The sequence below is a fragment of the Microcebus murinus genome, chromosome 8, assembly GCF_040939455.1.
Source record: "Microcebus murinus isolate Inina chromosome 8, M.murinus_Inina_mat1.0, whole genome shotgun sequence".
Taxonomy (NCBI): Eukaryota; Metazoa; Chordata; class Mammalia; order Primates; family Cheirogaleidae; genus Microcebus; species Microcebus murinus.
In genome coordinates, this window is record NC_134111.1 from 73,335,947 (window position 1) to 73,408,035 (window position 72,089).

General features: G+C 38.8%; 2 protein-coding genes across 6 annotated transcripts; one reads left to right on the forward strand and one right to left on the reverse strand.

Moving 5' to 3' along the window:
• Window positions 1-1,007: 1,007 nt before the first annotated feature.
• TYW5 (tRNA-yW synthesizing protein 5) lies at window positions 1,008-22,645 on the reverse strand. Of its 3 annotated transcripts, none has more exons than XM_012739094.3 (8): window positions 22,503-22,645; window positions 14,747-14,901; window positions 10,293-10,362; window positions 7,700-7,744; window positions 6,664-6,801; window positions 4,926-5,013; window positions 4,412-4,528; window positions 1,008-2,333 (listed from the first exon to the last, which is right to left on the reverse strand). In XM_012739094.3, exons 1-8 carry the CDS (start codon window positions 22,578-22,580, stop codon window positions 2,077-2,079), a joined length of 948 nt encoding a protein of 315 aa, XP_012594548.1. In that variant the 5' UTR covers window positions 22,581-22,645; the 3' UTR covers window positions 1,008-2,076. The 3 variants fall into 3 exon arrangements, with proteins under 3 accessions (XP_012594548.1, XP_012594550.1, XP_012594549.1); XM_012739096.3 differs by having other exon boundaries at window positions 22,342-22,605; XM_012739095.3 differs by having other exon boundaries at window positions 21,747-22,605.
• Window positions 22,646-22,731: 86 nt separating this feature from the next.
• MAIP1 (matrix AAA peptidase interacting protein 1) lies at window positions 22,732-32,173 on the forward strand. Of its 3 annotated transcripts, XR_012920598.1 has the most exons (6): window positions 22,732-23,357; window positions 26,923-26,994; window positions 27,447-27,573; window positions 28,554-28,615; window positions 29,932-30,033; window positions 31,863-32,173. XR_012920598.1 is itself a non-coding variant. In XM_012739098.3 (5 exons), the coding sequence occupies exons 1-5, from the start codon at window positions 22,902-22,904 to the stop codon at window positions 31,939-31,941; spliced, it is 882 nt and encodes a 293-aa protein (XP_012594552.1). In that variant the 5' UTR covers window positions 22,737-22,901; the 3' UTR covers window positions 31,942-32,173. The 3 variants fall into 3 exon arrangements, 1 of the variants encoding a protein (XP_012594552.1); XR_012920599.1 differs by lacking the exon at window positions 28,554-28,615 and having other exon boundaries at window positions 22,734-23,357; XM_012739098.3 differs by lacking the exon at window positions 28,554-28,615 and having other exon boundaries at window positions 22,737-23,357; window positions 29,886-30,033.
• The last annotated feature ends 39,916 nt before the right edge of the window (window positions 32,174-72,089 follow it).

The following is a 72,089-nucleotide window of genomic DNA, read 5'->3' on the forward strand; positions in this document are numbered from 1 at the left end:
GGGGTCATCTTTAGCTTTTTAAATATTATAATATTATAACCTCAAATCTCTCAGCAAAGAGGGAATATTATTAAATGGAATAACTATCACCAGCCATCAACTATGTACCTGCCCTTGAACTATCTCCTATGAAGTACATATTAATTCTACTTCAAAGATGGAAATAAGCATCACAGAAGTTATTTAACTTGTGTAATAAGGTCATCCAGTTTGCTTCCCAACTGAACAACTTAATTACAATGAATATTCACAGTGGGCAAATTGTAATCTGTTTTACTTCCAAGTTTTCTACATGATTCTGGATTTATACTTTGTACAGATTCTCTCTTACTGGTTAAGAAAAAAAGAAAAAACTAAGGAAGATTTATTAAAAGCTAACTATAAGTACTGTGCAAACTAAGAGGGGTTTTATCTTTTTCTTTCCTGAAGGAAAAGGAATCATTAAAGAAATTCTTTGCTTAGCCTAAGGAGTAATCAAAGATCAAAATCTGACCATTAGATCTAGCTAATACATTAAAACAATTATTTTTCTGATGGACTCTTTTTTCACCTTTGTTGACCTGAGTAACTTCATTATCTCTCTCCAAAGATGCTTAGGAAATTCAGAATTTTTTATATACTTTCCCTTATTTACTATAATTTGCTTTATATACCCGTAATTATTCCAATGCCAAACACAGGACTTGAGTGGGTGGATTATCTTCAATACAGAAAATTATTTTCTCCATAATTAAAACATACCAAATTGACACAGTCAGAGATTGTTTTAGATGAGCACATTTGCATTCAGTAAATATATTTGGTCTTTCTTCAGTGACATTACAATATAATTACTAGGTACAAAACAAAGAATAGCACAAATCCACACACAATGGCTCACTGTTTCCAGTGACATTATTAGGATCTCTCATTTATTCCTTCTTTAAAACGAGAAATTCTTTTTAAAAAGGGATAGGTGAAAAAAATATCTAGTGGGCAAAACTTTAGGTTAAGGTTTAGACATAGTATAAATTAAAACTGATTTATTTTCTAACATTCAAAAACAAAAAAAGGGGGCAGGTTTGACATTGGGTGGCAGGAAAGACCAGGATCAGATCAAACATTTGTTTTAGATAAATCATAAAACTAATAATTCAAATTGCTATCATCAAATCCAATAAGTCTCACTCCTGATTATGCATTGAAACATGTTGTGAAGTCTATACCAAAACCCATCATACTGAATCAAAGTCTACAAAGTTGTGGCCTAGGCACCTGCATGTTTAAAAAAGCTCATCAAAAGATTCTGATTCTAGAAAAAAGAAAATAAAGATGCTATGCAAATATAGTAGACATTGTTGGTTGCCCACCTTTTTTCTTTTCCTATCAGAAACCTGATTTAAAATAATTATCCATTCCCCCATATATATCTCATACTATATACCCATGTAGCCTCAAAGGAAGAAGATTCTATTCTTAGCTTCACTAGACCCAACTGCTTTGTATAGATGGACAGGTGTAAGCTGCTTTGAGCAATGAGACCCAAAAATTTGAAAGCGAATTCTGGGAAACCTTTCTCATATTAAGACGGAGGCCCTGGAATCCAGCCTGACTCTTCCACTGCATGTAAATGAGGATGCACAAGGCCCCAACTGCTACTGGCAATCATCCCATGACCACGAGGGTAGCCAGCCTTCCGATGATGCCAATGCTCTGGTTGAAAAGAGGAAAAAAACTCCCAAGGTTCTTGATGACATTACTGAATTACTGGATTGCAAACACTGAAGACCATTCTATCAGTAGATTTCATGTATCGTGATTCAATATATTTTCTTATTAAGTCATTTTAAATTGGATTTTTAGTGATTTGCAACTGAAAGCTAATGGTCCGAATATTCTTTAATCTGTAATAATCTGCATCACGTAGATATCACACATAACTCCTTCATACTTATTTAATTTGTAAATCTGAAATTGATTTTTCTTTCCTATTTTAACAACGTATATCTTTAAAAATGTACATCTTTATACTTTTCCAATATTTGAGCTAAATAAATTTTATTAAAATGTTTATATTTGTTGCATTCACTTAATTATTTACTCAAAGTTCTTGCTATAGGCTTTGTCTTGAATGTGTAAGACCATTTGCCTTGCATAGAAGTCCCTGTATTCCTCTGGTAATTCAGCTAGTGTTTTTAAGGCTCTGTCCAAAATTTGTGCAGCTCTTGATGCTGCTATAGGATCTTTGTTTCCATAGGTATCCGTTTTATCATAGCATTCAGATGGAAGGTGCTTCCAAAAGATATTCACTCCCACTCCAAACTCTTCAGAAATTACATTATGGAACCATAAAGCTGGAAAAAGTTTTTAAAAACAAGTTAAAAATAAAACCTACAGTTAAAAAAAAAACCCAAAATGTCAGTGAAATATCACGAATTGCATATAGCCAATGTAAGAAATAATTCTTGTAACCAGATCCCTTCGTTAGCACACTCTCAGCTTTTAACAGAAACATTTTAACTTTTATGAATTGCCAACAAATTTAAAGTGTCAATAGCACAACCCTTACTTTTAAAACCTTTAGAAATAGCAATTTTTCCTTTTAACTTGAAAGACATAATAAAAATATATTTGTTTTGTAGTTCTCTAATTTGGGGCTATGTTTTGTGTTGCTTGTTTACAATTCCTAAGTCAGCAACCACATACATCTAAAGTGTTTATTTTTTTATACACAGAACATTTCAATTATTTGAAGAGTATCTTTGACCTTTTCTGATTCGGTGCAGTACTTCTGTCCTCAAAGACTTCCTGTTCAAGCCGCAATTTGGTTTTCTAACTTGCTTAAATTTGCATCCATTGTAGCCTTCTGAGTTTTATATTTCTAATGTAATTATAATTGTCGTATATTTCTTTCAGCTCTTTTATAATAAGTATATAGAACTACAGCAAATATTTTGGTGGTGGATTAGGACATACCTATTAATTTTTTACTTTCACTAGAAGTTCACTTTGTTTTCAATTGAGTCTAAACATTTTCAAAATATAGGTGTTAGAGGAATACTAAAGCCACAATATTAATAACAAAGGTGGACTACAAATCACATCACAAGTGTTTAATTTTGTGAAAGGGAGAAAGGAAGATTTAAATTTTAGAAACAAACTCATTCTAAGAGTGTTCCAGCAAAAACAAAAGCTTAAAATATTTTGATTTGCAAAACTAGTTTTTAAAAATGTTTTTAATCTTAACTACACTTTCTTTTCATAATCTGTTTTTTCCTTATTCAATATAATAGGAATGAAAAGCTAACCATTCTGTTAAATTTAAATCCAAAGATGGGGCTTTTGCTTTTGTTTCAAAATATATGCAAATGTTCAGTACTTCTGGTTTTTTCCTTTTTCTTTTTTTACAGTTGTATACAGAATAACTGCATAGCCTTTAAACATGCTACCAAAATACAAAAACCAAAAATCTAAATGTAAATTCTAAAAAATGGCAATGGATTTAAAAATTAATATGCTGTTTTTTCCCAAGGACTATAAGAATAAAAAGTAAATGCATCAATTTCTTATAGATAACCAATTATATGAAGGACATTGTATCAGGCCCTTTGGGGAATACAAAAATTAACAAGACATGGTTCCTTGTTCTCAAGGAATTCATAATTTAGTCCCAAATGAAATCATCGTATTTTTAACTTTATTAATTTTTTACTTAATTCTATCACTGAAATGGGGTATTAATGATCAATAATATATTACTTTAGATATAGGAAATACAACTATATAAGTAGAATTTGTTAATATATCCCTTTATTCTTAATTATTATTTTTATACTCTTCAGGTGTTCACTTTTAAGTACTAATTGCAGATGTTAATTACATTGCTATGGTTACTAATAACATGGAAATTTTATGGACTAATGCCTATTGAACAAAAATTAAGTGACATGAACTAAAACTGCATAGAAAAATAATGTACACAAAAGATAACACAGGTGTTGAGATTATAACATTTTGATATTTAATAAAATCTTCAATCCATTTTGGCTTTGAAAAATATTTACCATTCTTTGGTAAATTATGTGACATAGTTCTAAAATATGTATATGTAAATATTTTAAAAATAAAATAATCTGTAAAACCAACTGGGTATAATCTTTCCCAGATATAGAGTGTCATACTTTATGTCATTTAATAAAATAACTGATAGCACAATATTATATTTATAGGTTACCCTTGAAAAACAAGACTTAATTTTATAAGCATTTTGCCTACTCATACGTTAAAAACACAAAGTTGTGTATAAAAATCATCTTGTATAGGACAGGATACATATAACAAATATACATTTGTATTAAAAAAATTACATAAAAGATGAGTGACATAGTGTAGATTTTATAAATAGCATATTACTGAAGTCTAGAAATCTTACCGGGAATGAATAATACATCACCAGCTTCAAGGGAACATTCATATCTTCTAGCCTTGGAAAAGAGTGGATATTTAGCCAAGTCTGGGTTATCTATATTCAGAACTTCTGATTTAGTACCTGAAAATTCCAGAAATGGTAATACAGATTGAGAAAAATTAGCATTTTAAAAAAGTAATCACAAATATAAATTTGAACTTATTCTTTTCGGCACAATTACTTACTGTACCCACACTGTGAGAAGAATTACTATTCTACTGAAATTTATGATAATTTTCAATGATTCACTCTTTAATTATGACCACTGCTACCCATATAATATTAATATAATTAAGATACTCTCAAAATGCGAGTCTATTATTAATATATACATACACAATGGAGAATACAACACATCATAATTAGGAAAAAGTCCTAAAATTTTTGATTCGTATAGAATTCTTTCTATAAGAATCAAGAGATTTCTCAAAAATACTGACTAGACTTTAGAAATATAAATTAAAAAAAAATACTATACCTGATAAATATAAATACTGGGCATCTCTAGGACTGAAGAGTACAACACGCTTTTTTCCTGTCACTTGTATTAAGAAGTTATCCATTACCTGAAGACCAATAACAACTTATGGGTAATCAGTATCAAAAATTCAAATAAGTAGAACCAATGGCATTCTGAACAGTTAACGCTACAGACTTGGCTTAGTCTACCATAAACTCTTATAGTCATAATCCAATTTAACAATAAAAACATTTGTGTTCCACATATAATTGTGTCTTAAAGACATTTCTGTAGTACAGCCTTAAAATGGGAAGGATTGGCAAATTAGGAAATGAGAAGTCAGGAAACTATTTACCCTTTTCCCACCAACTGTGAACATAGTTAAACCTATTTGAGGCTCTCCTTGGTTGATATTTATTTTACTTACTTACCTATCAAGGAACTTTATAAGGCCAACATTAGTTAACAGATTAGGAAGCACTTAGAAAAATTAGATGCTGGGAAAATACAAAGTTACTGCTGCAACTCCTAAATTCTAAATATATGTCCAACCATAATTTGGTTATAGATATCTTGATTTTCAAATTATTTCTATAGGAATATATTCTGGCAAATTTTCTTAATATATACTTATCAATGGGGCAATCTTAACTTTTCCTGTGTATGCAAGGATATACTTTCTTGGTACAGACTATGAAAAATGTTAAAGGCACTGCCACATAATTCTCAGCAAAGTAATTAAGATAGACACTAGCCAAGTTATGTTTGTGATTATTTACATATCACTTCTACCTAAGCATTTTTCCCTTTAGCACTAATCCTTATGTAAACTTTAACTATCTAATTACAACTAGTGTTCCTCTGACTTATTAAGAAAAGCTTTATGTATTATATATACTCTTTTACAACTCAAGGTAAAAGGGATACTACTTAAAATTTAAAACATAGTCATAGAATAGAGTTAAAAATATATTTGAGTTACTGTGTCATTTTCTCACCATGTCATTCATGTAAAACCTTAAAAAAAATGCTAAGATTTCATGTCTATCTCATTTAATTACAGATTCACTGACTATGCTTTAATCCTCCCAAGAGGTCCTCAACTGAATTTTAAATACATGTATAAAAGATAATAGTTTGATTTAGAACTTAAATTTTTTTTTAATCTTTGGAAACTTATTAGGCATTACTTTAGCTTCCTAAGTTTCTCTACCTTCCAATACCAAATTATACACAATACTAGTATTTTAAAATGTTTTAAAAATGCTCATCTATGTACATATATTTAAGTATATGTAATTATAACAGCATACCTCAGAGGGAAGAAGTTTATCTTAAAAAGCAAGTTATAAAAACCCTGAAAATTATTACACCATAGAATAATCAAGATCAATATTCTACACATCTTGCTGTCCTACCAATACAATAGACATAAGACATCCCCCCCCGTATCTGGTGGCCATTTTTCACATGCGAAAAAAACTTCAAAAAATTTAGTGTATGTATGATGAATCAAGAACAAGACCACAGAGAAATACAAATATGACAAACTATTAATAACTAGGCTATACCATTAGGTAAATAATTCACTCTCTTATCATTACTTTGCAAAGCACCTATTTTCAAAATTCATGTTTCAGTAAATTGCATAGTAAAGATCTTTAGGGTAGCCTACAGAAAGTTAAAATCATGAATATTAAATCTATAAATGCTAAAGATCTACTCTAGCTTCAGATTTCTCATTTATGTAGCATACATCATAGTGAGTCCAAAGTTGTAATCCTGGTGAACTAATTCGAAAAACACTGGAAAAGAACTGCTCCTCTTTAAAGAATTTTGGAAACTTAATATCTCCTTCCAGCAAAGGAAACTGTTTTCTGATATCTGCAACATCCTGCATGATAGAAACATAAAAATAAAAAATTAGATTAAAAATGTCAGGAAATAATTTTAATAATAAATACAATATTGCCAAAAATGTTTATTTTACCTAATTAGGCCGCCAACAGACCCCAGGATATTAAGGAGGAATGGGGAAAAACTTTGTTCACTGCTTTAAAATACCATGATGTGATCATCTCCCAACACATGATTTTTCAAATAAAGGAAAAATGGACTGTGTAACAAGAGTACAGACTCAACAATATCGCTACCATTAATCTCAATATGCTTCATCAACAGAAAGATTCCTACTTTAAGCAAGAATTATACAATTGACATCTACTCTAATATTGAGTATTATAAATTCTAATATTGAGTATTATAAATATTGAGTATTATAAATACTAGCCATCGACTATATAAAATCTGTGAGTACAACTGATGGAAGGGAGTAAAAGAGAGGGTAAATAACTAAATGGTAACATAAATGGAAAAAAATATAACCTTATTTGATCATGTTAGGGATCACTCCTTAACACTGTAGCCATATTAATCCGACTGAATACACATCAAAGCTTAATGAATTATTCAGGATTTTTATAATTATTTTGGATTCAAATTTTATTAGCTGAATGGTCGCCTATAAAATACGTACTAGAAGGGATTTCTTATTGTGTAGAGATTAGATGATTTTAAACACTAAAATTCTATGGGCCTATTTGAACACTAAGTAATTATCTTTTAATAATCTTACTTCTTATTTAGGGGCACAAATCATTGAGAAAAGAATGGAAAAGGACAAAACAGGTTATATGTCAGGCAGTAAGTATAAAAATTATAGTGCCAGTTAACAGATATATTAATACATCCACATAGGTTTTAAGTAATTGCTTTACATTCAGAATTCTTACCTTTCTAGGGTCTTCTCCAAGTGACCGTAAGTAGTATTTCTCATCCTTAAACATCCCAAAGAAAAATGTCAGCATTCATTTAAAAATATTAGGATATGTATAACTATTATGTATCTATAATAATTAAAAATAAAAAATTAAGAAAAGAGAACTATAAAAAAACAAGAAAACACTTAACTTCAAAAATATTAGAAAGTAAAGAAGGAAAGAAACAAGTCTTAAAATGTGACCCAGTTAAGTAGCTTTCTAAAAAGTTCAATTATTTTCCCCTTCCTACTAATGCTCTCTGGTGGCCATATGAAGCAATGGCTTTATATATTGCTCATAATAACTGGATCCACAAAACATTAAGTAAAATAAATTCTAAGGTAATACACACATACCATATCTAAAGTCCCAATGGTTAATTTAGACTTTGTACTCCAAATTTAGACTCTTTTAAGTGTCTTTTTTTGTTGTTGTTTGTTTGCTTTGAAGAAAGTGATTTAAAATAGTGTTATAACACTTAATGAAAGAATTCCCATTTATATAGCATATATAATCTCAAAGTATTGTTGAGGGCCAAGAACTTCTCAATGGAATACAAATGTAATAACAGATAAACAAGATGTCTTATACTTTTAATAACAGACTTTTTAAAATCTGGAACATTGTATTTTATCAAGCTAAGTCTATCTCTGATTATATGAATTCTCAAGTCAGATGCTTAAGATTCAGCTCATGTATAATACATTTATAATTAGAATTATATCACTTCATAATAGTAAACTTAAATTGATACTTTGCAAAATTATCATTTATACCTAAATAAGGAACTTTTTGAATTATGAAACATTCACTATTGCCTCAATTTCCTATGAGAATTAGAGAACTCAGATATATTGAGTCAAGCACATAGGCAATCTAACTCAAGAATTCTGCCTTTTTTTAAAGTAACATTGACCATTATAACACAAACTTCAAAAGATTATCGTATTTACCTTAAGACATAAATCTATGCTCAAGAATTTAACTGAGCTCTCAGAGTCATTGTTTCTATATTTTTCGCTAGTGCCACATCAGATAGATTCTATAAATTCTATAAATATATTTATTGGCTAAATAAGTTTCAAGGTATATTCTTTAAAATTCTAAGAGTTTTCTACCAGTTCTTATGTTTCAGGATTTAAGAAATTCATGTGACAGACATAGAGATGAACTGCTCAGAATCCCCTTCAAGAGAGAATTCACTGCTTAGTTGCAAGGAGTATGGTTAACTTAGACCTGTCAGCTGGTAATGTCTTTAGGTCCACCTTAGCATTTCAAGAACTGAAGTCACACTTTCATTGGGGTAGCCCCAACCAATGACTAAGTAAGATGGCAAAAGGCCTAGACATTGCCACCCATTTTGCTCAGAGTTCCCTACTGAGCTGGCAGATATTGCATTTGATGCCTTTCTTCTACCCAATCCTGCTTCCTCCCCTTTCCTTTTACAGGTATTACTCCCTAATAAACCTTTTATACTCCTAATTCCATCTCAGTATCTGCTTCCTGGATGACTGAACTGACAGTTCATGTTCATCTTATTTACATACTTTTCATAATTTTTAGACTTTAATCCTTTACTTTGTCTCTATTTCTTTTACTTCACATTTCATGGCTATTTAAATCTGTGCCACTCATTACCCTTAGGAAAAGTACCAAAGGGCAATTGAATATACATGTTCAAAGCATGGCTATAAAGTTAAAAAACAGCTCTCAGGTACAGCTAATGGAATCAATTTTAAAAGACATTCAGGTTATCCTACAGAATCACAGACCTCTAGAGTTTATAGGGATCTTGGTGGTAATGTAGTATAACCATTACCTGATAAGAGAACTGTGAAAATGTAACACCTTTTAGAACCAAACTGACTAGCCCAGCTGGCTCAAATGCTGACAACAGCTTTATTCAAGGCTTAAAAAGCAGTTTATTTTTAAAATGTGCTTTTGTGATAACAGTGAATTTTTAAAAATGTATTTATATATAAGCCTCAATGTCTTATCTCAAGGTATTTAAATTGAATTATTTAAAGCTGGACTATAATATAAATAACTAGAATTCTTCTGCATTTAGTCCTGAACAAATGTTACAGCAAATGCACACAATTGCAATCATATTGATAATATATTTTATTATATAATTATCAACAATATAATATGAAAAGTCTAATAGTCAATAAGATATGAAAATAAAATTTTTCATTAGCATTTAAACTTGCCATATCAAACCAAAGCATTTTCAAAGGAAGCAGCATTAATAGCTAACATTTAATGAGTAGCTTCTATGTGTTACACATACTGCTAAGTACTTCACAGATTTTATTTACTTAATCCTCACAAAAACCTTATGAAATAGGTACTGTTATTATCTGCATGTTAAAGATGAGTATACTGAGGCACAGAAAAGTAATTTGGCCAAGGTTTGAGAGCTAATGAATAGCAGAGCTACAGTCTATGGTACATCGAACCAAATCAGAAAAGACTATACTTGTGTATCTAATTTTTTAAATAAGAAAATCCATTTAGTATACAGATATTAATGCTTTCTTAAAAATATCTTAAAAGCAATTACCTCAGAAATAAAGAATTCTTTATGCTTTTCTTCAGCTGCTCTCTGAACTAACTCGTCAAAAGGTAAAGTTCTAAAATAAAAAAGAATCCTTGGAATTAATAATAGATCAACTAGTAATAATGTAATCACTATACATAAGGGCGTGTTGGAGCTGGATATAATTTTCTGTTTTACAGTATTTATAATTTTTATTATAACCTATTATGTGGAATTCTACATTTTCAAAATTCATTTAGTGGCATGTTTATTTGAGCTAAATTGTTTGAATTTTTGGAATTAAATATTCTTAAATCTATGGAACAGATGGATCCTTTTCATAGGTCAATATCTTTCTATTTTAACTTACTGACAGAAAAATGTTTCTATGGTATCTGATTACCTTTGGAAATATACAAACTTTCAGGTTCTGACTGCTACCTGTTTTCAAGTATCATAACAAAACAAATCTTTTTTTTTTTTTGAGACAGAGTCTCGCTTTGTTGCCCAGGCTAGAGTGAGTGCCATGGTGTCAGCCTAGCTCACAGCAACCTCAAACTCCTGGGCTCAAGCAATCCTGCTGCCTCAGCCCCCCAAGTAGCTGGGACTACAGGCATGTGCCACCATGCCTGGCTAATTTTTTCTATATATATTAGTTGGCCAATTAATTTCTTTCTATTTATAGTAGAGACGGGGTCTCGCTCTTGCTCAGGCTGGTTTCAAACTCCCGACCTAGAGCAATCCGCCAGCCTTGGCCTCCCAGAGAGCTAGGATTACAGGCGTGAGCCACCGCGCCTGGCCAACAAAACAAATCTTGTGATAAGTAGGGCAAATCACTAGTGCTATTTTGGAAGAGAGAGTAGGCAAATGGTCCAATGAAAATAAAGCTCCCACTCCACCCCACCATCTTCCTGCCTTTTGGCACTATCACAGACCACAGAAGGCAGTAACACTGCTCTCAGCCTCCTGTGCCACCCTCTGTCACTTTAAGGCTTCTGAAGAATAGCTCAAAGAGAATTCCAGTGAAGTGATCAATTTTTATTCTTCAAAATCTCTGCCTCTTCCATCCTGGTGAGCATGGCAAACACTGTAGAAGCAAAGTTTGTTCCTTTTACATCACACTCTTGAGGCTAGAAGGCTATCTTTGTCTCTGGGTCCTAACCTATCCCTTCAACTTTCTAGAATCAAAAGTATTGCCTTGTACCTGAAGATGATACTCTATCTGTAACAAGTCACTTAAGTCATCAAAAGCCTCTCCTCTGCTCCCCCACTGCACTCTGGCCTCCATCTGATTAACAGTTACAATCTTTTCAGGCTTACTACCAATATCTTCCCTCTTGAAATCTGTACTAAAGAGGTGGAGAAAAAGGGTTAGCAAAACGTTTTCTCCTTCTCTATGAGAAAATGACCTTGGGCTGACTTACTTTCTCCTAGCACTGTTTTCCTAGAAACATAATAGGTAAAGATAAAGGTGGAATGTCAGTTGTGTTATCAGGCAACTATGTTTATTGTAAAAATGACTCTTGATTAGTAAACTATGTCCACACTAGAAGGCCAGTGAGTAGACTATAGATACTTGTGAGGAAGCAGATTTGACTTTCCTGTGTGTAGTGTAATTCTCATAACTGAGTATGTCCCCTGGAGGAACCTAGAAGCTAAGTTTATGAAGGATTTCAAGCTACTGGTTTCTGTGGACCATGTGGCTTACTGTCTCCACACTCTTGTTCCCATATAACTAAGCTGAGTCAAAAAATGGACCCAGGATTCATGTAGACTCCACTGATAGTATCCTGGTAAAATGCTGTTTCCTGCCTTGTATCCTTCTGCAAAGCTAAGTGAATCTGATGCCAGTTTATGGACTAGTGGGTCCTGAGAACATGAATGTCAACCTGAACTTGAGGCCACTGCTGGAAATTATGTAAAGTGAACACTGCAGGAGAAAAAAGGAGTCTACCTTCTACACAGACCGATGCAGAGTACTTATCTCCTGCTATGAACAGTTTCTGACCAATTATATGAACTAATCTATTTGGCAACCTCCTACTCAATGTTTTTCATCTCTGACTTCACCATATACCCTTCATTCCTACCAAAACATTTTTGAAGAATTTGGGTCAGTGGGGAGGCTTATCTGCTCCATAGCTACCTCTGTAATTGGTATGGGTGCCCAGGCTTAGCTTTCTTACTAGGAAGAAAACAGAATGTTTCAAAACTTTTATAAAAGTAGGGCAGAACAGTGACCCTGAAAGAACAGACAGAGTAGCTCAGTTTAGAGACACAGAACTGGAGTGTCACCAGCAACCTTTTCCCTTAGGTAGTTGTACTTGTCATAGCCTCTGCTAAGCCTAGAGGTGGGTAAATGAGGTCTGTTCTTGGCCTTGAGGTTTTGCATGTTTCAGAAAGAAGGGCATCTGCTATTAAAGTGCCGTATGTCTGGACTGGCTTACAGACCAGAAAGGGAGAGAGTATCAAGGAGGGCTTAATCATGGGCTTGGTGGAGTCAGGCAAATTTGACTACATATCCTGGGTTCCATCGTTTTAAGCTATATGATCTTGGATAAGTTACTTAATATTTTTAAACTTCTGTTTTCTCATCTGTAAAATTATTATAAAAAATCTCTCTCAGATTTTTCTGACATTTAAATGAGCAATATAACCTAGAATGCTTGGCACAGTACCTGATATATAGTTATTAGTACTCAGCAAAGAACAGATGGTGGGGTTAAAAAGAATGATAATGTACCCCTTAGAAGCATGCAAGCAGTCATCAATATTAAAAAGTGTTCACTGTCCTGTTCCCCATTTTGGAAATGCTGCTTTATAAAATCAAGATCAGGACTGATGAAAGTATAATAAACAATAAGAGTAAGATGATGCCAAGAATTACGTGATATTATAGATACAGCAAAGTTTACATAAGATTCAGAGTATCTTTTTTGTTGTTGTTAAATCTATGATCAGAATACCAACAATATCCTTTCATCACACAAGGTTCTCTTGTCCAGACTATCCTGACTCTGAAAGGAACAATGAAAGCTACCAAGAAGAAAAAAGTAAAAGTTAATACTTGTTAATGTATCAATCTTCCAATGTTTGAAAAAGCAGAAAAGCAACCCAAACTGAAGTGATAATCATATATGTATGTGTAGGATTTCTTACTTTCTAGTCTCTCTTTGGCCTGGATGCTTCCCTTCTTTCCTGCTGCCTGGTAAATGCTAAAAATGACTAAACCTATTTTTTTCTTGCACTAAAAAAATAATCTTGCAACTTTTTAGTAGCTCTAGTGAAAGGCTTGGCGGAAGCTAGGATAGGAACTATTACATAATGTATGTGCTTCAAAAACAAGTTTTGAAAAGTTTAAAAAACAAAACATCAAGGCAATTCAAGATGAAGTTTCAATACCCATTTGTTATGGCATTGGACTCTCTGGAAAATAAACATCATTAACTGCATGCTGAAAAACACTCATCAGTCCAGCTACTTCCTTCTACTTTCTTAACTTAATAAAAAATGAAAAGTTCTTACACTTGACAAAACTTATGGCAATTAAATTCAATTCATGGCCTATTAATAACCAAAACTATAATGGTGAGCATACAAAGGATCAAAAACTGAGAAATGGTTTGGCAGCTGCTACACAAGCCTGGAAAACTCTAATGAGAAAGGAATGACCACTGACATTAGAAGCTCTGTTTAACTCATCTCCAAACTGAAGTCTTTTGTGAACTACATGGTTTTTCAACAGACTGAATTTGCTGGGAACTACACATGCTCAACATTTGAAGGTTGTTGGTTTTTTTAATTTAACATTTTTATATGAAACTAATGGGAATAAATAGCATATGATATTTGTAAGATGACAGCACTTAAAGCTTTCAACTTTGGACAATTAGTTTTTGACTATCTCTTACTTACTTTTAAGAGATTCCCTAGCATAAAATGACAAATATGAGAGAAATTAAAGATATTAAAGACTATTTTATCAAAAGAAAAAATTAAGTATGATTTTCTAAAGTTAATCCAAGTTGATGAAGGATTTTACCAACGTAGCTTGTCCTGTATTTCTGGAGAGGACAGAAAAACAAAACGAGCTTTTAGAATTTCCTACTCTAGATAACTGTTACTAATGTGGTAGGATCAATCAATTAATTAAGCATTGAGTAAATATAGCACACCCAACTTTACATGTAATCTAACTCTAGTTATAGAAATATTCTCTTCCTTTCATGATTCCAGAAGGTATTGGATATATACCCTACTTAAAAAATTGTCTTTGGAAATGTCTTTGTATAATTATATAAACTCAGAATTCTTGTCTTTTAAAAGCCACTCTTTAAAAATCAGTAAGCTATTCTGTGATTACATCAAACCAGCCAAAAGATGAGATGCCATATGGTCTTTGTATAATACTGCAAAAATATTTTAAAAGTTTTTAAAAAGTTATTTGTATTCCCAGAATAAACCTCAGAAGAAAATACCTATATACAAAGTTCTTACTAATGAAGTCCATCTGTGCAACTGCAGCAACATGAATCTTTACTTCTTTCTTTCCTCCAACTTGGCTTAGGTAATCCACTGTCCACTTGCTTGTACATGCCCCCAAATCAATCCCTTCCAACACGAGAGGTTTTCTCTGTAAGTGGGGAAAAAAATACAACAAAATTCAGGAGAGCCAACAATATATCAGGAGCTGTATTTGGCAATAGAGGGGCAAAACCAAATAAGATTTAATTCTTGATCCCAAGATGCTCGAACTCAAAGCTTTTGACAATTCTTGGTGTCACTAAAACAAGAAAAGGACCCATTTAATATACCTATAATAAAATTTTAACATTAGGAAGACAAAACAGCAATACCATCAATAGATAAGAGGGGAAATCTGGATATTAAAGTATTTTCATGTTATTTATGAAAAAATGATTAAAATTATACTTTACATTTAAACATTTTGGTAACTTTCTAATACCATTTCAAACTTATAAAAAAGTTGTAACATTACTGATAATTCCACATACCCTTTACTCTGGTTCACTATTTGCCTTTTCACATTTTCCTCACTTGCTCTTTTGCTCTTACTCTCAAGAGAGGGAAATTTTATGAAACATAATTTTTTCTGAACCATTTCAAAGTTAAATTGCTGACATCATGGCCCTTCATCTCTAAAAACTTGAGTATATTTCCTGAGAACAAGGACATTCTCTTATACAACCACAGAATTATCAAAATTATACTTAACACTCACAAAATGTTATCTATCCACAGTCCGTATTTGTTTCACTAATTGTTCCGATAATTTCCTTTAGAATTATTTTTCTCCTGGCTCAGAATGCAATCTGAGATGACACATTGCATTCAGTTGCCATGTCTCTTAATCTGGAAGTTCCTCAACCTTTCTTTGTCTTCCATAACCTTGACATTTTTGAAAAATACAGGCCAGTTATTTTGTACAATGCCTCTCAATTTGGGTTTATATGAAGTTTCTTCATAATTAGATTCAAGTTATACATTTTTGGGAAGGAATGTGCCATAGAAGGAATGTTGTGGTCTTCTCAGAGTACCACATCAGGTGGCACATGATACTTTGCCCTGGTATTGATATTGTTAACTTAGATCAACTGGTAATTCCTGTCTAAATCAAGTAATGCAACGATGAATGCAAAAAAATGGTGAATTTTTTAAACTCCATCATTTCTTCTTCATTTATCAGTTGACATTCTAACGTCAAAGTCAGCTCTAACTTCTGCATTTATTTATTGAGTAAAAATCTATTGAAATAATTTTGATGCTCAGATTATCTCAGATTTGATCAGCAGGACCCCTTCAAGCTGGTTCTTGTGACTTTTTAACCTGAGCACTTCCTTACCCTATGGCAAAATAACACAATCCGCCATCCTTTTGTACTTTCTCTGCTCCAGCTCTGCAATTAGTCATTTCTTCAAGTAGCTCCGGTTTCTTTTAGTGGGGAATATTTAATGGGGTGTCAACACTTCTACCTTCTCAGTGGACAGGGCTATGAAATACATGAGGGTGTGTATATATCTCACAAATATACATACACACAAATATACACACACATGTATGTATGTACGTACATACATACATATATACCCCTTATATGCATATACCTACATCTATTTATCTTTCTCTCTATATATGTACATATACATGCCATACACATACCACTTATGGATGTATATATAAACCATGCATACTTCAAGGTTCATCCTAGTCTTTATTGTATTTGTACCATATATATAAGTCCCTTCTCCAACAGTGAGAAAGCTAGTCCCCATCAACCTCAATGTTTAATCATTTGCAAAATCACAAAATTCACAGAAAGTAAAGAATTCACAGAATTCACTTTCACAATTGCTAAATCATACCACTGTAAAAACAAGTCTACAATAGGCCCTCACATGTTTCATAATACAGATGAGGAAAAAAAATCCATTCCTGGCTGGGGGCCCCTGTCTCTGTACAGAGTTTCCATGTTCTCCCCATGTCTGCATGGGTTTTCTCTAGGTACTCATTTCCTTCTACACCCCAAAGATGTGCACATTAGGTGAACTGGCATATCTAAGCGATCCCATTATGAGTATGGGTCTGTTGAGGATGGCGTCCTGTCTCGGGTTGGTAAATGTGAGGGGTCGAGACATTGCATACCTGCAAGGCCCACACCCCCAGTAAAGCCAAAACTAACATCCAGCTTCTAAAAACTGTTGCTTGCTTGCCATAAAAACCGTTGCTTGCTTGCTTGTTTGCGCCAACTTTACATTGTTCAAACCCCTATATAGTGGGGCTACCAGCCAACCAATCATGTTAAAGGTCAATACATGATCCACGCGTGATCAGCCACTGCATAGCATATGCACCATAGGGATAAAAAACACGCTACAACCCCAGTCGGGGTCCTTGCCTATAAGAGTGGCCACTGCGTTGGTGCTCTAGGGCTTGGACCCTGGCTAGCCAAAAAATAAACCTCCTCTTATACAATTACATCCTCAATGTCTCTGCTTTTCTGTCCAGTGAGGCTATAAAAGGTCGGTCCCTAATGGTAATCTCTTTGCACTGCACTGCTGGGATAAGCCACCTGTTCAGGGGCACCTGTGACCCTGAACTAGAACAAGTGGGCTAGAAAATGAAGGAATGAATACAAAGTATTGTAAAATAAAAATCCATAAAGCATATGAGAATCCTATAAATGCATGATGATAAATGATGTATGAAAGCGCTCAGTGAATCCACTACATTGGTTATAGTTTGTTTTTGAACTTCCCGGTGGTAGGAGAGGCTCGTTATAATTTTCACTTTGCCTGGCTCACACTTGTAATCCTAGCACTCTGGGAGGCTGAGGTAGGAGGATCACTTGAGCCCAGGAGTTTGAGGCTGCAGTGAGCTATGATGATACCACTGTACTCTAACCAGGGCAACAGAGTGAGAATCTGTCTCAAATAAAAGGAAGAAAAAAAGCATTTTCACTTGGCAAACATTTATTCCTTGATTTACTATAACTGCCATCACTCACTGATTCATCAAAATTTGGGTAATTATCTTAACTGTTTTTATTAATCTTTCTTAAATGTTATGTATAGCTCACATATATTTCAATGTTTAATATTAGAAGTGTTTTGGTCTTCATTTAGAAGTTTGGTGATATTTTTGTGACCAGAAATATGCCACTGGACTCTTGTTTCTATCAATTAACCTATGGTAAAATTGGTTTCATTATACACCATCATTTCCCTTAAAGTCACAGCTTCCCAGAACATACTGATAATGTTAAGTGAGGAAAGTGAGGATGTAGTGTATTAGGTTATTAAGTATGAAATGTCCACTTTCCTTAGGTACTAAGGAAATTTTTTTGACAGTTGTTATCTCTGACATTTCATTTTGACACATATTGTTTTATTTCTATTGTGAAGGTACATCCTTAGTCTTTCAAAAGCACGTTTCGGTTTGTGATTATCTTTCAAACTTTTCTTAGGGCAATTTTTGTGAAACCATGGATAAGTTTAAAATTTGTGTTATTTTCAAATATAAGTTCCCTTGTGTAACCAATGCACCAAAGGCAACTCAAAATATCAATAAAGTGTTTGGGAAGGATGTGGCTAATGAACACATAGTACATCAATGGTTCCAGAGGTAACATTCTGGTGATTTTAATCTTGAAAATGAGCCACGTGGGCAACCCAAGACCAAGGTGGAGAATGATGAGCTGAAAGCTATAATGGAAGTGAATCTATCTCAACCTATGCCTGAATTAGCAGCACAGTTTGATGTTACTATTCCAACAAAATTGGACCACTCGAAACAAATGGGCAAGGTAAAGAACCTGGATAGATGGGTTCCACATGAATTAAACGAGTGTCAGCAGAGTTCATCTGGAAGCTTACCTTTCTTTGCTGTCATGACATAAAGGAGAACCATTTCTACACCATATTGTGACGTGTGATGAAAATGGATTCTTTTTGACAATCACAATGTTGGACACAATGGTTGGATAAAGATGAAATGTCGAAACACAGTCCAAAACCAAATATTCATCAAAAAAAGCTAATGGTATCTGTTTGGTGTCTAGCACTGGTATTAATGACTACAGCTTCATGAAAATTGGTCAGTTGATTACAGGGGATGTCTACTGCAACCAAGTGGACAAAATGATGAGGATGCTTGCAATTAAGCAGCCAAGATTAGTCAATAGAGACAGGCCAATCCTCTTGTAAGACAACGCTTGACCACATGTCGCACAACCAATGCTGCTTAAGCTACAGCAGTTAGACTTGGAAACTCTCTGTCATCCACTGTATTCGCCAGAACTTGCACCAACTGACTACCACTTCTTCCAGGCTTTGTATCACTTCTTGCAAGGAAAAACATTCAATTCTCAACAAGCTGTGGAAAACACTTTTCACGATTTCATTGTCACTCATTCTCCAGGCTTCTATGCAGTTGGCATAAGCAAGCTACCACTAAGATAGCAAAACTGTGTTGATAGTTAAGGTGCCCACTTTGATTACTTGTACTGCTTCTTGTTTGAGATATAATAAACTACATTTTTGATTCAAAATTGGACATTTCATATTTAATGACCAAATATAATTCAGTTTATTTTCAGTTGTTCTTGTCTTTAGACTGAGGACATATAATCAAAGTACTGAGTTCAAAAAAAGTGACTTGGGTGACTTCTTCCCCCAACTCCCCTTAGATAGGTTCATTTGTTATTTTTTATATTCTATATTAGGATTTTGTTTATTTTCAAATCATTCCTTCTTTGATTTTATTATTATTACTTTAGAATGTACAACATTAATGTGATCCCCCAATTCAAAGCTATACAAAAAAGTCACCCCATCCATATTCTTTCACCTTATACTCACACATCCTCTACAGATAACCAATCTCTTTAATTTCTGGCTTATCACTCCTGTATTTTCTTTTTGCAAAGTGACCAAAAATAAATATTTCCTCATTTCTCCCTTTTTAAAAAAATAAATAGTAGCTTACTAAATATTTGCTTTTGTAATTTGCTTTTTTTAAAATTTAAAAGTACATCCTAGAAATCACTACTATCAGTTAAGATATCTCCTTTGTTCTTTTTTAAAGCTTAGTACACCACAGTATAAATGGGCAACAAATTACTCTCCTCTGTATAGGCATTTAGGTTATTTCCAATAATTCGCAAGTACAATAACACTATATAAATGTCTTTATATCTTTGGAGGTATATCTTTAGAATAAATTCCTAAATGAAGAATTGTTCGGTTATAAAGTAAACATATATAGTTCAATATGCCAAAGAGTTTACTACTTAGTATAAAGTGTGAGAGTGTCAGTTTCTCTACAGTCTCAGCAAAAGTGCATTATCAAAGATTTTAAAATTTTTGCCAAGATACTAAGAAGTGGTATCTCAGTGTAGCTTTAATTTCTCTTATGAGTAAAGCTGAATATCTTTTCATATATTTAAAGACAATTTTAATAGTGTTTTTTGGTTGTTTGCTCATTTATCTGTCAGATTGTTGCCTCTCCTCCCCCCTTTTAAAAGTTCTTTACATATAAGGGCTTTTACTGGCCTTTATATGACATATATGTTGCAAATGTTTTTTTCCCAGTTTGTATTTGTCTTTCAACTTTGCTTATAGCATTTCTGTCATTCAAATTTTTATGTGATCAAATTCTAATTTTTTATTACACTTGAATTTGGAGTCACAGAGAGGCTTTCCATAGACCTAGATTATAGAGGAATTTACCCATATTTTCTTCTAGTACTTGTATAGCTTCATTTCTTTACATTTTTCTGATCCACCTGGAGTTTATTCTTATGTATAGTGTGAGACATAATCTAATTTTATCATTTTCTAAATGACTATCCTATTGCCCCAGCACAATTAGGGCAGTGAAACTACTCTGTATGATACCAAAATGGTGGATACACTTCATAACAAATTTGCCTAAACCCATAGAACATACAATACCAAGAATGTACCCCAATATAAACTATGGACTTTGGGGTGAAAATGATGTCTCAATGTAGGTCCATCAATTATAACAAATGTACCGCTCTGGTGGGGGATGTTAATAATGGAGGAGGCGACACATGTGAAGGGACAGGAAGTATACGAGAAATTGCTGTACCTTTTGCTCAATTTGCTGGGAACCTCCAACTGCTCTAAAAAATAAAGTCTATTTTTTACCTAAAAGATGTATCAAAAAAAAGTCAATTTTGCCCCAATGATTTTTGAAATGTCATGTTCATTACATGCTAAATTTCCATGAGTGGAAATTTATATATATATAAATTATATATTATATATCTCCACATATATATATGGAGAGAGAGAGAGAGATGATTAATTTCTGGACTTTCAATTCTATTTCTCTGGTCTTGCCTATTCATGCACCTGTACCATATACAGTGTTAATTATGGAGTTATTTAGAACTGTGTCCCCTCATACTTTTCTCTTTAGTATTTCCAAGTAGAAAGATCTTTTTTCCAATATTGTTATTAATTTCTAGTTTTACCTTACTAGTTTTACTTCTCTTTACAGAGGTTGTAATTTTCTACAATATAAAACTTAGTAATGCTTTGTGACTTATGTCTTGTTTGCTTGTTTGTAAAGATTAGATTACATAATACCTTTATGCTTTATGAAGCATACCTTTATGCTTTATGAAGCATTTCCACATATATCAATCTTCATAACACTGGCCTGAAGGCATCCTATGACCAACACATCCTGAGATGGAGGTTTGGGGTAGGGAGAGCAAGAACAATCCATTTAGTACTAGTCCCCAAACGATATGAAAATTTGAATCCTCTCTCGTAGGTTACGGTTACAAACTACCAAGACAAAAAACTTCAGCCCTGAATTTTGTAGTACTCAAGAACTGTAGTTCTATGACCACTCCTGTAGATGTGAGTATAATATCAGGTAAGAAAATTGCTGGGGTTTTTTTTCCCCTACCATAAACAGACTTACTGTAATCATGTAGATTTTTTTTCCTTTAAATACCTGCTGGGCTTCTTATTCTGTTTTTCTTAAGTCTGGACTCCCTTGCAAAGCACTGCAAGTAAAATCACTTTTTGTTCCATTAATATTTCCCTGTGAGTTTTCTTTTAAAGAAGTAAAGATCAAATTACACATATAAAGGATCTCAATGTCCGAACTAGAATCCACGTTAGTTAAAATCCAAAACTGGCAGGTTTCTCGGGGGAATGCCATTGCTTTCCCTATTGGCTCTGTGGAGTGAAAAGTTGCGCCAGCAAATCCATTAACTTGGAGTAGACTGACAGGCGCAGTTCGCACCACCAGAGGGAGGCCGCGAATCATGCACTAAACTTTACGAGACCAGGCAGAAGACAGGGAGGCAGGACGAATGGGGGAAAAAAGGCTTCCAATGCCATCATAACGGCAGAAGTCTTAATAGAGAGCTCTCTGCAAGGCCGCTCTTCACAGCGAATAAAGAGCGTAGGCAAAATGCCACTCGCACTCAGCTCTCCACCGTCATCTTGCTCCCCGGAAAACCTGTGGCTGTTTTCTCCGGAAATTTTAATAGATGAACCAGTCGACATACCCCATACGCCCTCTCTCTAGGCCAAACGGCCAGTCATCTTCTGCTGCCTGCTGCCTCTTCCCCACACCCTGGGTCTCAAAAAAGCCAGTTTGGAGCCGTCCGAGTGGCAGAGATGGGTCTCCCCTAGCTTCCTCCGGTTCGGCCCCGCGCTAGGGCCTCACCTGTGGGTAGAGATGCTGCATGAACTGCTCCCGTGAAACGCCCTCGAGCCGGGGTACTAGCAGGCGCTGCCCAGCCATGTCTGCTCACGCCCGCCCTCTGCCAGGCCTTGTGAAATCCGGTTCCAGAGTGCTCGTCAGCGCGCGATCCGCCCGGAAACACGACCGGAAGAGAAAAGATCCGTGAGTCCTCCGACTCCAGAGTGGCTGGTTCCGAGGGCGTGGCGGGGAGCCGAAGGGCCTCTGCACTGGCTGCGTGCGTGCTGGAGAGCCAGAATGAGGCGGACTCACCAGAGGTGGCAGCAATAGGCCAACTTTGCTCTCCAGTCTCCCACAGCGCCGAGGTGGTTTCCCACCGACTTCTTTTCAATACAGCACCGGCAAGCAGAGGGGTGAAAGGTCATGAAGATGGCGCTGACCGCTCGTCTGTTGCCGAAGCTGCTGCTCTCTCGGTCCCTGCCCGGCGGGGCCGCCCGACCTTGGACTCCTGGTGCGGCTGAGATGAAGTTGCCACTGGCTGGGTTTTGTTGCCTTTGCCGCCGCCGCCTTACCTCGGGACCGGCCCCGTTTTCCCGAAGCACTTGGGCCTTGGCGGCCTCTGCGTTGCCTGTCCGGGGCCTCGGGCGGCCAGTGCTCAGCCCTCCGGGACTCCCCGAAGCCCTTGCTTCTTTCCCTGCCTGCCCCCGGCGCAGCTACAGCACGGAGGAGCAGCCCCAGCAGCGCCAGAAAACCAAGATGATCATTCTGGGATTCGCCAACCCCATCAACTGGGTTCGGACTCGAATTTATGCCTTCCTTATCTGGGCGTATTTCGACAAAGAATTCAGCATCGCAGAGTTCTCTGAGGGGGCGAAGCAGGTTTGTGTATTCCCTGGTTGACCTGTCCGCGTCTCAGGCATTCAACTATTACACGCAGAAGGGTTTAACGGTGAAGTTTCTTCACCCAAGTGATCAAACGTGGGTAGTGGCGGCCTAGAGCCCTCCATCCATTTCTGGACTTAGAGTAATCTGGGTGTGTTTTTGCACGGTCACTGAGAAGGAAGGGTTCCAGAATGAAGTCTCCCAATTGCTTTTTTCACCCTCTGCAGGTTTTGAATCAGACAAATGGATTCAAAGCCTGTTTCTGGCACTGAAAAGCTATATGGCCTTACCTTTGCTGAGCATGATTTTCCAAATCTGCAAAATGGGGAAGACAGTGCCAGGCACAAAGCAGGCACTTAATAAATGTTTGTTGAATAAATTAATGAGTGGATATGATTGAAGAATAAATGAGATAATATTTCCAAAGTGCTATAATGTCCTGGCATCTGTTTGACAGTTTCCCTTCACCACCACCACCTCATACTCCTTAAGGAATAACCTGGAGATTTCACCTTTTCAAAGAATTTGCTTTGACTACCTGGTTGCTTATAAGTGCACAGCACCCTGCACACTGAGAATATGTAGCCTTTGGTGATTCATAGCCCTGACTCTGTCAGTTATGTCCCTCTTTCTGAATGGCTGATGACACTTTGCCTTATCCTCACCACATAATGGTCACTTTGGGTCCTAAGAGTATTTGCAGAATTTGTGTGTACATGTTTTTGGGGGGTTTTTTTGTTTTTCTTTTTTTAAGGATAAAGAGCCATCTATACCTTTCTTTTGACTTAGTGTTATTTACAAATATTGCAGAACTATTGATAAACAATAGTCATAATTTCTTTTCCAGTTCATACCTCCCTGTACCGTAAATCATGCCATCAGTGTAATCATTTTACAATATTGGTTGTATGCTAATATTAATATTTTTACTCCTAATTTAAGATTTTTCCATAATCATTTCTATTTATGTGACCTATCAATTGTAAATTAAATGTTTTCAATTTTATGTAATCAGTGTTAACACTGTGTTTCCCCAAAAATAAGACAGGGTCTTATATTTATTTCCTCAAGAAGACACCCTAGGGCTTATTTTCAGGGGATGTGTTATTTTCTCCTCAGAGCCTCAGCTTGCAGCACGCACAGGATGGCCAGGACCTGATGGGGAGCCCACACCTTTCTGGTCACCTCTGGGATAGTAGCTGTCACGATGGGGCAGATGAGAAGGGCTGCTTATCTTCTTTACTGCTCCCATGGAAATGCAGGGTTGTATAGATACGCTGCATTGCCACGCCCATCAGTAGGTCTTATTTTCAGGTAGGGCTTATATTGTGCAAATGCTTAGAAATCCTGCTAGGGTTTATTTTATGGGTAGGTCTTATTTTCGGGGAAGCACGGTATTAACTCCTGTTTCCTGCTTCCCTGAGTCAACTCTTGACGACTATATGTGTTTATAAGAAAATTAAAAATCAAAGAGCAACTTGATTAACTGAGCATCATAATTAAGTGATAAGCCTCTGCTAACGTCAGTTCTCAAAGTCTTTTGTCTATGCGGAGGTAAATTGATGTGATCCTACTATTCTCTACAATGTCCTCTGATAACGTGTAAGCTTGTCCACCTTATAATACATAGTGACTGTATCAGCTCATTTATGTGTCAACAAGGAAAGGAAATCATCTTCCCATGATGGGCAGGAATCAGACCTCAGTCCCTGTTTTCTCTGTACACACTGAGGAGCATAGGGCACTTTCTGGTTCACTTTCTGATCCTAATGGTCCTTCAGCTGTTTAGCTATTTTAGTCTCCTCTCTCCTTATTGTTAAGCAGTATCTCCACCCATTCATCAGCCAGTCTGTATTTACTTTTGCTTTACCTAAGTCAGTTTATGTGCAGTTAACCATTCTGACTTCCAAAAAGAATTTCTGGGTCATCTGTGGCAAATATTTAGTGATTTCCTTAAACCAGTGGTTACTGAGCATACCATTCAGATCAAGCAAATCAGTTCTTCAACACCTAAGATTTGTGAGGACATGGCCAAAAGCCTTCTCCCTACTATCATGATGCAACTGTACCTTCCCTTGTGGACATAAATCTAGGGCTTAGGATGCAAAATTTGATGCAAAACACTATCTAGTTTATCTCCTCTTTGGGCTTCACTTCCCCTTTCTCCTTAGGCTTATCTCCCAGCAACAAGATGTTATGTTAGGTTGTGAATATCAATTAGATCCTGTTCATTAAGATTTTTAATTTTTAATCATAGAACATGAAAATGAAAAGATGCCTTTTATACTCTAATCCATCTTTACAAGTGATAAAACCAAACACCAGAAAGATGAAACAATTAGCTCAAGGATGCATAGCTAGGAAGTACTGAGGTGCATTGTCTACAAGAGTTGGGTCTTGGGACAGTCTTGGTCCTTCACAGTCATTAAAGATTGGAGATAGTTAAATATAATCTAGGCAAGTGTTTTATTCATTATGTGGGCCAGGGGAATAGGTGGCCTATTGCTATTTAACCCTTATGTTAGCACCACAGGCCCTGCTCGCTATTGGTAAGTACATATGGCATATCATCCTTATTACTGCTATCAAACTATGTATGTTTATTTTCTTATATCTTGCTTATACAGTTTAGCCTATCCTATGGGGAATAAAGGCTATCTCCTAGAAGCCTCTGGAGGTGGAACACTTCTATATCATCAAGGCCTTATCAGGGCAGCCTCTTAATGGTTCATTATTACCTTACGGTCTGAATGAGATTCAGACTGCAGCCCTGATCTCCAGACTCCCAATACAATGTAGACTGTGCTGCTTCCCAACTGCTATCTATGCATGATTGAGAGGTAGATCATAACAGTCAGATGGTTGTTTACTTCATTATTTTAAAAGGAAATATATAGGAGGATTTTTATTGAGGCATTTACTGTGTACACCACACACTATCATTTCCCAGGTCCTGAGAGTGGATACGTAATTAGCAGTCAGTTCACTTAGTACTATATATGTGGGAAGACCATATAAGAAAAGTCAACCAACTTTGAAGGAGTCATGCCTAGTGCTGATGTTTTGAATATTAGTATTTGACATTGTTTATCACCTATACCATAAAATAGTCTTTGTTACACTTAGCTACTTAAGTATGAGCATTGTAGGGTATTTTTTTTTTTTTTTTTTTTTTTTTTTTGAGACAGAGTCTCGCTTTGTTGCCTAGGCTAGAGTGAGTGCCGTGGCGTCAGCCTAGCTCACAGCAACCTCAAACTCCTGGGCTCAAGCAATCCTGCTGCCTCAGCCTCCCAAGTAGCTGGGACTACAGGCATGCGCCACCATGCCCGGCTAATATTTTTCTATATATATTAGTTGGCCAATTAGTTTCTTTCTATTTATAGTAGAGACGGGGTCTCGCTCTTGCTCAGGCTGGTTTCGAACTCCTGACCTCGAGCAATCTGCCCGCCTCGGCCTCCCAGAGAGCTAGGATTACAGGCGTGAGCCACCGCGCCCGGCCCATTATAGGGTATTTTGCATGGTATTTTGAAATAATGCAACCATCTTCCCGCTTTTTTTAAAGGCTTTTGCTCACGTATCCACGTTGCTGTCACAATGTAAATTTGATCTATTGGAAGAACTTGTGGCCAAAGAGGTAAAGTATACTTTTAAGTTTTCTTTAAAATAAATGCATTACTCTCTTGTAATAGAATGATACACAATCTCCTTATTTATATTTAATACTTAAAAATAGTGTGTGTACCAGCAGCCAAAGTAGAGTCTATGTATATGTCTTTATGGGTACTTTGGGCCATAAAAAAGCATGGAGAGTGACTCATGCAACATAAGGCATAAGTAAGTAAATATGATGTCTTTCAGTTGCTATTATATACAATGTTCTGGTTAAGAATTTTCTAGGTGAAGAATTAGATGAATCTGTACCCTTGCTTTGGAAGAGCACCTGTCAGCCTTACTTTTGAGGATGAGTAAATATGGTAGTAGATTTAAAAATAGATTTAGAAAAATGTATTCCATGATAAAGATCACTTTTTGAAAGTTTTCAAAAACTGAATTGGTGAACTATTGGTTTGCTTTTTCCAAACTTAGGTGCTACATGTATTGAAAGAAAAAATTACTTCACTCCCTGACAACCATAAAGATGCCCTTGCTGCTGACGTGGATGAAATTGTATATACATCAACAGGAGACATCTCCATTTACTATGATGAGAAAGGTAATGCTGGAGCATAGTAAACTTTAAATTTACTATTAAATTTAAATGATCCATAATTGTCCAGATAAGCTAAATAGGTGGATAATCACAAAATAGTGGGAATTTGTCTGTATAAGTGGATATTTATAGAACTTCAAAGAAAATGATATACTTATTCTTTAAAGACCCAGCTATGAAAGAGTTGAGTTGTGGTAGTAGTTCCTTATACCTTTCTATCTAGAACTTTTCCCTACTACTTTATAGTTCACAGGAGAAAACACTATCATTTATATTGATGAAAATAATCTGTTTAGGCCGGGTGTGGTGGCTCACACCTGTAATCCTAGCACTCTGGGAGGCCGAGGAAGGAGGATTGCTTGAACTCAGGAGTTCAAGACTAGCCTGAGCAACAGCAAGACCCCATCTCTACTATAAATAGAAAGAAATTAGCCAAACAACTAAAAATGGAAAAAATTAGCCAGGCACAGTGGCGTGTTCCTGTAGTCCTAGCTACTCGGGAGGCTGAGGCAGGAGGATCGCTTGAGCCCAGGAGTTTGAGGTTGCTGTGAGCTAGGCTGATGCCACAGCATTCTAGCCCAGGCAACAGAGAGAGACTCTGTCTCAAAAAAAAAAAAAAAGGAAAGGAAAGAAAAGAAAATAGTCTGTTTAAGATGAGCTGCTCCCATGTCTCAATTTGAAAATATTTATGTCTTAGATTTCCTAACTTGAAGGAAACAAATGAGCATTTTAAATTTCCAGCTGCATAATATATGGAAAAAGTAAGGAGTAAAAGAAAATCAAAGTAGATAGTGCCAGCTAAAGACTGATTTGAAAATGAAATTAACTGCAGAACTTCCAAATTGGATTTATTGTATTTGAGGATAATGAAAAAAGTTGGAGGGACGTTTAATGGTTATATAGTTCTTCTTTTCCAATGCATACATTTTTCCTATAGCATTCCTAAAAATTCATTGATTGACTTATTCTTTCTACACATACAGTTGGCTCTCTGTATCCATGGGTTCTGCATCTGTGGATTCAACCAACCTTGGATCAAAAAAAGGTTTTGTCTGTACGGAATATGTACAGATTTTTTTTTTCTTTCATTCCTTAAACAGTACAGTGTAACAACTATTTACATAGTATTTACATTGTATTAATATTGGGTATTATAAGTAATCTAAAGATGATTTCAAGCATACAGGAAGATGTGTGTTATGTTAATAGTACACCATTTTGTATAAGGGACTTGAGCATCTTTGGATTTTGGTATCCGCAGTGGGTTCTGGAACTAATCCTCCATGGATATTAAAGGATGACTGTATTTGCATATGTATTATGTTGCCAGCCATACAAGAAATGTATGTAGCCTCTGCTTCTATACTTCCCAAGGCAGTTTTTTTAATTTTAAAATATTAAGGGGGTGCAAATGTTTTGTTATATGGATACCTTATATATAAGGCTTAAGTCAGGGCTTTTAGTATGCCCATCACCAGAATAGTGTTCATTGTACCCAATAGTTAAATTTTTACCCCTTACCCCCTGCCACCTTCTCCCCTTCTTAGTTTCCAATGTCCTTTATATAACTTTGTGCCCGTGTGCGCTCATAATTCAGCTCCCAATTGTTAGAGAATCCATGTGGTGTTTGTTTTTTTCATTCATGAGATGCTTCACTTAGGATAATGGTCTCCAGTTCCTTCCAAGTTGCTGCAAAAGATTCTTAATGGTTAGAAAATTTTTCATAGACATTTTACTTTGAAACATTCATAAAGGTATTTTTAATGATATTTTCTCCTTTGCTAATATTTCAAATTACATCTCAGCACTATGGTCACTAACTGATTTTACACAGGAAGTTGTCAGAATCACCAGGCACAGCAAAGTGAATTAGAGTAGAATAAAAGCCTTCCTCCTGGCAATTGGGTTAAGTTAATTATTTAGGTTAAGTTAATTATTTAGGAGCAAAAAATATTTTTTCCTCTGTATTTTTGGTTTGACAACAGATATCTCATAAAATTATTATAATTTTAGAAAATACCACAAATTGAATATAATCCACCTAGTATACTTAGCAAAGTATGTGCTCAGTAAATAGTAGGTTTGTTACTGAGATGCAGAGAGTAAGTATGTCATAAAGAGATTTTCTAAAAGAAATTTTAGAAATAAAAAAAAGTATCAATACAGGTATCTTAAGTTACACCCACATAAGCACAGAATTTAATCTGTAGCAACTATATAACTACTGCCAATTTCTGATTTCATTTTGGGTATATGGATGATGGATTATTATGATTTGTATTTGTATGTGTATGTGTGTATGTTTTTTCTCTAAGGAAGGAAGTTTGTTAATATCCTGATGTGCTTTTGGTATCTAACCAGTGCCAACATCCCCAGTGAAACTTTAAAAGGAGCCAGTGTATTCCAGGTTAAGTTGGGAGATCAGAATGTGGAAACTAAACAACTTCTTAGTGCAAGCTATGAGTAAGTGTAATCACATTTCATTGTTTCCTTTCTCTAGAAAATGGAAGGTAGCGTGAGGGTATAAAAACTAAAGGGATTTTAGGAAGAAAAGAATTGAAATTTCACAAGTTATTAATGAAGAGAAAAGGTCATAAAGACAGACTGGATATGAAACAGGAGTGTTAAGAAATTAGAAAGAGGTAATGTTGAGTTTAATTAAATGGTGTTTCAGCTATCACTGTATAGCAAACCTCTCAAAAATTCAGTGGCTTCAAGCAGCCATTTATTTTGCCTCCTGTTTCACTGTTCAGGAATGTTGGATAGGCTCATTGTGGGTTTTCTCTCTTTCCCCTAGCATCCACTGGAGTGGCAGAAGCTGTGGCTTCGTCACTTGTGTGGCACTTTGGTGCTCCTTGGCTTCTCCATCATGTCTCATTCTCTAGGCCTCTCTTTGTGGCTTGGACTTGTAGTAGTTTCAGACTAGTCACATCTTTTACATGGTAGTTGGATTCCAAGAATCAAAAAATGGAAGCTGCTAGATCAGAAAAGGGCTGTGCCCAGAATTAGAACGTCTTTACTGCCATAGTCTATTGGTCAAAGCAGTCATAGGATCTGCACAGTTTAAAGGATGTAGGCAGACTCCACCACTTTATGGGGCAACAAACAGCAGAGCCAGCTTATAGAAGAGCACTGGCGAGGGGAGACATAGTTGTGGCCATCTTTGGAAAATAAAATCTGCCATAACTGGCATGTGGACCATTCATTCACTAGGAATCTGTTGATCATTTGTGTGCCATGTACTCTGGTAGGGGTTCAGATACAAAATTAAAGGGATTCTTCCCTTAAGGACATACTGCATAGTAGGGGGTTACCAAGTTATTTAAAAGAGACATTATGTTGCATTTTTGTGCTAACAAAATTTGGAACAGTGGAACAACTAGAGCAAGTCAATGGAGACATAATTTAATATTCAAAAGAGAATACTGTTATTATATTGCTAAGGTTATACAAATTTGCTTTAAAATAACAGACACATTACAAAGATGGCCTAAGAAAGAAAATGTATTCTGATTCCACTAAAGTAAAAGAGTATTACAAGGGCTGTCCAGAAAGTATCCAGCCATGGCTACATGGATACAATGGCTGGACACTTTCCAGCCCTTGTATATCCTCGCCTTTATACTTTTCTTGAAAGAAATGTGTTATTTTTTCAATTTTGCTATATTTATAACTGTCAAAAATATTCTATATATTTAAATACTTAATTTGAATCTACTGAATTGTCTGTTTTTTAAGACATCATTTATAATTAAGGATCGCTGTCATCAGTACTAAATTTTGTCTCCTCTGATGGTCCTTACTAAAACCATGGGCAGCTCATAAACACTGTCATTTTCAAGATTGATCTAATGTATATAATCCAGATTCCACTGTTTATTTTTAAACTAGTAACAATGTTATTTGAAAAACAAGTTTTACTGTATGCTAGGTTATATATTTGAAATGCTGCCTGCATCATCAGAGTCCAATTTATTTCTCCTCATATTAGGCAAGTATAATAACTAGCATTGAAACAGAATAATATTCAAGTTACTCTCAGGCTGGCAGATATTAAATGTAGATTAGTCCTTAAAAATACTCACATTAGTTGAGAATGTACTTCAATTTTTGTGGGTTTACTTTTTGTGATCGAATTGGTAAGTTAAACTTTTTTTTGTTTGATTTTGATTTGCCATTAACTATTAACTTGTTGTTAAAAACTCCTCTAATATACACTTGCAAATTATATAGTTAGCTAAGAGGTATTTGGGCTGATGTAACATTCACATTATTTGCAATGTTTTTCCTAGATTTCAGAGGGAGTTTACACAAGGAGTAAAGCCTGACTGGACCATTTCACGGATTGAACACTCAAAGTTATTAGAATAATCTTTCTTGGAAAAATCAGCTTACGGACTTATAGCAATTGCTGTGACAAACTAAGGAAGAAAAATTTTTGGATCATTTGATCTTCACTTAATCAAGTTTGTGAATTACTTTTGTATTATTTTGAAATACTCATTGCAGTATATTGGTATGATATAATAAAGTATTTTCCACAGATTGTTATCACCTTCTTTAAAAGAGGTCAAAATCAAAAAATAAAACTATAATAATAATACATTGTTGGTATCACATTCAATATCATTTCCAATGCTACATACAAGTGTGCTATATACACATACATATATACACACAAGCTATTATTTATAGACATAATACAGTATTGAAAAAACTACTTACACATTTCTAAATTAATAGTCCTTAAATATTTTATTCATGGCCAATACATTTATACCATTAATCAAGTATGTGTAAGATTTATTTTAAAAAGAAATCACTGTTGCTATTTTGTCCTCCTTGGTTATTAACTAGATGAGAAGGAATAGATGAAGTTACAATAGATTGTTTGCACAGAACTAAAGATCAGTGAATTTGAAGCATACTAAAGCACAAAGTGAAAAAAATTAGAACAGTTTCTCAGCCACCTGTGAGATAATATTAACTGTTCTCATATACTTGTATTTGAAGTTCTAGAAGTTGGGGTTGAGACAAAATATGTTAAGAAATAATGGCTAAAAATTTTCTTAATTGATGAAAACTATAAACAAACAGAACCAAGAAATTCAAGTAACATGTTAAAATCTCATCAAGTACATCATAATGAAATTGTTGTAAACCAGAGAAAATTGTAAAAGCTGGGGGCAGGAGAGACACATTTCTTACAGAGCAACCAAAGTAAGAATAACTACATCTTTTCTCAAACTTCAAATTAGAGACCTTTGCATGACATCTTTAAAATGTTGAAAGAATAACCTGTTGACCTAGAATTCTATATTCAGCAAAAATATACTTCAAGTATGAAGGTGAGAAAGTCTTTTTCAGATAGAGAAAAGGTAAGAGAATTTGTTGCTGATAGACATGTTTTATAAAAAATATCGAGGACCAACAGATAGAATAGAGTTCAGAAATGGATCTATGCATATAAGGACAATTGAATTTTTTTTTTTTTTTTTTTTTGAGACAGAGTCTCGCTTTGTTGTCCAGGCTAGAGTGAGTGCCGTGGCGTCAGCCTAGCTCACAGCAACCTCAAACTCCTGGGCTTGAGTGATCCTTCTGCCTCAGCCTCCCGAGTAGCTGGGACTACAGGCATGCGCCACCATGCCCGGCTAATTTTTTATATATATATCAGTTGGCCAATTAATTTCTTTCTATTTATAGTAGAGACGGGGTCTCGCTCTTGCTCAGGCTGGTTTTGAACTCCTGACCTTGAGCAATCCGCCCGCCTCAGCCTCCCAAGAGCTAGGATTACAGGCGTGAGCCACAGCGCCCGGCGACAATTGAATTTTGATAAAAGTGCCAAAGTTTCCAGAGCTAAAACTTTTTAATAAAAAAAAAAAAAAAAAAAAAAAAAAAAAAAAAAAAAAAAAAAAAAAAAAAAAAAAAAAAAGTGCCAAAGTAATTCAATGAGGAAAAGGTAGTCTTCAACAAATGAAATAATTATTGATTTTCCATATTGATATAGAAAATGAACCTCAACTCTTGTCTCACACCATATACAATTTTAGTGCAAAATTTAGATTATAAAATGGATCATAGACCTAAACAAAAGCTAAAGCTAGAAATTTTAGAAGAAATTCTTTGCTATCTTGGGATTGGCAAAGATCTCTTAGGACATAGAATGCATGAATCATGAAAGAAATACATAAGTTGGAATTTATTAAAATTAAAACTCTTTGAAACACATCTGTAAGACAAATGGCAGTTCACAAATTGGGAGAAAATATTTGCAATACGTATATCAAAGGACTTGTATCCAGGACTTATAAATAATGCTTACAGCTCAATAATGAAAAGTTAAAAGAGCCCAACTATTGGGCAAAAGATTTGAATAGATTCTTCATAAAAGGTATTCAAATTGCCAAGGATGCTCAAGGGCCTTTGCCATTAATTAGAAAAACATGAAGTCACAGGATACAAACCCACCACGATGGCTCAAATACTAACTGTCAATACCAAGTGTTGAAGCTATAGAGCAACTGGAACTTTCAAACATTATTGGTAGGAATGGAAAGTGGCACTACTACTTTGGGAAATAATTTGAAAGTTTCTTATAAAGTTAAATATGTACTTAGCATGGGACCCAGCAATTCAATTCCTAGGTATTTACCCACGAGAAGTGAAAACACATCCACCTAAAGATTTGAACATAAATGTTAACATGCACCCACAGAAAGACTTGTACGTGAATGTTCGTAACAGCTTTTTAAAAAAATGACTCCAAACTGGAAAGACCCCAAATGTTCAGTAGTGAATGGATATACAAATGAAGGTAAAACTAGTCTACAATGATAGAAAGTAAATGAGTGGTTGCCTAGAGCTGAAGTTGAGGGCAGAGGAATGGGGGGTGGGTTGACTGCAAAGGTGTACAAAGGAGGTTTTGAGGGAGATAAAAATCGTATATATCTTTGATTGTAGTGGCATATACATGGTTTTGTACAGCTGTGACTCCTCAAACTGTGAACTTAGAATGGGAGTATTTTGTTATATGTAAATTAGTGTATGTATTTTATGCAAATTATATCTAAATAAAGTTTATAGCAAAAATAATGTGTAGCAGAAAAAGTAAGTTGCAGAAAAATAAGCTAAAATGATTCTATTTTTATAAAGTATAAAAAGCTAATCTATATTCCACCTAGTCTTAGATTTATCTTCATGTAATCTTAGATAAGAAATACATCTTAGATGAAATAGACAAGATAATACGTAAGGCATCTATTACTAAAAAGAAAAATGCCATTTAAACTATCAACTGCCATCAACTTTAAGATGCATCTCCAATTCAAAGATTTTAAAATAGACAGTGAATGTATTATTTAGAACCAATGTGGATTTTTATCTGTCAATTATACTTCAATAAATCTAGGGGACTAACAAAATGATTCTAAAATATAAAGCTAGGGGGGAAGTATCTGATGTCCAAATTATGGTCTTTGCATGTGGTTTCCCAACAAAAGGAACTGGCTTTAGGAGCAATTTCAGGTCTGTGCAGAAATTAAGAAAGATTAGCCTGAGAGATACTCTTGGGCCAGAGAACAAGGACACTCTTAAAGATGGCTGGAATAATGTTGAAGGGACCAGCTTGAAAAGGCTTCCACTGGATAAGGTGGGCCAGTATAAACACTGATAAGAGTAACGGCTACATGAGCTGAAAACACATCACATATTTTTAAAAACCATTAGTTTCTAATGAAACTCCAAACACAACCCAAATCATTATTGGATAACTTTGGAAGTCTCTGGGGCACTATCTCATTTTATTATTCTAAAAGTTGATAAGGATGAAAAGCCAAGCATTTATCATGCCTTTCATGTACAAAACTGTTCCGGTTATTTATTGCTGCATAACAAATTCAAAATTTACTAGCTTAAAACAAAAATCATTTGTTTTATTCATGAATCTGTTGGGAATTTGGGCAGGACTTGGCCTGGCAATTGTTTTGCTCCATTTTGCATTGACTGGGGTCATGGGGAATATTCAGCTGAAAGCTAAGCTCCCATGGAGGATTCAGCTCATCTGGGGATGGCCAGATGGCTGGGTACAACTGGGTCACTTTGGTCTGTGACCTATCTTTAAGTTTTTTCCCCAAAATTATGTTGGTTACAGATTAAATATAAATTGGCATGTCCTCTGCTGTCCCAGAAAAAAAAAAAATCCTATTGTGTTATTTAATGTAGCCAATTTGTCCCTACTGTAAATGGGTTAGTTCATCAAAAATTTTGGCCATTTGAATTTATAAGGTACACATCCTCAGATATTTGTCTTGGCCTCTCTAGCTCTTACCCTATGAATCTACAAAACCCAATCACTCCTAGGGTTTCCTTTCAACAATTTGTCTTTCTGGTCTGTTAGCACCCTTTGCAAAGAAAGAACTTGGGCCTTAAGCAGCCATGATGATCTGCTTAATCATTTCTTCTGCTTCTAAAGAATCTTTGATACAGATCTCTTATCTCAAAATTTTTATTGAGTAGATCTTTTTACTTCCATAGAATTCCAAAGTTGTGAATAACTCCAATAGAATAGCAAGTATCAAAGTGTATATGACATGCAATTTTTAGCAATTTGACAAGCCCTCAAGATAGCCACAGGTTTGACCCCTTGAGCTGATTTGGCTTCTGGCAAGAAATTGAATTCTGTAACAGAGACTTACATAGCCAGTCTTATATTTTCTCTGTTCACTCAGCAAATTATATTTGTCTGAATTTGTGGTTTCAAAATGATCTGTTGTGAGTATAGCCACTTCTTGAACTAAAGAAACACTATCATGAGATTCTTTTTCATCTGGTGAGAGTAATATAGTTTCTTTTATTAACTAGCTGGTAGTAATTTGATAAAGAGAAAGCAACGCTTTTATAATTAGTTAATTGATGTAGAAAAATGTTGGGTATTTTCAGTTAGCAACAAAAATTATACTGCATGTAATAACATCATATTTAAAGGTGATTCTAGTACATGATCTGAAGAGATTTTGACAAAATTAGCCAAGGCTACAAAAACTGTAAACAAGGAGGATAAGCAGTGGCTCTTTGGCATGCTTCATGCTGAGTTATGGTCCCTAGAAGGGGGTTTTCCATCTCTTCTCATACCTACAAAACTGAACTTTTATGACAATCTTGAAAGAATCAATGTATTATTGTGGCTTTTGTTGCAAATGTTCTGAGCACATCTGTGGGCCATAGCTAATCCTTCAGTTATTTCTTGAATTATACATAGTGAAGGGTTCCCAATGCATAGACCAGTTATTATGTGAACATATGTAGGAACATTTTAGGGAGTCTTAAAAATAACTATTTTGCTATATTTTATCTAACAATAAAGGAGACAATAAAGGAGAAATCACAACTGATGCCACGGAGATACAAGATATAATTTATGAATACTACAAAAACCTCTATGCATACAAACTGGAAAATGTGGAGGAAATGGACAATATCTTAGAAACACACAGCCTCCCTAGGCTCAACCAGGAAGAAATAGAATTCCTGAACAGACCAATATCAAGTACTGAAATTGAAACAGTAATAAAAAACCTTCCTAAAAAGAAAAGTCCTGGACCAGATGATTTCACACCCAAATTTTACCACATCTACAAAGAAGAACTGGTGCCTATCCTGCAGAAATTATTCCACAACATTGAGAAGGATGAAATCTTACCCAACACATTTTATAAAGCGAACATAACCCTTATACCAAAACCAGGAAAGGATGCAACAACAAAAAAAAGAAAACTATAGACCAATATCCCTTATGAATATAGATGCAAAAATTCTCAACAAAATCCTTGCCAATTGAATCCAGGTGCTTGTCAAGAAAATAATTCATCACAACCAAGTGGGCTTCATCCCAGGGATGCAGGGATGGTTCAACATATGCAAATCTATAAATGTAATTCACCATATAAACAGAAGCAAAAACAAAGACCACATGATCCTTTCAATAGACGCAGAGAAAGCATTTGACAAAATTCAACACCCTTTTATGATAAGAATGCTCAACAAAATAGGCATAGACGGGGCTTACCTAAAAATGATACAAGCCATATACAAACCCACAGCCAATATCATACTGAATGGGGATAAATTGAAAGCATTCCCACTTAGAACTGGAAGATGACAAGGTTGCCCACTATCCCCACTTCTGTTCAACATAGTGCTAGAAGTCCTCGCTACAGCAATCAGACAAGAGAGTGGAATTAAAGGCGTCCAAATGGGAGCAGAAGAGATCAAACTCTCAGTCTTTGCTGATGACATGATATTATACCTAGAAAACCTCAAGGATTCAACTAAGAGACTCCTTGATCTGATAAATGAATTTGGTAAAGTCTCAGGATACAAAATCAATACACAGAAATCAGAGGCATTCATATACGCCAACAACAGTAAAAGTGAGAACCAAATCAAAGACTCAATTCCCTTCAAAATAGCAACAAAGAAAATAAAGTACCTTGGAATATATTTAACTAAGGAGATAAAAGACTTCTACAGGGAGAACTATGAAACACTGAAGAAGGAAATAGCAGAGGACGTTAACAGATGGAAGAATATACCATGCTCATGGGTTAACAGAATCAACATTGTTAAAATGTCTATACTACCCAAAGTGACCTACAGAGTCAATGCAATCTCTATCAAAATACCATCATCATTTTTCACAGATATAGGAAAAATAATTTTACGCTTCGTATGGAACTAGAGAAGACCCCGTATAGCAAAATCAATCCTAGGGAATAAAAACAAAATAGGAGGTATCAATTTACCAGACTTCAAACTATACTACAAGGCTATAGTCATTAAAACAGCTTGGGACTGGCACAAGAACAGGGACATTGACCAGTGGAACAGAACAGAGAACCCAGATATCAAACCATCCTCATATAGCCAACTAATCTTTGACAAAGCAGACAAAAACATACACTGGGGAAAAGAATCATTATTCAATAAATGGTGCTGGGAAAACTGGATAGCCACATGTAGAAGACTGAAACAAGACCCACACCTCTCACTTCTCACAAAAATTAACTCACACTGGGTAACAGACTTGAACATTAGGTGTGAAACTATTAGAATCCTAGAGGAAAACGTTGTAAATACCCTTCTAGATATTGGCCTAGGCAAAGAATTTATGAAGAAAACCCCAAAGGCAATCACAACAGCAAAAAAATAGACAAATGGGACCTGATGAAATTTAAGTTTCTGCACAGCCAAAAAAACTTTCAAGAGAGCAAACAGACAACCCACAAAATGGGAGAAAATTTTTGCTAGCTACACATCTGATAAAGGGCTGATAACTAGAATCTATTTAGAACTCAGGAAAATCAGCAAGAAAAAAATCAAACAACCATATCAAAAAATGAGCAAAGGACATGAACAGAAACTTCTCAAAAGAAGACAGAATAATGGCCAACAAACATATGAAAAAATGTTCAACATCTCTAATCATCAGAAAAATGCAAATCAAAACCACAACGAGACATCACTTAACTCCAGTGAGAATGGACTGTATCAAAAAGTCCCCAAACAACAAATGCTGGCATGGATGCGGAGAGAGAGGAACACTCCTACACTGCTGGTGGGACTGCAAACTAGTTCAACCTCTGTGGAAAGCAAAATGGAGATACCTCAAAGCGATACAAGTAGATCTACCATTTGATCTAGCAATTCCACTACTGGGCATCTACCCAAAAGATCAAAAGGCACTTTATGAAAAAGACACCCGCACTCGAATGTTTATAGCAGCACAATTCACAATTGCAAAACTGTGGAAACAACCCAAGTGCCCATCAATTCATGAGTGAATTAATAAAATGTGGTATATGTATACCATGGAATACTACTCAGCTTTAAGAAACAATGGTGATGTAGCACCCCTTGTATATTCCTGGATACAGCTGGAACCCATTCTACTAAGTGAAGTATCTCAAGAATGGAAAAACCAGCACCACCTGTACTCACCAGCAAATTGGTATTAACAGACAAACACCTAAGTGGATATAAAGGAGTAACATTTATCGGGTGTTGGGAGGGTGGGAGGGGGGAGGAAGGGATGGGTATATACAACCACAACGAGTAAGATGTGCAACATTTGGGAGATGGACTCGTTTGAAGCTCTTACTCGAGGGGGGAGGGGGGCATGGGCAATATATGTAACCTTAACACTTGTACCTCCATAATACGCTAAAATAAAATAAAAATAAAATAAAATAGAAAAATCAAGACATACAGAGTGATATAATAGACATTGGAAATTTAGAAGGGGGATGGTAAGAGAGGGGTACAAGATAAAAAATTACCTATTGGGTACAAGGTACACTATTTCAGGTGATAGGTAAATGAAAATCCTAGATGTCTCCACTATACAAATCATTCATGTAACAAAAACCATTTGCAGCCCCTAAATCTATGAAAATAAAATTTTAAAAAAAGGAAAAAAAGAAAAAAATCATGATAAACAAGAAAGAAGCCATTGTAGTCAATCAGAAATATTTGCTGAAGAATGCTGTCTCAGGTTACCTAACCAACCAGAGGCTAAGAAGGTACTATATGATAAATGACCTGACAATTTTTATCGTGGCATATGAACCAAACAAAATGACTTTCTTTCATTAATTGATACAAGAATAAATGTCCCAGTGAAGGTGTTTGGGGGGACAAAAGCAAAGTTTTATCATGAATTTGTCACTAATAACCTCCAGTTCATAGTCCTTGGACTCAACTTGCATTGGAGACTGAATGGACCTATTCCCCCAACCACTCCCTTGGCAGCTCCCTTATACATCCACTAGATAAAAGACTACTGAAGATAAAGCAACAGAAACAGAAAGTCTTGAGCCAAGACTTTGTACTGATAGATGCACTAAAAGCAAAACAGGCACACACTTGAAGAATAATGGAGTTAGTAGCCAAAATATTTACAAAAGAGTATGTCTCCAAACCAAAATTTCTAAATACCCAAACAAAGACCAATTTGGATGTGAATCCTCATTTAACAAAATAAATTCAACAAAGAGTGCTCAGTGAAAGAGTCAGAGCACAGATCAATACTGAGGGCAAAACACCTGGAACAAATCCAAATGCTAAATGAAATCTGGACCCACGAGGCCTGGTGAGCATACCTGAATATTGTTAAGTTAGGGTCTTCAACTTAGCCTCAGTGAAACTCATAATTGTCAAAACATGGGCCCACCACTCAAAAATCAATATAAAACCCAAATATGTATATATATATTTTTTTACTTAAGTAAGGAAGGGGTCAGACACTCTTGTTGAACAAAGCAAACTTTTGATCTTACAAAGGGTTTTGGGGGAAGAGTTTTTTTTGTGTCAAAGAAAGCAGGAATGGGATTATGTCAGCTTTATTTCAGGTGTTGTAGTTTTCATGTCTAGATGTCCTATTTGGCTGTTTCTCAAATCTTCTATTTCCCTCCTCTCGGTGTTCATATTTTCGTTTTAACTTCCTGAGCATAGTCCTAACAGTTGTTTTAAAGCTCTCTTTTGCTAATGCTACCATACCATTTCATACATTTTTAAAATCTCTTTCTAGTAACTGATTTTTCTTTTGGTTATGGGTCACATTTTCCCTCTTCTTGGGTAGCCTAGTAATTTTTGATTGGACTCTGAACTTCATGAATTTACATCATTGAGTATCTGGGTATTGTTCTCCTTGAAAAGAATGTCGAGCTTTGTCTGGTAGGTAGGCAGTTAAGTTATTTGTGGTTCAATTTGATCCTTTCAAGGCTTTTGTTATGCTTCATTAGGGTCTGTCTAAAGGAGATTTTATCTTGTGGAGAGTGTAGTTTTATTATTAAGGAATAACATTTATGGGGTCTGCACTGGATGTCCTGAGTGATCAAACAGGACAGGACTCTCCATGCTGGCTAGAGGGAACTCAAATAAGTTCCCAGCACTATAGCATCTCTGGGAACTGTTCAGTTCACAGCTCTTAGTCACTCTTTGCTTGACTTCATAGCATCACACCCTATAGTGACTTAGTATTCTCTAAAAACCCAAGCAAATCTCTACATAAACTTCTGGAGTTCTGTTCTGTATAGCTTGCTCCTCTCTGAAACTTTGCCTTACATATTCCAGTCTCTTCAGATTCTGCGAACTCCCATCTCTGTCTCCTCAACTCAGCAAGTTCAGCACATACTGCTCAGTACTTCTCTCTCTGCTGGGTGGTCCAGAAAGTGCCCCAAGCAGAAATCTGGGATAATCATCGAACCCACCTTATTTGTTTCCCTTCTTCCGTAGATTAAGATATTGTGCTTCTTTTTGTCCAATGTATGAGGACTGTAGTTACAGGTAATCTGTTCACTTTTCTATTGTTTAAGGCACCAGGGTAAATACAGTCCCTTTCATGGCCAAAGCAGAACCTTTTAAAGCATGTTTGGTATTGTTTACAGAGGAAGAAAAGAGTTTATATCATGTTCCCTGGAGTAAATTTGCAACCAGTTGTCAGACTTTTAAAGTATGAGTCTGTCACTGATTGGTTGGCTTTCGGAGCCGGGCTCTCTGAAGTGGCTGTATCATCGTTACAACTCTCCACCCCCACCCTGGATCAGAAAGCCTGCACACTCTCCTGGGACCAAGAACTGGTTGGATGGGCTCTACTTTGTCCCAATAAACTTGGTTTGCCAGGTATAGGGCATGCAGTGCTACGGGAAGAAGTTGGCAAGGACTACTTTTGGATGACTTACCACTCTCTCCCCAGCACTGAGCAAAGTCCCCAACATAGTAAATTCTCACAAATATTTGCAAACTGGCAGGTGATGCATATTTTTAGTTGGCTGGGCTTCTCGGACTATTCTGCATAAGGACTAATTTTCTCTCCTAGAGGCCTAGCTATGAGCCCTAAAATAATGTACCTAAAACTCCTGTTTTCTTTTATTTACTTGAAATTAAATTTTTCCCCTAACTTTTTATTAGAAAACAATTCAAATGTACTGGGAAGTTTTAAGAAGGATATTGTATTAGTCAAGGTTCCCCAGAGAAAGAAAATTTTCTATCTATCTATCTATCTATCTATCTATCTATCTATCTATCTATCTTATCTATCTACCTACCTCACATTTATGGATAGAGAGACATAGATATATCTATCCATGTATATATTTATATATATAATATTATACATTGAGAGAGATTTAACATTTATGTAGTGGTTTAAATGTTAATCTCACCCAAAAATATGCTTTTACAGAAGTATCTAGAATAATGTTTGATCACATATTTGGGTGCTATGGCCTAGCCAAATTGACACATGAAATTAACTATCACAGATAGGATACATAACCACATACTCTCCACTTAGAGTCAACAAATGTTAACATTTTGCCATCCTGTTTCATCTCTCTTTCTCTTTCTCTCTCTGTACACACACACACACACACACACACACACACACACTCACACTTTTTGTCTAAATCATTTGAAAGTAAGTTCCAGACACCACATACTTCAATCTTAAATATTTTAACATATGTGTGTGTTTCCAAAGAATAAGGACATTATTCTATATAATCATAAAAACATTAGAAATAACTCCATAATATCATTTAATATTTAGCAAATTTAAAATTCCACTAATTGTCTTTAAAATGACTTTTTAAACCAAGATCCAGTCAAGGTTTACATATTGCATTTGGTTGTTATGCCTCTTTGGTAGTTTTACAAAATTTAGAATATCCCCTATCCTTTTTTATGACATTGCAATGTCAAGAAGTCTAGGGTAGTAGAAATACCACATGTTCCATATCCTGAATGTGCTTGATTATTTTATTATAGTATCATTTATGCAGGCTGGAAGTTAGGGCTTAAGGCTTGATTAGATTCAGGGTAAATATTTTTATTAAGAATATTTCATAAGTGATTTGTATACCTCATATAACATTAGGCAGTACATAATTTTCTCATTGTCCCATTATTTAAAGTGGTGATTATGAGAAACATTAGTTATAAAAGTCATTTTCCCCTTTATAATTAATAACTCATACATGAGATGATACTTTGATAGCTTGTGAGGACTCTACTCACAAGCAATCTTCCGCAAGTTGCAGGAGGGTGAAAAATTCTCCTCCCACCCAAGATGTCCACATTCTAGCCGCTAGATCCTGTGAATATGTTGTCTCACATTGCAAATTAGGACTTTGCAGGGGTGATTAAATTAAGGATCTTGTTATGGGGAGACTATCCCAGATTTGGGCGGGCCAAATGTTATCATACGAGACCTTATAAGAAGGAATTAGAAGGGTCAGAACCAGCAAGAAGAGGATGTGATGATGAAAGCAGAAAGAACTACATGGGACCCTGAGATCCAAAGAATGCAGACAGACAGCGTATGGACACTAGAAAAGACAAGAAATACATTTTCCCCCAGAGCCTCCAGAAGGAACGCAGCCACACTGACTCATTTTAGACATCTGATCTCCAGAACTGCAAAATAATAAATCTATGTTGTTTTAAGCCATTAAATTTGTGATAGTTTGTTACATTAGCAGCAAGAATTTAATACACAATGATTCTTGTATGAATCGGTGTTATAGTTTGCAAAATGATAATTCTCTACTTCTGTAATACTTTCTATTGATAATCTTTGATAAAACCACAGCCCTGCCCCTTTATTTTTCTTGACCATCACTATAAACTTATGAATTTTTATTTATCCAATGTAACATCAGTTACAGTTATTATTCTTATTGATGCTGAAATACTCCCCCATTTTGCCAGTGGGAACCTTGTAATCTGTCTTCAGGACAGATTAACCACTTCCGTGCGGCGCTCACTGGCCGGGAAACCTCGGTCACAGCGGGCACTCATAGTCCGCAGGATAGTTTGTGCTGTGCGTTGACAACGAATCTGTTTTGCTCTTGTGTGATGTGGAAAGCTTTAAAGCACTGAAAGCTTGTTTGACTTTACAGGAAGCTTTACTCGTAATGTAAATCAGAATAGGTAACATATTCATATATGTTTTCATTACATTATTTTTAAATGTTCACAATTTTATTTTGATAAATGAAAAATTAGATAAGTCATATCATGGCTGTCGGCTAAAGTCGCTGTGTGGGTTCATCTGTGGCTATTGACTACAGTCGATGCTGGTCCTAAAGTAGTTAAAGACTAAGTGACCCTGTTGTCAGTCATTTCGTGCTCCTGGTGCTTTCTGGTGTAACGATACATCTCAGCATCTTCTTGTCCATTTCTTGCCCCAGACCATGAATCATTCACTTCAAGAATGAGGGAGTCTCATTCTTGCTCAGGCTGGTCTCCAACTACTGAGCTCAAACGATCCGCCCGCTTGGCCTCCCAGAGTGCTAGGATTACAGGCGTGAGCCACCACGCCCGGCCAGCCCCATCCACTTCTTATGCCCTAACCTTGATTTATTTTGGTTTGCAGAACTTATCACCACGAAACATTGCAGTATGTGTGTGTGTTACTTTGTTCATTTGTTCCATTGCCTGTCTTTTCAACTAAGGAAGGACTTTTGTAGATCTTGTTCATTTCTGTCTGGAACAATGTCTGATACGTAGTACAGCTCAGCAAATATTAGTTGAATGAATATATAAATGAGTTAACCTCACTTTTGTTGAACTTCCTAGTTCACACAACAGCAATATTTTTCCTCTTGGTTTTTTTAGAGAGAGGAGTCTTGCTATGCTTTTGCCTAGGGTTGTCTCCAAGTCCTGGGCTCCAGCAATCCTCCTGCCTTGGCCTCCCAAGTAGCTGGGACTACAGGCACACACCGCCACAAACGGCCCTCTCTTGCTTTTGATTTGAAACCCTAGCAAGCTGGATATGATTTTTTGAAAAATCATGTACAGTTTCTCTTCTCAAGGGGTCTATGGTATTATTGGCTATTTGACCTTGCTTTTATGGACCTATGAATAGATGTCATTTTTTCTAAGTACCACACGGTGGAGCTAATCGTATGTGGAATCTAAACACTAGGTGTGGCAGGAAGTTTCATAGGATCTGAAGCCACCGAGGAATGGGAGAACTGCCTTGATAATTGACAGATTTTCATAGATAGGTATGTTATAGGAAATTGCTCAAAAAAAAGGTGTTATGAACATAATTGTTGATGTTACAAGGGTAACGTGACTGGGTCAAATGGGAGGGCACTTTTACTCACATCTTTTTGATTGCTGGAACTGTGGATTCTATCACTAATGTCTGTGTGATTACTCCCATCCCAAAAAGGATTTTTTCTGGATTAGGTGATGATTCAGTCAGGATAATATAGATTAAGGTTCAGTAACAAGCAGACAACCTCTAATCTCAGTGGATTGAAACAAGAAAAGGTTTATTTCTTGTTCACACTCCATGTCCAATGTGAGACAGCTGGAACTCTGCGCAGTGGTGGCTCACTGGTCTCTCCCCGCTGGAGAGATAAATGGGCAGCCACCACCTGGTACAATGGAAAAGGAAAAATACAACTTGGAAGGGTCTCACATTGAAAGTGATGAAATTCATTGGCCAGAGCATGGCCCTTCTCAACCACGGGGATCCAGGAAGTGCAATTCTACCTTGTTTCTGAAAGGCAGTGAGTGGGCAGTGTTTGGTCAGAAGCAATGCTGATGACCAAGTAGAGAAAGCCACCGTTTTTCTTGTTTTAACATTAGGAGTGGCTGCCTTAGAGCCAGTCAGCACAGACACTATTACATTGGTGAGATCAGGGAGCTTCGTAAAAAAGGGACTTTCCTGATCTTTTAGTTTTGTATCACTGGGAAGTATTGACTATTCTGCTGTAGGACCCTAAAGATGAGAGTCATTCTTTTTGCTTACCAATGATTGCAGGTGTCTAAAGCAGTTTTAAATGAGAAAGGCTATAGAGTACTTGAATTTTATTATCTTCATTTGATGAGATCTGCCAAAGTGCATTAAAACACCTTTAGATTAATGGGGTCACTTGGCAGGACATGGTGGTGGCATGCACCTATAGTCCCAGCTACTTGAGGGGCTGGGGTAGGAAGATCACTTGAGTCCAGGAGTTTGAGGTCAGTCTGGGCAACATAGTGAGACCCCACCTCTAAAAAAAAAAGGTCACTTAAGACCATATGTAATGTCAATCTTATTATAAATTGTTCATTGTTTCAAATAATAATTTTAAGAAACTTAGATAAAATAAGACCTTAGAAGAGCACTTGATCTTGGCCTTGGCCATTTAATCTCAGAATGTGAGCAGATTATGCAAATGATTGATGTATCATTTAGAATCAGTTGACTGAATGAAACAAAAACTTAAAAATGGTGGCTTAAATTATACAAAAACAGTTGATTTCTCTTGTATTAACAGAAGTCCAGAGATATGGTGCTTTGGGCTAGAATGCCAACTCCAAAAAATCCTCAGGGATCCACTTCCTTCAGTATGACCCTTGTGCTCATATTGCAAAATGGCTGATAGAGCTCTAGCCATCACATCCATATTCCACACAGCAGAATGGAGGAGAAGAAAACAATAGACAAAGGATAGAAATATCAGCTGTCTTTTAAGATGCTTTCCCAGAAGTCACACAAAGCTTTTCCACTTAATTTCATTGATCAGGAATTAGTCATATGGTCACATGTAATTTAGAGGGCTCGGGAAATATAGTCTTTTAGCTGGGTACATTTTGTTGCTCCAAATAAAACTTGAGGTCCTGAAAGTAGGAGGAGGTCAGAATGGATACTGAGTGTGGGCAATTGGCAATTTGCCCTAACTGGGTCATGAGGCTCATGAAGCAGTACAGACCCTGACAAGTGGCTGGCAGGCTCGCTTTCCCAGCTTCACTGAGAGTGGTGGCTTTGAACTGGGGTCCGGTAATAGTCCTAAATATTGCCCAGCTAATTTTAAAAACTTAAATGAAATAAAGCACTTGGAGAAAACTTTTTGATTCCAGAGTTATTTAGTGTTGCTCCACATGATATGTTCGGATCTCTGATGGTTCACATTCTGTTGTTTCCACCACGTATATCTACCTGCCTGGAGGACTCTGGATATAGTTTATTCTTCAAAAATAGAAACCTCCTCCTCCCTTTCTCCCATTTTTATAAACCATAGTCTGTTGGACATTCTATCAAAATTTACTTAATTTATTTGTTTAATAAATTGCAATCTCTAGCTCACTTTTATGTGAAATGTAGGCATGATTATCCTGTAACTGCTATCCTACTATCTTACTGCTACTATCTTATGAGAGGAGGCAAAGTTTCTTCTGATAATTTTACTTTTGGGTAAAGAAATCCACCAGCAACAGTGGGAGAATTAGATGATCAGTTCCTTTTATGACTCATTCCTTACCCTCTGACTTTGTGGGTACAGAGTAGCTACGGGCAAAGCTGTCTGGTTTAAGAGAACACCCTGCCTGCCCTGCCCAACCTCCCCCCACTCCTTGTTTTATTGATTTTCAAAATGCGCACTGCAATATTACATCTGACTCAGGGCAGCTGAAAAGCTTCCATAAAGCAAAATGGGACTGTGTTCTAGTCTCCCTTCTTTTAAACTTCCTCCTTACAATACCACATCCGAATAACCCCCCTATACTCCAGAGAACAAGAAGATGCAATGTGATTTTATCTCAAACCAGCAGTAATCAAATCCATTAATTGACTTGTTAACTAATTCACTAGGAATTAGACTAGGAATGAGACTTCCTGTTGTTGCCTTTTAAAGCAAAACAAAAACAGAAACAAAAAAGATAAAAACAAAAAATAAACAACTTTAACACCAATTTTAAAAATATACCACATAACGAATCACGTGTTTTAGCGATGGCCAAGTACTTTGAGGCAGTGTTTTTCCTCGGGGCATACGACAAGAAGCAGCCATGTCCAAAGGAAGCCATTCTGTGAGGCCTTATTGGAATTTCATTTGACTCCCTGTCTCCCTCCCTCCTGCTCCTCTCTCATCCCCTTTTCTTTCTGTTCCTCAGTCACTTCACCGTTGTCCTTACCCTGGCACCTTTGTAGGAACTATTTCCTCTACCAGCCACGCTCTTTGCTCAGATCTTCAGTGTCTGCTCACTTCCTGATTTTCGGGTTTCCATTTAAATGCCAGCTCCTCTAAGAAGACTTTGTGACCATCTAATCTAAAGCACCCCACCCGTCACTCTCTATTTTGCCACCGTTTTGTTTTTATCATAGCATCAATTATTATCTAATAGTTTCTTGTTTACTTATTTTTTTCTTGTCTGTCCCCTGCCCCCTTAGAGTTTCAATTTAACACATTGTCATATCTGGCAAAATATTCTCTGCTTCCCTGGTGTTCAGTTTGGGGCAGGGTTTTCCCATCACAGACTTTTGACATTTGGGACCACGTAATTCTTTGTTACAGGGGTTATCCTGAGCACTGTAGGATATTTGACAATACTTCTGGCCTCTACCCATTTAGAAGTCTTTCTAGTTGTGACAACCAAAATGTATCCAGACATTGCCAGACATTTTTGCCCCCAGAGGACAAAACTACCTGCAGTTGAGAAGTACTGGTTTAGCCTGTTAGCTGCTATGTAGCTGCTTCGGTTCTTAAAAGGCAACATTGTCTCAGAGTAATTAACAGCTATTATTTATCAAATGCCTACAGGTATTGGGCATTGTTCCAGGGGCTTTACATTTAATCTGTATAACAACTCTGTTATCTTCATTTTACAGATAGAGAAAATGAGGCATAAAAGGATGGATAAACTTGTCTAAGTTCACATGGTTATTCAGTGGTGAAGCCTGGAATTCAAACCAGATGATAGGCTCCAGAACTCCGTGCTACCAGGTGTGGGCACTGCTATGGGCATCTCTTTGCCCCTCCCCAGGTGGCCTCCTTACCCATCCAAACCCGCACAGCTGTGCACTTGCAGCGAGCATGGGCAAGTGACAACTTTCCTCTCCAAGCCTTGGTTGCCTCTGGAAATAATAATAACAACAATAATAATAAATTCCCTGTAGAGTTACTCTAGGAATTCAGTGCAATAGCATATGTGAAAATAGCCCCTTTCTGGCACAATGTAAGTTCTGGATTCATTTCTCCTCTCCTTCCTTTCCACTTGGCTCCAAGCTGCAAGCACTGACAGCAGATCCTAAAGATCTTGGTCAGACAAGCCTACGGGGAAATCTAACCTTGCAGCAATCTGCAGTTTCCTCGTTGCTGACCAGAAGCCGGGAAAGCAGCCCCCTTAGAAATAGCCTGGCGGGCTGGTATCTTGCCCTCCTTTGCTAATGACCAACAGCACAAACCATCAGCACTTTCCCGGTAAGCCAAAAGGGGCTTTTAAATCTGTACTGATTAGATGCCCCTGGGCCTGGTTGACAAGTAGTCTTCCTGCTCCATTTCTTGATATGAGTCAGTGAATTAATTGCCTGACATATTGTTTTCAAACACAGCCAATTAAAGGAGTTTTCAGGTCAATAGAGCAAGCCTTTTGGCCAGCAGGGGGCGACCTTTGCAAATATAACATGAGTTGGTGCTCATGCTAGCAGGCAGAGAGAGCCCCACCAAGAACTGGGTACCTTGGAAAAGTTTGCTTAGAACAGGAGTTCTAAATTTGGGGGCTACAAATATCCATGGATAGAATTCTGTGAACCTGGGTGGGGGAAATACTAAGTATTTATTTTCACTAACTTTGAACTGAAATTTAGCATTTTCTTCAATTATGAATATAGGCAACAAATTACAGACACTTGCAGATCTCACTGCAGTTGCAGATATCTTGAAATACCATTGACATCCCTCATTACTTCAAAATTACAGTGGCTATAGGGCCTGCTGCTAAACCTTGTTATTTAATACATTAGTGAAGAAGCACATCTAGAACCTTATCACAAATTTGTTGTTTTTGTTGTTGATATTTTAATAACTGTATTTTGATATCATTGGCTTGCTTTGTAATCTTATGCATTTAATTTTATTTAGTTTAAGCCATTATTTTGAGAAGGAACCCATGGACTTCTCCAGACTGTCAAAAGGGTTCATGGTACAAAAAAACCATTAAGAACCCCCAGCTGAGAGACTACTAGAATGGTTTCTGGAGAAAAGACATTAGTCTCAAAGGGAACCTTTGTACTCAAACACTTTTAGTCATGACTCAATTCTTGTCCTTCCATCTTCTCTGGTGACATAAACATATGCCACACTTACATCAAAACTTGGCCACAATGCTTGGCAGCATGCAATTTACAACATCAGGGTGAAATTTTGGTGTATTCAGAATTACGTTGACTGACTAAATTTTACAGCACCCAGGACTCCTGTCATCTGGCCTTGGGAAGGAAGAGGCCTAGATTTTCCAGCTGCTTTCACAGTTTTGTTATGCTTGATTCACTTCCAGGACTCAGGAATCTTCTGGAATCATAGGAGTTTTTCTCCAGGCTTAGCACTGTGATTCCCTTACTTCTCAGGGAGAAGGCATCAGCCAACTCTGGGAGTGTTCCTTCCAGAATCTACTCTTCTCCCACTTCTGTAAGAAAAACTCAGAAATACCTGTAACAGAAGGGGAGGAAGAAGTGAGAATGTACACATAGTTCCTTTTCCCATATTTCTGTTTCCTTTTCTCCAGGAGGTAAGACCACTCAGGAGGAGAGGGACAGGGACAGGTTTATCCCAGGCCTTGGTGACTGAGGGCACAGGAGCTGAGCAAGTCCAGATGAGGACTGCCCCCTTAGCACTCTCCCCTCCCCCTTTCTGAGCCGCCTCATCTGTCTCTGCTGGGTCTGTCTGCTGCACCCCCCACGACTCCTCAGCCCTTCCTTTCCATTCCCAAATCCAACCCTGTTCTTCCATTCCCTAGAAAAACAGCCATGGCCCCTGCAGCAGCAATAATAACAAAAACAACAGCCAGCCCTGTTACATAGCAGGGACCTATAATGTACAGGCGCTTTAACTGCACCTTCTCATTTAACCCCCAACCAGCTCTTGTGGGTTAATAGTGTCTTCCCAAAGGAGGACCTTGAATCTCAGAATTTGACCCTATTTGGGCCTTTGCAGATGTCATTACTGAAGGATTATGAAGAGATCATCATGGATTAGGGTGGTCCCTAAGTCCAGTGACTGATGTCCTTTCAAGAAGAGGACAAGACACAGAGACACAGAGAGAAGAAGGCCCCATGAAGATGGAGGTAGAGACTGGAGTGATGCTGCCAAAGCCAGGGCCCACCTGGGCCACCAAACCTGGAAGGAAGAAAAGATTCTTTCTTAGATGCCTCAAAGGGGACCCTGCCCTGCTGGTACTTTGGACTTTCAGCCTCCAGAACTATAAGAGAAAAAGTTCCTGTTGCATAAGCCACCCAGTTTGTGGTACCTTGTCATGACATCCACAGGAAACTAACACACCTGCCAAGAAGATGGGCAGTTTTACTCCCATTTGTCAAAGGAGGAAACCCGGGCAAGGAGGCTAAGTACCTGAAACATTCCACAGCGTGGAAGACCTGGGACTTCAAACCTGAGCTAAGTAACCTCAATGCTTTCCCACATCCCTTCAGTAGTGTTGGAGTCAATTCATTGCTGACTTTGTTGATTAAAGTAATTCACATTCAAGTCCAAGGGGAGTATTGGATAAAACCCTTGGTAGTCGTGTTGTAAAGAGGAGTGCAGAATTCTCCAAGGACTTCTTGCTTATCTGAGGAGGGGAAGGGTTGGAATGGGAGCAGGTCTCCACCCTCTTTCTGCTTATCTACTCTTACAGTAAATTACAGGGAATCTGCATTCCAGCGCCCTTTGCTGGGAAGGCTTCCCATCCTCCCTTCACTTTCATTCCTAACCAAAGTACTTTAGGGATTTCTACAGACTGTTCAAAATGAGGAATTAAGGGATTAGGAATTAAGGAATTAAGATCATTCTCTGAGGCAGGCCTCTCTCGTCCTTACCGTAAGCCCTAGATTTCCCAGCAGATTATATTAGGAACATTTTTATAAGCCCAAAGAGACGCTGTAAAAGTGTTGGCTAAGGTCATCTGTTGGTGGAGAGCAGAGAGGACTTGCTTTTGCCTAGGTGTAAAGTTTTTTTTATAGGAACAATTCTAAGGAAATGGGTGTCCATCCTTATAAAATCACTTTGTCCCCATGGCTCTTGCAGATACTGCCATATTCCACATACCTGGCCCCTCAGTGGGGGATGTAGGTCCCTGGACATTAATCCCCTGTGGACTTCAGATGGTGTCAGCATGGCGCACGGCTGGCCTGTGACTTGTGACGGTGGTACTGTCAGGGATTCGGTGATGTCAGGTCATTCACCAAGGGGCTGGCAGTTTATTAGTGTCCCTATCCATGGCTTGTCAAGAGTTACAAAGTTACACAGTGACAGGAAAGTTTTATTTTAAAAAAAAATAGGATTTCTGACGCAAGATCAATTTCAGTCTTGGCAGTCCTGATACTGTCACTTTAGGTAAAACTCACCACAAGTCAAAGCCCAGCTTAGTTCTTACCAGGTGGGTGTCCTCAGGCGAGTTCTCGAGCTTCCCTGGACTCTGGACCTTTCCACTGTGACAATACTAAACCCATCTCGAAGGCTTGTGGTCCGCTGAAAATTTTAAAGTCAAACAGAAAAATAAAAGTGGGGAAAAGTAAAGCAATAAAAAAGGCGTGTGTGATCCCTTCTCCACTTTAATACTAAGGGAGTCAGACTATAGTCAGACATGGATATGACCAGAGCCCTACTTGCCAAAAGCAAGAAACAGATTTTCCTAAATGAGTTTTAAAAAAAGCTGTTAATTCCCTCCCTTTTATTTCTCATCTAATTCCTGGCAGGAGAATAGACAGAGGGAAATAAAAACCTGTGTCGAGTTGGCAATTTTAGTGCTCATATAACAAGACTGTTTTATTATAAATCCTGTGAGGTCAGGGGGTCTATAAATGCGTAAGGGGAGTCTTTAATTCTAGTGGTGTTTGAGCCAGGACACTTGAGCTCCTTGGTGTTAGAGTCCTAGTGTCTCACAGAAGCAGCCTTCAATGCCAGCTGGTCCCACCTCCTCACTTGGCAGACGGGGAGATGGAGGCCAGAGGGTTTCACAGCCTCTCCAGGCTCCGTCTTCCTCATCTGTAAAATGGGGATGACAGTCCTCACTTTAGAGGTTGTTCCATGTTTTAAGGGTGAAGGACGGTGCCTGGCACGTGACAGGCTCCATGTAAGTATCTGAGAGGCAAAAAACTTGGCAATAAAGAGGCAATCTCTATATTGGACTGCTGGGTTCATTTCCTGGCCTGCCCCCTACTATTTGTGAACTTGGGTGAGTTACTTAATGGTCCTATTCCTCATAGCTTTGTTGCAAGGATTAAATTTAATTAATATACATAAATCACTTAGTGCTTGGCATATTGTAAGTGCTATAGAGAAATTAATTCTTATTATGGTTATTTTTAAGAGATTTTGGGGTTTCCATGAGATTGCCCAGTTAGTTAGTGGCACAGCCGGAAACACAATAAAACATTTTGACTCCTAACTGTGTATACTGTCTACCAAAGCAATGTACCTAGTTACACATAAGCGCTCAGTCCATTTCTAACTTCTGTGAGGCCAGTTCTGACACCTATGACCATGACAGAGCTGAATTGTTAATTTCGTCCACCTAGACCAGTAGAGTTTGCAGCTTCATTGGAAGATTCACCAATAAGCTATACACACGCCCTGGGACTGAGAAAACAGCTGAGCCACTTGTTCCCATTAGGGGGCACCAAAGAGAGACAGTGTGGTGGAACGAAGAGAAGGAACTAGTTGCCTCCAGTTCCTTCCTCCTTAGGGTTTCCCAGCAATGGCCCCTCACCCCAGCAAAGGCAGTCCATTCCAGTTTGCAGTTTTCTCAGCCTTTGCAGATACCTCCTTATCAGAAGTCTGAACCTGCCCTCTGAGATCCTAAGGCACCAGCACCAGCCAAGCAACTTTCCAAGCTGGTAAAGTTTAACAAGCCCGACCTCCTCCCTTTGTTCCCCAGCCCAAAGCTGTGGCTACTTTCTGCAGTTATCACTTCTGTGACACTTCAGTGGCCCCTTTCTGCCTTTTCAATTCTTTAATACCTAGTTAAAAAATTCTTCACATTAAATTCTCACCAGTAAAATAATTGGGGTGATGTATTTCTTCTTACTGGTACACACATGACTATACATTTATAAAAATAAAAATAGTACATAAATAGAGGCAAATAGAAAGTCCTCAATAATATCCTGTTCCTTTTCCCACTCCATACTGGATGTGGTCATGTAAATTGTGTCTCCTTTGAGTGTTTATAACTTAGTCACTCCACTCCCTGGAGAAAACCACAGTTATCAGCAGGAATCTATCCCTCCAGAACTTTAAAAAAAAAAAAAAAAAAAATATATATATATATATATATATATATATATATATATATAGTTACACACACTCATATATAGTAGAGTATTATCACATGATGAAAATATACTGACATAATTTAAAATAAAAGTAACTATACACTCGCATTTTGTAGTCTCTTTTTTCTTTTCTTTTCTTTTTTTTTTTTGAGACAGAGTCTCGCTTTGTTGCCCAGGCTAGAGTGAGTGCCTGGCGTCAGCCTAGCTCACAGCAACCTCAAACTCCTGGGCTCAAGCAATCCTCCTGCCTCAGCCTCCCGAGTAGCTGGGACTACAGGCACGCCCCACCATGCCCGGCTAATTTTTTCCTATATATATTAGTTGGCCAATTAATCTCTTTCTATTTATAGTAGAGACGGGGTCTCGCTCTTGCTCAGGCTGGTTTCAAACTCCTGACCTTGAGCAACCCGCCAGCCTTGGCCTCCCAAAGAGCTAGGATTACAGGCGTGAGCCTCCGTGCCCGGCCTCTTTTTTCCTTTCTAAGAAATCCAATTTCTTCCATTTTCAAATCTTACCTTAATTAGACTGGATCTTAGCTCTCTAGTTTTAACCTGTTCTTCCTTCTTTTCACAACTTGAAAGGCCATACTTTCCCCTTATTCCTTTCTTTTTTTCTTTGCTCTTGATATAATTTATGCTAGGTACCTGGTAGGTGCCCAATCAGTGGTAGTCATTGTCAGTACCACAACAGATCCTCCCTCTCGGCTCTCTTAGAAAACCAACCCTTAGGATGATAAGGTGTAATGAGCTATTAAATAATATGTCTGCTTATTAATAAATAATAAGGTACTTGTATGTATTTCACCAACTAAGCCCCAACTCAATTTTTTTTTTTTTTTTTTTTTTTGCGACAGAGCCCTCCTCTGTCACCCCAGTTAGAGTGTGGTGGGATCATGATAGCTCACAGCAACCTCAGACTTCCGGGCTCAACTGATCCTCCTGCTTTAGCCTTCTAAGTAGCTGGGATTACAGATGCCAGCCACCGGGCCCAGCAAATTTTTCTGTTTTTAGTAAAACTGGGATATTGCTCCTGCTCTGGCTGGTCTGGAACTCCTGAGCTCAAGAGATCCTCCTGCCTTGACCTCTCAGAGTGCTGGGATTACAGGCATGAGCCACCGAGTCCAGCCCCCAACTTGTTTTTGAGCCCCTAATCAAAAAGTACAGTGAGAGGTATTAAGAGAAAACACAAAAACAAACATAATATTGTCCTTGCCCTTAAAATTTCTTATGATCTGCTAGGGGACCTCTCCCTGGCAGTTGAATAAACAGTGCCAAATGGATACGAACGGTATGTGCAGGAAGGGCTCACTCCAACTGGGGAAACCAGCAAGGACATCACACAGGACTGAACATTGGAGGATGGCTTGGACTTGAAATGACAGAAGAGAAAAGCCGGAAGTTGCTCTGTGGGATCTAGATCCTCTATCACAACGAAGCAAGTTACTTTCTTCCTCGTTGAGCAGGCATACACAAATCCACTAGGAGGTGGAGCCAAGAAGGGAAATATCTGTACATAGAACTAGGAGGTGGGCCTGAGAAGGAAAGTTTCTATTTCTCCAGTCTAAGGTATGATGATTCTATATAGCCATGTCCAAGACGCTATAAAATTAATTTTTTTTAACCTTTCCATGGTTTTGACAATTATTCCACTATCCCCATGTGAATTAAAATAAAATCTTAAGCCTCCCCCAGCCAACTGAATGGGCCCTCTCTTGGCTAATGGAACCCCAGGAAATCCCTAAAACTGGGTTGCTGGCCATGAGGAGAAGGGAGGTTGGACAGACCTAGTTATGCCCCCATTCTAAGCCTTTAGACAAAGCTTCATTTCTTTAATCAATTACAAATCAAAGAATCTTTAAACCCCCCTAGAATCTGTAACCTCCACTCCACCCCCCAACTCACCACCTCCCCCTGCTGTGAGATGTGCTGCCTTTTGGGGCCAAACCAATTTACAGCTGGGGGTGGAGTGCTACTGGCATCCAGTAAGTAGAGGCCAGAGATGCTGCTAAATGTTCCATATATTGATTTATGACTTTATGTGTAATTCCCGTCTCCCTAAAATATATAAAACCAAACTGTAACCCAACCGCAGCAAGACCACTTGCTCAAAGCTTCTTAGGCATGGCTCTCTGGGCCATGGTCACACACATTAGGGTCAGAATAAGCCTCTTAAAATTATTTTACAGAACTTGAGTTATTTTCCATTGACACTTCTTTCCCATTTAACACTGCTCAAGGCCCCTTTCCCCACCTCAAAAATTCCAAACCCTCCCTCAACAAACAAATACACGAACGAAATCTTTTTAAATTTATTTTTTTATTCACCTGAATTTGCAGACCCGGGTCTTACATTCAAAGTCAAGCAGCCCTGTTGCATTATCATTTGTAATCCCTTTAGATATTTTTTCTTAACATCTCAATGAAATTCTCTCATAAATCCCCTTCTTTGCTGACCAAGTGCTGTGTAGCTGCTGATTTTGCAAGATACCTGCTAATGTAAAGTATGTCTCCTCTGAGTCTCTTTATCACTCGGTTGCTCTCTGCTCCACCTTCTCCATATTTATGTCCTTATCAGAGCTGCACACGGTATTTCAAATGAGCCTCAGTGTTCTTCCTGCCATACCACAGTATTGACTGTGATATGATAGCCTATCTCAAAATTGGTTTGGGGGATTCTTTTTCTCATTGTGGTTAAAATAGCTTGACTTGTAAATGCCAGAATATACTTTTGCAGATTAGGGTTTTTACACAGTATGGTGTCAAATGTTTTCCGGAAAGGTGTTTAAATTATTTGGATAGGCTGCTTCATCCGTTAACATTTTCCTTTGCAGTTTAACCTCTTGGGTTTGCAGGACAGTTTTCCCCACTGAAAATTTGTGCTGATCTCTTTGTAATTAAACATAACTTTCTTAGAGATTCTTATATTCAAGCTGTGGCTTACAGCTTCAAAAGAATTCTCCCCTGCTGTTGAAATCACGAAAGCTGTGGTCTCCCAGTTCTTTTCTAAAAGTCTCTCTTAACAGGGAAGAAGCCTTTGCGGCTCTGTCCTCTTCAGCTGTTGCTGCTGATAATTTCAAAGACATATTCACAGACTCTGCTCGGCATCAGGCAGCTGTTGTGTGGTTACTGAGTGCTTGTGTGAGAGTTTGTGGCTCTGTGTCTCCTTTCAAGTTTCCACTCGCCTGTAGGATTGTCTAAGAAAGGTTTTGTGCTTTCCCCCAGTGCAGTGTGTTTCCTGTTTTCCTTGGGAGAGCTCTGCACTGTAATCATTTTTCCATTCCAAGTTCCTTCTAGGCTGATTTACTTAACTGCTTTGACACCTTTACTGTGTCTAAACTTGCATTTTGGCGGCACAATTTTGTAGTTTACTTCATATGGGCAGAGCAAGTTCCGCTTCCATTGCATCCCTATCATTTCTCTTTCCTCAATTTACCTAAGCTCTTGTACATTCTTCCAAACCTGAGATGCAAAGCCTCAGTTTCGGTTTTCTAGTGCTTGGATGGATGTGAAGATGATTTATAGAGCACTCTCATCCCAGTGCCATGGGCCAGTGATGCCATCGGTTTAGCAGCTGCTCACCTAGACCTGCCTAGCGACAGAGGCGACTACCAGATGCAGCTCAGTCCACATGTGCCATCAAGCAAGGCCCAGTTTACCAGCCAGTCATTTATGATGAGCGTCATTTCAGTCATCATTGCACTATGTGCCTTTGGCACTTTTTTGATTCACATTCATAGACTGCAGTCACCCGTAATTAAATCCTGTCACTGTTGCATGAATTATTTTATCGAGTCATATTTAATTCACCTCCTTCTTCTTTTGGAAATCTCTAGTGAGCTTCGGGCTTCATCCTGTAGATCTTTTGTCTCTTTCTGAAGCTAAAGCTAGATTGATTACACATTCTGGCCTTTGAATACTCTGTGCTAGTCCCCATGCCAGGAATAAAAAGCAACCTATTACCAATTGAGTTTTCTTCTTTCTTTTGTGGTACCCAAGACTTTTCAGTTCATGTAACCTGTCTGAAGGTGGTAAGTGTTCCTGTAGACCAGTGGTTCTCAACGGGGACTATTTTGCCCCCCAGGGGACATTTGGCAATTTTGGGAGACATTTTTGGTTGTTTACAGCTGGGGGTAGGATGCTACTGGCATGGAGTAGGTAGAGGCCAGAGATGCTGTTAAATATCCTGTAACACACATGACAGCCTCTCACAGCACAACAATTTCAGTAGTGTCGAAGTTGAGAAAACCCTGCACTAGACTAAATGCTTGTAGATAGATATACTTAAACGTGGTAGTAATTCTTCTTTACGTGCACCTCCCATGATCCCTGATACCTGTTCTCTAAGTTCAGGGCACGATCAAAGGCTTTCCTTTGATAACACAGCTGTATTTTCAACTCAGTTTTTAGGATTATGCATCTGCATCGTTGAAGTTGCATCTGCAGGGTTCAAATTTGCTATTAATATTCACTACCTTTCAAATTAGTTATACATAATTCTTTTGACCATAAAAGAAATAATATACTCAATGTATAGTTAATTAATTAATTCATTTATTTGGTGAGTGTCTGTTATGACAGTCACTGTGCTAGGTACTAGGGAACAGCAATGAACAAAATGGATTTGCTTTTTGCATTCTTGGAACTTACAGTCTAATCGGGAAGGCTGATACAACTGAGAACAGTGTTATGAAGAAAACAGAGCGTGTTGGTATGGAATAATGGGCAGTGGAGGATGGGAACTGGTTCCTAATTTAGACAGGGAGGTGAGAGAAGACCTCTCTGAGGAGGGGACATTCAAGCTGTGGGAGTTGGGGTGCAGAGGAGAACTCATGCAGATGGCCCTAGGCCAGGACGAGCCTGGTTTGTGAGACTTGCTGTCCCCAGTGAATGGAGGGAAGGAGGGACTGTCTGAGGGTGGAGAGAAAGAGGAGGCTGCCTGGGCGAGTCACTGAAAGCCACAGAAAACAGTAGGTTTTATTCAAAGGGAGGTTGGGCCTCCCTCACCCCCATAATCTCCATCAGCCCTCCCTCCCTCACTCTTTAATGGCTGTTTCCTCTACATTAGGTCAATAATACACAACAGTCTCTCTGCCTACCTATGGAGAAATTCTGAAGCTGCCAGTGTGTGAGAGGCTTTAGGAGGGAGGTGATATCCTCTGATTAGCACTTTAAAAGATCAGTGTGGCTGGTGTGTGGAAAACACAGAAAGGGGACAGAAAAGTTAAGGAAAAAGCTGGAACTGGTTGCTGTTACTGTCTAGGTCTGGGCTAGTTAGGTGGAGGGAGGAGCTGGCTTCAGGAGTTCTCTCTGCAAGTCTTGCCTGTGGATTGAATGTGGAGGGAGTTAAGAAAAGGGAGGAGTCCTATCAATGCCTCAACCACAAACTTCTCAGTGGAGGAGATAAAGGGACCTTGGGCCACCTATTGAGCACAAACAGAAGTGACCTAAAACGCTCACTTCTGGATCTCCCAAGCAAGTTACACCCGAAGGCGGAGGAGAAGAGAAGGAGCAAGAACTGTTCATTTAGTCAGGAACTTGGACCAAGTGACCTCTGCTGCCCTAAGCTAGGGAGGCAGTACTCGCCAAGGCAAGAGGCAAAGAGGGGTGTGGCAGAGGAGTTGGTAGTAAAAGCCATGCAGCACGAGCATGTGGCACTCCTCACCAGAGGGACCGGGGACAGCCCTCCATGGACAGCCCCAGCTTCCCTCAAAGATATAGGATCCATTTCCCTATTTTTCTCAGACTTGGCTTCCAAAGGAGACTTCTTGGGAGAGACTGTCCTAGGGGCAAAAGGTGGTCTCATCTGCCAGCTCCCCTGTGGGGAAGGGACAGCGATGGCCTCTCGTTTCCCCATCTTGCCGCAGATGGGGAGACAGTCCTACCTCGTGCCTTTTTAGAATAGTTGGCGTGTGTCTCCCTCAGTAACCCACAGAAAAATAAGTGTGGATCATTCCATTTATACTCCCACTCTCCGTAATTTAAGCAAGCCAGCAATGGGTTAGAGCTCTCTCTAAAGTATAAATGCTTCTGTATTCAGAAACCAAGTTTTTTTGGCCTGAAAGGTCTAGAATATGCCAATTAGTACTTAGAGTAAAAGAGAATCTTGAAGTCTGAGGGTTTGCCCAGGGCTCTGGAGAGTTAGCTATTATGGTCCTTGGGTAATCTAGACATGACTTTTCCAAATGTTTTCATCTAGAGAGAATGGTTTCAATCTCTTTCAGTGAGGAACATAGTCCTTTTGTCACTTTCTTTATTGTTCCTAGGATGTATGAGTTCCCTGTGTGCTAAAAGTTGTTTTTTGGAAATCAAGTCAGACCATTCCTACTGATGTTACATACTTTATATCCAAACTAGAATATTCTTATGCTTCTGTGCCTCTGATCTTAACTGGAATACGTGTCCATGTCTAAGTCTTTTCCCCAGCTTACCCTGCCAGGCTTGTTACATGGTCTATCTGAGTCGAGGTGTAACAGGTAACAACAGAAGAGGGTGAGGATGGGGAGGCTGGCAGACCCAATCAAGAAAAATCTTTGCTCAGACTCTGAAGCCATGACTGATTAAGGATTGGCTCCCCCAGATGCTGGCCTGTCTACAGGAGTTCTTTCTTTCAGTGAACAATGGACCACATATGTGACAATGGTCCCATGAGATTATCATACCTTATTTTTATTTTACCTTTTCTATGTTTAGACATGCTTGGTACACAAATACTTGCCATTTGGTTATAGTTGCCTGCAGTATTTGGTGCAGTGACCTGCTTTATGGGTATGTCGCCTGTAGACTGTACCATATAGCCTAGGTGTGTAGTAGGTTGTACCAACTAGGTTTCACTCTATGAAACCTCACCCTGTGAGACACTCTATGATGTTTGCACAATGATGAAATTGCTTAATGATCCATTTCTCAGAATGTATCCCCACCATTAAGCAATGCATGACTGTGCAGATATATATTACTATTAGTGTGGGAACATATTGCAATAAATATACTTCCCTCAAGTGGTGCACAGAACATGTAGGTAAAGTGGAATTTTAAAAAGTGCTCTTTAAAACCACACCAGCCTGAAGCTACTCTGTTTCTAGGGGATTGGCCTATTTCTCTAGCTCACCTCCTATTACTTGAAAGATGAGTGGTCCTTTTTCTCCTCCCATTCCCTGTCCCCTTCCCATTGCCCCTCTGGTTTGAAAGAACAGGAAGATAGCATTAAGCTGCTCTCCAAAAGAAATAAGATGAAAAGCAAATGGAAAGGAGAAGAGGGGCTGAGAAATGTCACCAGTGAAAAATCACCAGTGCCAGGTGATGGTGACGGCGTTAAGAACAAGGAAAGTTTAATGTTAAAATTTAAAGTTGTCCTAGTGTTGTGGTGTAGACACCCTGTGCCCTGGCTGCCTCTTCTCCATCCCCACCAATGCACCAACACTTGAATAAAGTCTGCTCTGTCCTCAATTCCTGGTTGGTGGTATCTGGGGCCAATAAGAAACAGAAAGACTCGCATGGGCCATGTTGAGCAGAAAGCTAAGAACAGCTGCATGAGACAAGATGTGAATGAGACTGAGAACTTACAGGAGCAGAGAATTAAAATCAGAAGTGCTCTTGAGAACTTAGGACACCAGGAATTCACAAACACCTGGAGGAGAGTATTGTCAACTTTTGCAGGAAAAGGAGTTCTTCTCAGCTATATGTAAATCTCAAGGAATGGATACTTCCGCTGATGTCTGGGTTACTTAACATTCAAATGACTGTAAAGGTAGGACCAGACATCTCAAGAATCCACATGTTACTTGATAGGGAAAACACATTTGAGTCATTTATTCATTATTCAATAAAAATAGAGCAAGTGCTACATACCAGACCCAGTGGGATATGATGGTGAACAAGGCAGACACAGCCTCCGCCTTGATTCAGTTTACATTAGTGTAGGAGGAGGAGGAAAAGGGGGGGAGAGATGATAAACATTTAAACACTTAAGTGGTCAAAATAATGATGGGTTCTATTTGGTGTTAAAAATGGGGTGCTGTAATAGAAAATACCAAGGTGGGCCATTTTAGGTAGGGTGGTCAATGAGGTCTCTTGACAAAGTGACTTTTAAGTTGCAACTCAAAGACTGAGGAAGAACCCCACACACAGTGAGCAAAGGGAAGAACACTCCTGGCAGAAGTAGTAGCAGGTACAAAGGCCTTGAGGTGGAAGGAGATTGGAAAATTCCAGGAATTCATGGAAGACCAATGACTAACACGTAATGAAAATATTAGAAAGGGTCATGAGATGAGGTTTAAGAGTTAGACAATGGCCAGTAAAGGCTTTGCAGCCCAGGACATGTAGCTCACATACCTTTTAAGCCCAATGAGAAGACTAAGGGACTTTAAGCAGAGGCATGGCATAATCTGATGCTGTAAAGAGAACAGATTGGCAAGGAGCAAAAGTGGAAGCAACAAGACAAGCAGAAAGGCTATTGCAGACACTCAGGTGGGAGATATCAGAGTGACAGCTGTGGACATGAAGAGGGTGGGCAGTGGGGACATGGTTGGCAGTAGAAGTAGACTTGCTCATGGATTGGATGTGGGGCATGAGGAAAATTAATTGGATGTGAGACATGAGGAAAATTAATTGGATGTGGGGCATGAGGAATTATTCACCCCAAAAATAAATACCAAGTCCCTAGGATGTGTTGGTCACTGTCCTAGCTGGTTGGGACACATCAGCGATGAACACAAAAGATCCCTTCCCTTGTGGCATTTACATTCACTGGGCTCAGTGGCCTGAGCAACTAGCTGGGTAGAATTGGGTTGCCTTTTCCTTGGTTGAGGATGACTGAGGAAGAAAGATAATTCAAAGGAATCAAAACCTCCCTGTTGGCTATTTGAAAATACCTGTGAGACATTCGGTGGGGAATTCTGGTAGTCAGTTGAGTCTGGATCTCAGAAGAGAAGTTTGAGGAATATTTCTGAATTGAGGAGTGGTCAGCATCTACATGGTGTTTAAAGGTATCTAAACCCATGAGAATGAACGAGACATGTCTGGCCCCTGATAGGGTGTGAAAAAAAGAAAACAAGGCTCTGAGCCAGACGGAGAGCAGCTCCAATATTTAGTTAGGGGCTGCAGAGAAGAGGGGGTGCCGGCAAAAGGCCCGAGAGAGGGCAACAGTGAGCAGAGAAGAGGACAAGGCTGAAAGAAGGCTGGGGGCTGACTTCACTGAAAGCTACGCTAAATCAAGCAAGACAAAGACAGAAAGCACCCGGGGTTGTCAGTATGAGATCACTGGAGGAGAACAGTTTCAGCAGTGAGAAGGGGACAGAAGCCAGCTTGGATGGAATGGGAGTGAGGAAGCAGGGGCAGGCGGACTGACGATCCTTTAAGCAGCTTCCAGGAATCAGACCATAGTGGGAGGGTGATGTGGGGTCAGGACAGGGGCTTTGGGGTTCTTTTGTTTTCTTCTTAAGTGGGAAATAAGAAAAGTACATCCACATGGTGGTGGGGATAATCCCATTCAGAGGGAAGTGTTGATCATGGCGAAGAGAAGAGGTGCGATGGAAGGAGACAGACAGCATAAGGACTGGGACCTGAGCCTGAGCAGATGGCTGCTTCAGGGACACTTTCCACTGTGGCAGGACCAGGAGGAAGAGGAAGAGGAGGAGGAGGAAGAGGGGGAGGAGGAGGAGGAGGCAGTGATGCATGTCTCACCACATTTGCCTTATTGAGGAAGCAAGTCAGGATCAGGAGCAAGTTCTTCCATTTCTGCCACTCTAAGGCTTCCAGTGTTAACTGAACTCAGCGTGGCCAGGCCACTCAGGCCTTGGTGATGGCACCAGCCAAGAGACCAATGAGAAGGCAACAGGAGGGTGTGAGCTGTCAACAGAAGCCACAGCCAAGAAGGAAGGTTCAACTCTCTCCACTTAACCCCCCATCCTGCCCTGATCTAAGAGAAGATTTCAGTTATTTCCATTCTGTCATTAGATTTTAGCGGGGTCTTCCAGAGGCCCCTTAGAACTGGGGACATTCAGCCACTAGAACAGCATGTTCTCACAACTGTGGGTTGACTGACCAGGCCCTGTTCATCTGGGCTGAAGTACCCCTCAGCCAACAGCGGTTTCTGGAGGCAGGAGAAATGGAAGGTGTCCTCCCTGAGTCTCTCTGGGGCAGGGGACATGGATGAAGGTCAGGCAGCTGTTGAGAAAGGACATTCTGTAGCTGGTGAGGAAAGAGTTGGATAAGGGTAGGGTTCAACCTGAGAGTCAGGAATAGCAACGGAAAGGGGCTTGGTTGCTGGGGGACTGGCACTGGGCAAGGATTAGTAGATGCAGCAGGTTTCGGTGGCAGGTCTGCATATGATTCAGTGCTCCCTGCAGAGAAGATGGAAGGAAATTATAGCTTGTGTGCCTGAAAGGCCAGAATTGATCCAGGATTTTATGCATATTATCTTCCTTAAGCTTCACAGCAATCCTGTGAAGTAGTTTCTTTTTCCCCCTTTAATTTTATAGGTAGGCAAATCAAGGCTCAGAAAGTTAATGTAGCACATCTGGAATTTTATCCTGGATCATCTACCTGACTCCAGATCCCATGCCTTTGCCAGATGGGACTCCCTTCCTGGGCCTGCAATGAGTGGCAACAGGTCGAAAGGACAGATCAACTAGAAAGTCGTTCTGCTAAAATAGTTGCTAGGAGAGGTTGAGGCAAGTTAGTGCTGGCATTTAGCCTGAGTGGGGACTTTGCTTGCCCTCCAAGGGAATTGTCATGCCGTCTTCTCTTCTTCAGACAGCTGTGTGACAGCATTCAGAGGACTGTCCTCAGTGGGCTTCCCGGAAATCCTTGAATTTGAGGGGCTAACCAGGAAGGAAGAGGGCAGGATCTCATAGAGCAGACTCATCTATGAAATAGAGACCCCTTGCTTCTTACATTTATTTCTGCTTTCCCCCTCATTTCAACATCCTCTCCTTCCCCAGCTTTGCCACATGGGGCTGAAAGAATTTAGAACCCCCTCCCCCATGCCACCCAGCTGGGCTGGGTTAAAGCCCTCCCAGGACCCATCTAGCCAAACCAAACTTGATGCGAGTTACCCATGCGGAGCACATCCTCCAGTGTTTACATGTTGAATAGTTTATGATTTGCTCTACATCTGATCAGGCAGAGTCAACTACCAAAACTGCTGATCCGTGGAAACTTCACAGCCTTTCTGGGCATAATAACGGCTACAGCTACAGCTTATTCAAAGAGAGAAATAGCCTTTGATGAGCTGTGCAAGGACAAATTAAGACGTGACTCTCACCCAGCATCTAGACAGTGGCCTGCTGCTCCAGGCTTTACCCAAAAAGAAATGGGGCTGGGGGCACTGGGGAGGCTTCAGCCACACCCTCCTAGGTAGCAGCAGAAGGACCAGGACCTGAAGGCGAGCACACCACTGAGGGCTTCTCAGTGTACCAGAAGAAAGAGAGCATGTTGCTAAGGCAACTCTTCTCTTCCAACCTGTGGCGGAGTTGAATAATCATCCCCAAGTTTCCATTATCTACTTCTTTAGTAATAGAAATCCTAATTTTTAGGGTGTGTGGAATTCTGGTTGGCTGAAATAAAGTCTATATTTTCCAGCCTCTTCCAGTTGGATGTGGTCATGTAGGTAAGTTCTGGACGAGGAGACGAAAGTAGAACTGTCATGTAAAACTTCTGAGAAACATCCTTAAAGGGAGAGGGGAGGTATATACTTCATTTCTTTCCTGCTGGCTGGAGGAAGTGATGACTGGAGCTTGAGCAACTAACTTGAACCATGAGGTCAGAAATATTATTCAGAATAGGTAGATGATATTATTCAGATAGAAGGAGCCTGGAACCCTAAAGATTGTGGCACAAAGATAGCAGCCTGGACTGCCACTATAAGCCATTGATATTTTTTGGCACTCACTGTCAACGCTAGTCTATCTGATATACACCTTCTGCCTTAGGTACCTTCCAATGTTCCTAATGAGCCCTTGAAAAACACATATTTTACTAAAACAGCCTTACTAAGAGAGGAAGAGGAAACAAGCTTTGCATTGTTAGGAGCAGTGATTTCAGGGCACTGGGTAGCTCTGCTGTTTAGCAACTCTACCATCCTCAGCCGGTATGGGAAACCCACATAGTTCCATTTCCATGTCTTTAGCTCGGTGCTGTTCAGGTTTCTACTGTGTGTGTTTCTTCGGTCAAATGTTACATTTCCAAAGGCCTGCAGGACGTCTCCACATGGGTTTCTCACCAGCTCCTCAAACTTGACACGTCTAAAACCAAAATCCTTCATTCTCTCTCAGAGCAGCCCTCAGACCCAGGAATGAGGACCCCCAGCTCTGGGCTTGAGGGGGCCTCATCCCAACCCTCCCCCAGCCACACCAGCCCCCACAAGCACAAAATCCATGGGCAGGGTGTGTCCCTACCGTGAAGCCCCCATCCTCCCTGTCAGACCACATTCCTGGGGCCCAGGTCCCCAGACCTCCCTGTCCAGATGGCCTCAGGGCTGGTCACTCTGGGGACAGGGAGGGCAAGAGGCAGCTGTTTTCAGGGAGTGTGGATGGAATCTGGGTGTGAGGGCTGGATGTCCACACCTGTCCTTGCAAGGCCCCTCACTGTGGGGGTGAAGCCAGGTCAGGAGGAAAAGGGGGTCACGCAGAGGTTCAGGGCCAAAGGCTGGGGTCTGGTTCTCACTTTCTTCATGTTCTGGCTTAAAACTGAGGAGCCCCATAAATTCAAATTTCAACCTGGACTTCAAGGACACTATGAAGGTACATTTGTCAACGTAGGAGACTAGGACATGTTTTATTTAACAGTTGGTTGGCTTAATGTATAACTTTAAAATATTTAGACATATGGTGTGTGGGCCTCTGTTTGTACTTCCACCCGGGGCGGGTGCTCTGTGTGACGCAGCCTGGGACAATAGGGCCTGTCTGCCCCAGGAAGGTCGTCGGGAATGCCAGCTGGGCCGGGGCGGGAGCCAGCTGCGAGGAGAAGCGCGGGAGCACGGCGGAGATGAAGTCAGGGGCGGCTTCTGCTAGGAGCAGAGAGTAAGAGGAGCACGTGGGCTGAGACGATCTGGGGGGTCAGAGCGCGGAGCAGGAGATGCTGGATGCAGAGGTTCAGGCTGGAACGTCTGAGGGACGGCGAGGAACGCAGGGTCACAGAAGCTGAAGCCAGCAAGGCTGGAGACAGGCAGGGCAGAGCCCGGAAGGACAGGACCCTGCTGAACCACAGCCTTGCTTCCCATTGCTCTGTGTTTGTGTTTCGTCTGACTCAATCCAGCTGGGCCGACAGCTGCCCAGTGCCGGGGGGTGAAAGGGAGGACCAGCTCCAGCACGGCTGGGCCCCTGCTTGTGCGTGGGGGGTGGCAGTGGGATCCAGGCAGCTGTTTTATCGCAGACAGGTAGTGACGGTGTGTGTCCAGGTGAAGTTACTGATCGAGTATTCCAGGGAAAGGAGCTGGGGAAGGGTGTCAGAGCCTGCCCCAGCCAAAGATACTGAGGGTCCGAAAAAGGTTCCCGTCCCAGGAAGTCAGTGGAGGCCAATATCAGTTTTGTGGACTTTGCTAACATAGCAGGGACAGGGAAAAACCACGGATAAATATCAGATATACAGCAACGCCAGTTCTAGGTAGTAGAATTATGGCCATAGCAATTGCTCACAATCTGTGTCTATTTTTACTGGTGGAGTGGTTGGATGATTGGATGATACTCATGCCATGCTTGTTTTAAAATATCTTTTAATGTCACCCCTGCTTGCCAATCCACTCTCTTCTCAGGTCGTGGCTTGCTTTTGAAGTTGGAGGGAGAAGGGGTGGTGGATCTGAGGGCTGAATGCCTCAGGGATTTCCAGCAAGTAAGGGCCGAGGAGTCTGCAGGACCAAGGGGACATGGCCATTGGGGTCCAGGCCTCCTCTTCCAGACCAGGCTCCAGTGTCCAGGACCCTGGAAGTCTCTGCTCGATGGCCTCAAGCCCATTTCCAGGGCCTGTGGGAGCCTCTGCCTGAGCCTGTCCTCCTGCGTGTGGAACATGCTTCCCAGTACCCTCTTTGGCCTGATGGTGGCCAGAGGGCAGGCGTGTGTGGGGAGTGTGGCTGGAACCTAAACATGGGGACAGAGGCCCCCCGTAGTGTGGGATGGAAGAGAAAGCAGGGGCCAGGGCCACCATGTACTGGGGAGCAACTCTGAGAAGTCTCAGGTCAGTTTAAAGGTCTATTTGTTAAGATATGAGGATATAATGTATTTTATTTAACTGCTTTATTAGCTTCCTTGATCCTTTTAAATATTTAGACATAGGGAATATGGATTTCCATTTGCCCTCTTGTCCCGGGCCCCACAGACATGGGGGGTGTGTAAGAAAGGAGCACAGGAGCCTTATCAGTAGAGGTGCATCGTGTGGACACAGAAATGGGGTTTCAGCCCTGATCTAAAGAGTGAATGACCTTCCCCAGCAGGGCGGGAGCAGGCGGGCCCTTGCCCCCCTCAGCAAGCAGCGCCGAGTCGTGGAGGTCTTTGCATGGGCAGCGAGTCAGACCGTGTTCTCTCCTCTCAAGTAAGCACTGCGGCTGCTACTTCAGTACCATAGTACTGTGTATAGGTAAAATATTATCATTAGAGAAAATATTTGAAAGCAAGTCCTCTACGTGCTAGACAGCACCTGCTCATGCTGACACGTGTAGACCATCCTGCAGTTTTCAAAATCCGCTTCAAAAGCATCACCTTGTTTATTCCTCACATCCACCTTGTGAGGGTAGGAAAGGCAGGTTTCATCATCCCATTAGCAGATGAAAAGACCAAGGCTTAGTAAGGCTAAATAACTCCAAGATCTCCCAGCAAATAGAAGGAAGGATCTAAACAAGAAGCCAGGCCTTTTGACTCCTAGTTTACTGCCCTTTTCACTCCACATAGTCCCAATTTAATTCAGAAAGAGAAATGCCAAAAGAAACCTCTAGCATTTCTTTTCTGAAAGAGTCTATGACCTGTATTTAGCCAAAGGTTAGCATATCTATTTATGAGGCTTCTTTGGTTCTGGTTGGCTAATGATATTTAATCACACGTACCTTGCAGTAGGCTGGGATAATGGGGAGAGACACACAGGGGTCAACTAACAGCATGTAATTTGATAGAATCCCAAAGCTTTTATGGAGCACAACTGATCCATTATACAAGATTTCATAAGCCAAAGGTAAAATTAAAGTTAGAGAAACTGCCTAAAAATGTCAGGTAGGTGTATTGGGCCATGCAGTTTCTTTTTTCTCAGGTGGTTTCAGAATCTGATAACTTAGCAAGATTGAAAACTTTATGTGTGAAAGTTGGATATATAAAATAAGTCAGTAATCAGAGTTACCTTGTACCTTCCGATAAGCTGGTATCTTTGATGTCTCCAGTGAGTCAGATAATGAACTCTTATGTAGTAATCACTAGGAACTTTCCTCGGACTGTTCGTGGTACTGAGGTTCCTATTGCTAGATGCTGTAGAGTTACTGTAGCTGTTAGTCTATGCTGTGTAATGAACCAACTCCCAAAACTTAGTGATTAAAACAACAATCATTGGCGGGGCATGGTTGCTCACACCTGTAATCTTAGCACTATGGGAAGCCAAGGTGGGAAGATCACTTGAGGTCAGGAGTTCGAGACCAGCTTGAGCAAGAGCAAGACCCCATCTCTACTAAAAATAGAAAAAATTAACCAAGCAACTAAAAATAGAAACAAAAATGTAGCTGGGCATGGTGTTGAGTGCTTGTAGTTCCAGCTACCCAGGAGGCTGAGGCAGAAGGATTGCTTGAACTCAGGAGTTTGAGGTTATTGTGAGCTATACTGATGCCACAGCCTTTACCCAGGGTAACAGAGCGAGCCTCTGTCTCAAAAAAAAAAAAAAAAAAAAATCATTGATTAACTCATGATTGTGTAAGTTGGCCATTTGGGCCAGACTCAGATGGGCAATTCTCCTGCTCAGACTCAGGCTCACTCACCTGGTTGCAGTCCACTTGTGTGTTGGCTGAGTGGCCGTGGCCTGTTTCATACCCTGGTTGTTTAAAAGGCTAGTTCAAGTTTGCTTGCATAGTTTCCAAGCAATAATTCCAAACCTCAATATGCAAGCATGTTTTAAGCTTCTCTTTGAATTTCATTTGCTAACATCCCATTGGCAAAAGCAGGTCATAGGACCAAATGGAAGTAAGACATTCAAAGAAATTGTGGCCACTTTTTTTTTTTTTTTTTTTTTTTTTTTTGCAAATCTACTACAGTCTTTGCAGGTACCTCAAAAGTCTCATGCCATTATGGCATCAGATTTGATGTCCAGGATTCCATTATCTAAATCAGGTCCAACTGCAGACGAGGTATCACTCTTCAAGTATAGCTCCTTTTGGTCTGGAGACCTATGAACTATTAATAAAAAAGACAAGTTATCACTATCCTCTCTCCCCACTTATACATACCCAACACCAGTGTGATACAGAGAAAGGATGAGCCGAACACTCTCGTTTATAAAGAGGAGAAATGAGAGGTAAAGAGCAGTCACTGGCTCATAGCAATTCTGGAACCTGGCCGGGCATGTGTTGCCAGGCCCCCCTTTTCTGGAGGCAGCAGATGATCTGAATTAGAATCTGGTTCTACTGCCTGGGGGTGGTTGTTCTTCCCATTCACTCTTCTTCCTCGCTTCCCAGAAATAGTTCGGCAGTCCATTGTCTTGCTTTAGTTCCTGTGAGGAAGTGTAAGATACACTAGGAAAGGACTTAACAATTAGATTATACATAAGTCACAGGTAGTTAATAATAAATGTTTGTTCTGCAGTCACAGAGTATTCCAAAAGGTCAGAAGCATAGGACAGGATTAGGATCTGATACTGTGCTAGTGACCTGTCAGGTGGATGAGGCAACCTAAAATAGCTGAGCACTTTCCATTCTAAGCTTTTGATTAAAACCTGGTAGGTTCAGCCTGTATAGCTTGGTACATGATTTTAGTTTTCAACAATATAGTATCTTCATACTGCAAAAAGGGCTAATTAAGTGATCCTTACATTTTAAGTGTTATGTCATAATAAGATGCCCTAATATACATACATAATGAGTGAGATGTGCACCCTCAGGAACATGGTCACACTGGAAGCTCAGACTTGTGGGGATGGGGGGGAGAGGCACTTTTTGAAACCTTAAAATTTGTACCCCCATAATATGCCAAAATAAAAAAAAAATCAAAAAAAAAAAAAAAAAAGGAGGCCCTAATACAGTG

What these genes read in the sequence shown, in the direction of transcription:
- MAIP1 (XM_012739098.3), top strand. Translation starts at nt 22,902, where the DNA reads ATGAAGATGGCGCTGACCGCTCGTCTGTTGCCGAAGCTGCTGCTCTCT. An exon ending in AAGAACTTGTGGCCAAAGAG is followed by an intron (nt 26,995 to 27,446) that starts GTAAAGTATACT and finishes TTCCAAACTTAG; the next exon opens with GTGCTACATGTATTGAAAGA. An exon ending in CATTTACTATGATGAGAAAG is followed by an intron (nt 27,574 to 29,885) that starts GTAATGCTGGAG and finishes TTTTTCTCTAAG; the next exon opens with GAAGGAAGTTTGTTAATATC.
- TYW5 (XM_012739094.3), bottom strand. Translation starts at nt 22,580, where the DNA reads ATGGCTGGGCAGCGCCTGCTAGTACCCCGGCTCGAGGGCGTTTCACGG. An exon ending in TTGGAGAAGACCCTAGAAAG is followed by an intron (nt 6,802 to 7,699) that starts GTAAGAATTCTG and finishes TCTATCATGCAG; the next exon opens with GATGTTGCAGATATCAGAAA. An exon ending in CCAGTATTTATATTTATCAG is followed by an intron (nt 4,529 to 4,925) that starts GTATAGTATTTT and finishes TGGAATTTTCAG; the next exon opens with GTACTAAATCAGAAGTTCTG.